Here is a 72089-nt window from a genome sequence, read left to right as displayed (position 1 = left end):
GGCTACTACATAAAAAATCAATATAACTATGAATCGCAACGATGTAATTAACATTAGCATAGTATATGACTACAACCTTAGTCAATTGACTTATATATTGTTGCTATGAATAACTAATGGCCGATACGTATGACCTTAATGAATAAAATTATATATTGGTTATTACATAAACGATCAATATAACTATGAATCGCAACGATGTAATTAACATAGATTATATAACTACAACCATAGCCAATGAATTTATATGGTTACTATTAATATCTACTTATTATTATGGTTTGAATTAAATAATTTAACAATTTAGGTCAAAATGAATATTACATAAGGGCCACTTAATTCATTAATATTTCATAATTAAATTGCTAATTAGGTCCCAAATCTAACAACTGATGTCAAAATTATCATTACAATGGGACTAAATATGAAAAATACACATTTTAATTAGGTTCTAAATCTGCATTTCACTAAGCTTTATGGTCAAATATGCCTTTTTGAACGGTTGGCCGTGTATATATATATACACATTCACCCACACAACCCTAAAGATATTGTAACAATCCGATCGGTCGTTTTGAGTATTACAGCCCTGTTTGCCCATTTACTGCTTATTATATGTTCAAGTATAATTATGAGACTTATCGGAGAGGTTTCAGAATGAACCGGAACACTTAGTTCTAAGGTTTAAAGCTTAGGTTATAATAGTGACCGAATGTAGACTTATGTGTAAACGACTCCGAAATAGAATTTTGATGATTCCAATAGCTCCGTATGATAATTTTGGACTTAGCAGCGTGTCCGAAAAATTATTTGGAAGCCCATAGCTAAATTAGGCTTGAAATGGCTAAAATAGAAATTTAAGTTTGGAAGTTTGACCGGGGATTTGAATTTTTGATATCGGGCCCGGAATCCGATTCTGAAAATTAGAATACCTCCATTATGTCATTTATGACTTGTGTGTAAAATTTGAGATCAATCGGACTTGATTTGATAGGTTTCGGCATTGAAGGTAGAAGTTAGAAATTGTTAGATTTTCATTAGGCTTGAATTGGAGTGAGATTTGTGTTTTTGATGTTGTTTGATGTGATTTGAGGGCTCGACTAAGTTCGTATCATGTTTTAGGATTTGTTAGTACATTCGGACGGGGGTCCCGAGTAGCTCGAATGAGTTCCGAGGTGAGTTTTAAGCGAGTCCGGCATTTCGACACTCTGATGTTGTTCTGGAACTTTTGGTAGTGCGGGGGCACATTTTTGAGTGCTGAGGCAGAGGAAAAGTGAGGATCGCACAATTCTTCTCGCGGCCGCACTTCAGGGGGGTCTGCAGGTTCGGTGGTACGACATCGAAAGCTTATATCTTTTAATCTACAAGAATTTGGAGATGATTTAAAAACGAACATTTTATCTCTTTGAATCTAGTTTCCAGCAAGGTATAGCATTAATTATTTGGATATTTGTACTGAAAGTTATGAGCAATTTACTAAAGCCTGGTAAGCAGTCATTGTGAAGTGCGGCCGCACAATTTGGACTACGACCGTAGAACTTGGAAATGTGCGGACAACACTTGAAAATGTGCGGACCACACATTGGGAGATTATACGTGGTACTATATAACCGAGGGTTAATGTATTATTTCACATTTGGACATTGGGAGCTCGGTTTGTGACAAATGTTCGTGGGTTTTTCAAGAAATTCATTGGGGTAAGTGATTCTAACCCAGATTTGGTTAATATACATGAATATATCATTGTTTTCATCATTCAATTAGTAGTTTGAGATGGAAATTTCGGGGAAATTGTATAAACTTTATAAAATAATTTTTTGGGATTTGAATGTCGATTTGAAGTCGGATTTGAGTGAAACTAGTATGGCTGGACTCGTAATTGAACGTGTTGTTAGATTTTGTGAGTTTTGTCGAATTTCGAGACATGGGCCCCACAGACGACTTTTGGGTGCAATTTCAGATTTTATTAGAAAATTAGTATTTTTCTTGTGGAATTAATTTAAATAATTTGTATTGACTGAATCGAATTAATTGTGGCTAGATACGAGGCTTTCGGAGACCAATTCACGAGGCAAGGGCATAACAGAGTAAGAAATTATACGGTTTGAGGTAAGTAACACTTCTAAACTTGGTTCTGAGAGTATGAATCCCCGAATTGATGTTATATGAATTGTTTGGAGGTGACGCACACGATAGTTGACGAGCGTGTGGACGTGCACCATAGAAATTGTGACTTGAATAAATCCTATGAAGTTGTAAAATTAAAGAATCGTATTATTATCTGAACATGTTCCATGTGTTAGAGAAATTGAACAGAGGCAATTATTAAAGATCATGTTTAGGCTACGTGCTGATATATTGGGACACATGGGATCGTGTTGCTGTTAAATTAATTGTTTTAAAATATACATTTCATACTCAGTCATGCTCATCCATTGTGAGGATATTTATGAGTTCGAGGATGCCCGCCTGCAGTAGGCCATATCGGCTTTATATATATTAATATTATTATGGGATCAGGTTTGTAACGACCCGGTCGGTCATTTTGAAAATAATAGCCATGATCCCCTATTTACTATTTTCCCGTATCTTTTTCTGCTTATGTGACTTGCCGGGAGGTCTTGTTTTTGGTTTCGGAGTATTTTGGGACACTTAGTCCCTAAATTGGGAGCTTAAGTCTTAGGATTTTGACCGTAGTCAGAACTCTATGAAGACGACTCCGAAATGGAGTTTCGTCGGTTCCGTTAGCTCCGCTAGGTGATTTTGGGCTTAGGGGCGTGTCCGGATTTTGTTTTAAAGGTCTGTAGCTTATTTAGACTTGAATTGGTGAAAGTCGAATTTTTGGAGTTTTGGATCGGTAGTGGAAATTTTGATATCGGGGTCGTATTTTGATTCTGGAAGTTAGAGTAGGTCCGTAATATTGAATATGACTTGTGTGTAAAAATTTGGGGTCAATCGGACGTGGTTTGATAGGTTTCGACATTGGTTGTGGAAATTTAAAGTTTCAAGTTCTTTAAGTTTGAATTGGAGGGCGATTCTTGATTTTTGCGTTGTTTGACGTGGTTTGAGGGCTCGACTAAATTCGTATGGTATTTTAGGATTGGTTGGTATGTTTGGTTGAGGTCCCGAGGGCCTCGGGTGAGTTTCGGAAGCACAACGGATCGATTTTTGGACTTAGGAGGTTGTTGAAGTTTTTTGGTGTCCGAGTTCTGGTTTCCTTATATGCGATCGCGTGGGGTGATCCTCGATCACGTAGGCTTAGCTGGGCAGAGTATGGAATTGTTCTTTGCGTTCGCGTACATGGGCATGAGAACGCGTAGTGATGTGAGGTGGTGCTAAACGAATGCAGAGACAAGGTCGCGTTCGCGTATGCGTGAGGACGTTCGCGATCGCGTAAGTATGGAGCTAGAGCATCGCATTCATGTGGTGTTTTACGGAATCGCGTAGAGTTAATTTCTGGGGAAGCAAAGTTGTTCTTCGCGGTCGCGATTAAGGAATCACTGGGTAGTATTAAAGTTTCCAAAAATAGGGGTTTTGCCATTTTATCAAAAACTTGAGTTGGGAGATCAGATTTTGGACAAGGTATTGAGAGATTTTCAGAGATATCGATTGGGTAACGATTCTTAACTCCTTTATGGTTATATTATACTAATCTATGGTTGATTTCATCATTTAATTTCGGATTTTGGGGTTGAAATTGGGAAAAGTTTGGAAGAACTTCTTCAACAAAGATTTTGAGTTTTGAAAGGGGATTTGTGGTCGGATTTGAGTAATTTTTATATGGTTAGACTCATGAGTGAATGGTTGTTCGTATTTTGTGACTTTTACCCGATTCTGAGACATGGTCCCGGGTCGACTTTTTAGGACGGATTTCAGAATTTTTATGAAAATCTTGATTTCATTAATTGAACTAGTCTATTATAGTTGTATTTATGATATGTAATTATTTTTGGCTAGATTTGGGCCATTTAGAATCAAATATTCATGGAAAGGGCGTTGTGACCGATTGATTGAGCTTGGTTCGAGGTAAGTGGCTTGCCTAACTTTTTGTGGGGGAACTCCCGTAGGATTTGTATTGTTTTTGATATATGAGCGCCGTGTACGTGAGGTGACGAGTACGTACACAGGCTAATTGTGTAAAAAAAAACCTGAATTTTCTACTAAGTAATAACCTGATTTGTTTCTTATTTGAGTTTCATCAGCATGTGTAGTATCCTGCTAGATTAGAATAGCATGTTTACTTGCCTTAACTGTTTACTTGAACTATGTGCAGCATGTTTAGTGAATTAACTTGTCTTTCCTTAACTGGTACTTAGGTTGAACTGTAGAATTTCGTGCCGTGACTATTGAATTTTATTGTTTAGCTGCATATTTACTTTGGGACTACAGAACGGTATTTCGGGATATCCCCATGTACTGCATATTTACTTTGGGACTACGGAACGGTATTCCGGGAGATCTCCTTGTACTGCATATTTACTTTGGGACTACGGAACGGTATTCGCGGAGATCCCCCATGTCTTGCGTATTTACTTTGGGACTGCGAAACAGTATTCCGGGAGATCCCCCTGTACTGTATATTTACTTTGGGACTATGAGATGGTATCTCAGGAGATTTCCCTATTGTTATTCTCTGTGTGCTGAGCTGTTGTCTTCTATGATTTCATTCTTGTTAAATTTCAGTCTTTATTTTATTGCAGTATTTCATTTTATCTTGTGTTATTATCTATATACCAGTAGGGCCCTGACATGACCTCATCACTACTCGACCGAGGTTAGAATTGGCACTTACTGGGTACCGATTGTGGTGTATTCATGCTACTCTTCTGCACATATTTTTCGTGTGCAGATCCAGATGCTCCTTATCAGCCGCACTATCAATGAGTCGGGACAGCTTTGGAGACTTCAAGGTATATCTGCCGTGTCCACAGAGCTCGAAGTCCCTTTCTACTCTTCCCCATGTCCATTATCTTCTGTATTTTCTTTTGATAGACTCTGATATATAGAGACACTAGATTTTCATTCTATAGTTTGTGATTCACGATGTTCCGGATTTGGGGAATGTTATGTAGTATACTAAGGAGTTAGTTATTGTACATGCCAAGCGGCATGATATTCAGTTATGGTGTTATTGCTACAGTTAGTTGTTGAATTTATGTTTTCATTTCATTATTTCACAAATGTTAGGCTTACCTAGTCATAGAGACTAGGTGCCGTCACGACGTCACACGGAGGGGAAATTGGGCCATGACAGGGTTGCACGCCGCATTAGGCCTTATAGGCTTTATTATTATGGGATCGGGTTGTACGCCGCAGCATGCCTTATAGGCTTTATTGTTCTGGATCGGGGCTGCACGCCGCAGCATGCCTTATTGGCTTTATTATTATATGGATTAGGGCTGCCCGCCTGCAACGGGCCTTATAGGCTTATTTATTATACGGATCGGGACTGCCCACCTGCAGTAGGCCATATCGGCTTTATATTTTGAAGGAGCCCCTCCGGAGTCTGTACACATCCCCAGTGAGCGTAGATGATTATATATTCGGGATGGACTTCCCAGGGCATGGACTTGCCTTACTTATTTATATTGTGATGAATTTCCCTGGACTTGGATCTTTTCCGTTTCATTTACATTTGGGGATAAATTACCCAGGGATGGATTTACCTTATTGGTACTGAGTTACTGACTTTCAATCGATGTGTATATATATACAGGATGGAATATCCCTGGGCCGGATTGGCCATAAACGAAACCGAGTGACCGACTGATTTATAACCAGTATTACGTGAGGTCTTTCCACTGAGATGTCATATTTCTTATATCATGCAGTATTGATCTATTTCACTTGTACCGAGTTTAACTGTTGAACTTGAAAGCATGCCTACATTTCTATACCATTATTTATATTGCATTGTACCTGTGGAGCTCGTCACTACTTTCAGCCTAGAGATTAGTCTTGTTACTTATTGAGTTGGTTGTACTCATACTACACTCTTTACCTCGTGTGCAGATCCAGGTGCTTTCGGACACGGCGACTGTTAGATCTTAGAGTGCTATCAGTTGGAGACAATCAAGGTAGCTGCTTGGAGTCCGATGACCTTGACTCTCTTTCTTTCAGTTATTGTACTATTATATACTTTCAGACAGTGTTTTTATCAGTCAGACTTTGTATTCATATTTGATGCTCATGTACTCAGTGACACCGGGTTTTGGGAGTGTTTATATATGTATTTGTGAGATTTCTTCCGCTGAATTTAAATATTATATTTTTAGACTTAAAAAATATGGTAGTTTATTGAGATTGTTGGCTTGCCTAGTATTGCGATAAGCGCCATCACGACAGGTGAGATTTTAGGTCGTGACTAGTTGGTATCAAAGCTCTAGGTTACATAGGTCTCATGAGTCATTAGCAGGTTTAGTAGAGTTTTGAGAATCGGTACAGAGATGCCTGTACTTATCTTCGAGAGATTGCCGAACCCTTAGGAAAATTACACTTTCTTGTATTCTATCGTGCGGAATTGATTAAGCTTGAAACATAACTCTTTGAATTCCTTCCATGCATTCGTGTGCGCATGTGAGCGCTCGGTATTAGTTGTGCATCACCGGATTGTGATTCCATGAACGAGATTGGTGATATGTATTTTGTGTTTTGGTGATGGGCCAATCTGGAGGACTTGAGGCCAAGGTTAGACAGCAGCTTAGGCTCGGTAGTTTCAGTTGTGTAAACTTGTATATTTGGACTCATATGTACAGAATTGTCCCTATGAGTGGAATTTGTGGCTCGATGAGCGGTTGAATAGCTATATGATGAGCATGATGTGACTACGGAATGTGTTCAGATGGTTTGATGGTGCCTAGAATAGTTTGCTTGAGATGTAAACAGGGGCATTGGGTACTTGATTTCTATTTTGATGTGACGTACAGTCTCGAGTTATGAGTGTGTTGAAGGATATGTCATGCAGTTTAATTGTGGAGCGAAGTAGATTTTTCATGGCATGTTGATGATTTCAAACTCAAAAAGATTAAGTGATTGTGTAGTAATTGTGGCTGTGAAAGGGTATAACAAGATGCCAATTTGAGCCTAAGCAGGTAAGTTATCTCCTGCGGAGTAATCTATGTAGGTGTATTCCTTATAATGTTGAGTGGAGAGTTTCGTTTCTACCAGCAGAGTGTATGTGTTGAGATTTGAATTTGAATCTGGTTGGGAAAGTTGACTTGACTATCACGAGAATGAAGGCGAGCTTAGCAGATGAATTGAGGTATTTTATGGTTTGTGTTTCCTAAGCTTGTGAAGAATTTTCGTTGAACTGACTGCATTATTATGGTAGTAATAGAATATGGATATTGTGAGTTATGGAATATTTTGTTCTATGGATTTGAGCCAAGTGGGGGAGCCTGGTATTGACGATTTGATTTCATGGTTATGTGTTGTACTGGTTTCGGTTTGAGGCATACATGTGAATCGGTTATGACTTGCAGAGATTGAGATCGAGGATGCGTAACGACCCGGCCGGTCGTTTTGAGAGTAATAGCCCCAATCCCCTATTTTTTCTTTCCCCATATCTATTTCTGCTTATGTGACTTGTCGAGAGGTCTTATTTTTTATTTCGGAGTGTTTTCGGACACGTAGTCCCTAAAACGGAAGCTTAAGTCTTAGGAATTATGACCGTAGTCGGAAATATGTGAAGACGACTCTGGAATGGAGTTTCGTCGGTTCCGTTAGCTCCGTTGGGTGATTTTGTACTTAAGAGCGTGTTCGGACTGTGAATTTGAGGTATGTAGTTGATTTAGGCTTGAATTGGCGAAAGTCAAATTTTTGGAGATTTTGACTGGTAGTGGACTTTTTGATATCAGGGTCGGATTCCGAATCGGCTGAGTTTCGGATACTTAACGGATTGAATTTGGACTTAGGAAAATGGATGAAGCTTCTGGTTTCTGGTATTTTCGCACCTGCGATGGGGAGACCGCAGGTGCGGGATCGCATGTGCGGAAGGAGGAGCGCATGTGCGGCGTCGCAGGCGCGGCTAGTGGTCCGGAGGTGCGTGATTGCTGGGCAGAAAAGAGGAAATTTCGAGGGTTTGGTCTCATTTTCATTTTGGGATTTTGAGAGCTCGGATTTGGGCGATAATTTGGGAGATTTTCAGAGGAAGATTTTGGGTAACGATTCTTAACCCATTTATGGTTATATTCCACTAATCTATCACTAATTTCATCTTTTAATTTTAGATTTGGGCGAAAAATTTGGGAAAAATGGGAAGAAGTTCTTCAACTAAGGTTTTGGTTTTTGATTGAGATTTTGATATCGGATTTGGATAATTTTGGTACGAGTGAACTCGTGAGTGAATGAGTGTTCATATTTTATGACTTTTACCCAATTCCGAGACGTAGGCCCGGGGAGACTTTTTGGGGTGATTTTCTAATTTCTTGCTTTAGCTTTGATTTCATTAACTAGATTAGTTTCTTATAGTTGTATTTATGGTATGTAATTAATTTTGGCTAGATTTGGGCCACTCGGAGTCGGATATTCATGGAAAAGGCATTGTTACCGATTGATTGAGCTTGGTTCGAGGTAAGTGGCTTGCCTAACCTTGTGTGGGGGAAATCCCCCTAGGATTTGGTACTGTTGTGATATGTAAGCGCCGTGTATGTGAGGTGAGGAGTACGTACACTGGCTACTTGTTGGAAGAAAAAATCGATTTATTTTACTGAGTAGTAATCTGTTTTTCCTTTAATTTGAGGTATACCGTTTAAATGAGTATTAGTCTGTTTTCATTCTTAATTGAGCTATTCCAATATGTGTAGCTATCCTGTTTAGTCTAGTATCTCATGTCTATGTGCTTTAATTGCTTATTTGAACTATGTGAAGCATGCCTAATTGATTTTCTGTTTTTCCTTGTTCTTTTTCACTATAACTATAGTAAACTTGCTGTTAACTGTTGTATTTATCGGTTTAAGCTGCGTGTTTACTTTTTAGACTGCGAGGCGGTTCCTCGGGAGTTCTCTCTGCATATTTACTTTTGAGACTACGAGGTGGTTCCTCGAGAGTTCTCCCTGCTTATTTACTTTTGAGACTACAAGGCAGTTCCTCGGGAGTTCTCCCTGCACATTTACTTTTGAGACTATGAGGCGGTACCTCGGGAGATCTACTCGCATAATTACTTTTGGGACTATGAGACGGTATCTCGGTAGATCCCCTATTGAGTATTTACTTTTGGGACTACGAGACGGTATCTCGGGAGCACCCTTGTTGTTATCACATTATTTGTGTGTTGTTATTTCTCTATGAATTCCTTCTGTTAAATTCTCCATTTTACTTCATTTTCTTATATCATCTGTCTTGTTATTATATCCCAGTAGGGTCCGGACCTCACCTCGTCAATACTCTACCGAGGTTAGGCTTGGCACTTACTAGGTACCGTTGTGGTGTACTCATGCTACTCTTCTGCACATATTTTGTGTGCAGATCCAGGTACTTTTTATCATCCCCGCTATTAGCTGAGAGTGCTTGTTGCTGTACAGAGACTTCAAGGTACATTTGCCGCGTCCGCAGACCTCGGAGTCCCCCTCTATTCTCTCATATGTCATTTACCTTCCATACTTCTTTTGTTAGACTTTGGTGTATAGAGATACTAGTTTCTTTCTGTAGCTTGTGACTCATGATGTTCCGGGTTTTGGGAAGACTGTATATTAGAGAGTATTGATTATTGTACATACGAGCGACATTGTTGCTAGTTATTCAGTTATCCACTGCTGTTAGTTGCCAAGTTTTACTTTTGCATTGTTATTTTCGATTTTTGTTAGGCTCACCTAGTCGTAGAGACTAGGTGCCATCACGACGTTATACGGAGGGAGTTTGGGTCGTGACAGGATGACTCGAGTAAAGAAATTCCTGAATACGGGTTATATTGTACTTGATAAGTATCTGAAAATCATGGGATGATCGAGTTATTATTGTTGGATATAGTACGCACGGAGTATGAATTGATTGGTGATGTTAAGGCGGGGTTACTTCTTTAAAGTGCGGTCAAGCTAAGGGAGCACGTGTCTTTCAGCCCGTTTGGGCGGTGCAATTTAGATTTAAGCATAGTGGAGGACTCTCTAGAAGGTTCTAATGGGTTCAAGATTTATATATAACAATTGAGAATTTTTCCGAATTCGTGTATGGATAGAATCTGGGATTTTCATTTGGCCGGGACTTGAGGTAATTTTATATGACTATGGATTCTATATTCCAGTATAAGAAAGGTAAAAGAATAATTTTAAATTCACATAAGGTATTTTAGAGTGGGCGTTTTAGTTGTGGTACTTATGGGGGTGCTTAAGAAGAATACAATGGCTTATGGGCCTTAGGGCGGTGTGGTTTATGTTAGGATGTCTTGTAGTGAACTTTGGGTAAGGATCGTGAAGTTCTGACAGGGAGAAGTGTCAACTTGAGGGTAATTCAGAAGAAACTCGGAGAAAAATAGGATGACTGGTAGTAGGCTGGACTAGTATGATATGATCGGTTCTTTGGGTACCTATGAAGTAGTGAGGCTCTACGGATGTTTTAGTGGAAATAATTCTTGGGTTGGTGACCTGCATGGCTTGGTCGAGTTAGAGGAATTCCGTTTGATATCTTGGTTGTGTGCAAATGGATTTCAAAGTGTCCTTGGTGGTTTCTACCATGGTTTGAGCCAGATTTGTCTTACCGGCATTAGGAACATGTTGTGTATTGTGATTTCCTCCTTTTTGGGAGCAAGATGAAGGTTTCTAACTAACCGGGTATGTAAATTACTGGTGACTCAAAGTTGATAATGAAATTCTTGCGCTTGTCACATGATGGCATAATAGATGTGTTGTGTTGTGCGGGATTAATATTTACATGTACAAAGTGACAATTCATTCTTAAAGGGAAGGTGTTATATATTTAGATGAATGTTATAATTGCTCGGTAATCTGAAGGGTGCGCAGTTCAAAAGGGCATTGTGTTTTGATTTACGGATGTTCATTGGTATTGCGGTACTCACCTGGTTGATAGACTGTTGATATTCAAATTATTGCTATGTGGCACGGAAGAATTTTGGAAGTATTCCTAGTGGGAGAATCGTGCATGAAAGACGTGTTAGTCATTCGAGTGCTGGAGTTAGGATCGGTTACAGTGATTCATGTGTCTTATGAATTTGGAGACTGGGAGTTCTCAGAAGAATATTGTTTCAGGGTTATGACCTGTTTGAGGTGAGTATTTTATTTAAACTCAGTGGAGTCACTAGTTGCGTTAATTATTTGTGATAGTTACGCACTATGAGTGCACATATATGTGAGGTTTGAGCCCATAAGCGGGTATCGAGGCAAGTATTCATACTCGGAAGAATGCTTAGGCAAAGATATGCCTAGATTTGACTGTTAAGCGTAAAGTTATAACGTTTCTCGTATCCGTACCTTTGTCGAGAACTATCTAGACTACACTTGAGGTTACAAAGAGGCTAATTCCCTGACTAAATTGGGCAGTTACTATTTCTCTGTTAACTTGCCGATTTGAGTGGTGATAGCACACTTTGCACCTGCCTACTCTATGGCGTGTTATTTATACCAGTTCAGGAGCATGAGAATCATAATTCATTTATCATATACAAGTGTACTTATTTGATTGCTTGGGTATGATATGCTTGGACTGGAGGCATGTGACCATGCCAAGCAGATTATATTATTGGCACGTGAGTAGTCCGTGTGGATTCATATATTGATATTATTGGCACGTGAGTTGTCCATGCGGATCCATATATTGATACTATAACACGTGAGTTGTCTGTGCGAGTGATGTTAATGTGAGTTCTAGAAGAGCTGATTACTGTTATTAAATTTGCGTGTCTTGTTTCTACTATATATAATGAGCTTATAACATTGCAATTGTGGTGGTGCTTGTTGAACTTGCAATACGGTTCTCTACTTTGAGACATCTTCCATTTTGGGTACAAGGTTGTGCAGTTGTGGCTTGAGTTATATTGGTGTGGCATATCAGTGGGATAGTTGTGTTTAATAAAATATAGTCATTGGACCTAGAATGGGTACTATAAGATTTTATTACGGTATATTGGGAGGATAATATTGAAATTCGTCTTAGAAAGTGATTATGGTTCTGGTTGGGGAGAGAGAGTCCCATGACTTTATAATCTGATAAGGGATCATGAGATTCCGCGTGTTTCTTTCATTATCAGCAGTGTACGAAGGTGTTAGAATGACGTTTTGTTTGATATGAGGTTTAATACCAATACCGGGTTGGTTTAGAGTAGCTACTATGATCGAGAATGGTGCTGCGAGTATGTGAGTTGTGTAGTATGTTATGCGATTATATCTGGAGTTATGGCTATGGCTTGATATAATTTGTTCGGACTTATACAGTGTATAGATGTGAGATTCGATCTTGAAAAGAAATTCTGAATGTTGGAAACTGAATTCCAAGGTTTATGGGCTAAGGCTAAAGTAATGATCTTCAATTACGTGGTATTGTCAGGCTTATATGGAATAGGGTGGCGTGGGATCACCCCCGGATATGTGCATGGTAAGGTGGGATAGTGAACTGATGGCTTGGAAACAACTCTTGGCACATTCGAGGACGAACGTATGTTTAAGTGGGGGAGAACGTAGCGACCCGATCGGTCGTTTTGAGTATTACAACCCTGTTTTCCCATTTACTGCTTATTATATATTCAAGTATAATTATGAGACTTATCGGGGAGGTTTCAGAATGAATTAGAATACTTAGTTCCAAGGTTTAAAGCTTAGGTTAAAATAATGACCAGATATCGACTTATGTGTAAATGACCCCGTAATAGAGTTTTGATGATTCCAATAGCTCCGTATGGTGATTTTAGACTTAGGAGCGTGTCTGTAAAATTATTTGGAAGCTTGTAGCTAAATTAGGCTTGAAATGGCTAAAATAGAAATTTAAGTTTGGAAGTTTGACCGGGGAGTTGACTTTTTGATATCAGGGACGGAATCTGATTCTGAATATTGGAATACCTCAATTATGTCATTTATGACTTGTGTGCAAAATTTAAGGTCAATCGGACTTGATTTGATAGGTTTGAACATTGGAGGTAGAAGTTGGAAATTGTTAGTTTTTCATTAGGCTTGAATTGGAGTGCGATTTGTATTTTTGATATTTTTTGATGTGGTTTGAGGGCTCGACTAAGTTTGCATCGTGTGTTTAGGACTTGCTGGTATATTCGGACGGGGTCCCGAGTGGCTCGAATGAGTTCCGAGGTGAGTTTTGAGCGAGTTCGGGTATTTCGGCACTCTGATGTTGTTCTGGAACTTTTGGAAGTGCGGGGGAACATTTTTGAGTGCTGAGGTAGAGGAAAAGTGCGGACCGCAGAGAAAAAGTGCGGACCGCATAATTCTTCTCGCGGCCACACTTCAGGGTGTTCTGCAGGTTCGATGGTCCGACTTCGGAGGCTTATATCTTTTAATATACAACGATTTTGGAGATGATTCAAAAACGAACATTTTAGTCCTTTGAATCTAGTTTTCAGAAAGGTATAGCATTAATCATTTGTACATTTGTATAAAAAGTTATGGCATTTTACTGAAGCCTGGTAAGCAGTCACTGTGAAGTATAGCCGCACAATTTGGATTGTGGCCGCAGAACTTGGAAATGTGCGGACAACACTTGAAAATGTGTGTACCGCACATTGGGAGATCAGACGTGGTACTATATAACCGAGGATTAATGTATTATTTCACATTTGGACGTTGGGAGCTCGGTTTGTGACGGTGTTTCGTGGGTTTTTCAAGAAACTCATCGAGTTAAGTGATTCTAACTTAGATTTGGTTAATATACATGAATATATCATTGTTTTCATCATTCAATTAGTAGTTTGAGATGGAAATTTGGAAAAATTTGTAGAAACTTTATAAAATATTTTTTTGGGATTTGAATGTCGATTTGAAGTCGGATTTGAGTGAAACTAGTATGGCTGGACTCGTAATTGAATGTGTTGTCGGATTTTGTGAGTTTCGTCGGATTCCGAGACATGGGCCCCACGAACGACTTTTGGGTGCAATTTCAGATTTTATTAAAAAATTAGTATTTTTCTTATGGAATTAATTTCAATAATTTGTATTGACTGAATCGAATTAATTGTGGCTAGATACGAGGCTTTCGGAGACCAATTCACGAGGCAAGGGCATAGCAGAGTAAGAAATTACACGGTTTGAGATAAGTAACACTTCTAAACTTGGTTCTGAGGGTATGAATCCCCGAATTGGTGTTATATAAATTATTTGGAGGTGACGCACACGATAGTTAACGAGCGTGTGGACGTGCACCATAGAAATTGTGACTTGAATAAATCCTGTGAAGTTGTAAAATTAAAGAATCGTATTATTATCTGAACATGTTCCATGTGTTAGAGAAATTGAACAGAGGCACTTATTAAAGATCATGTTTATGCTACGTGCCGATATTTTGGGACCCATCAGGTCGTGTTGCTGTTAAATTAATTATTTTAAAATATAAATTTTATACTCAGTCATGCTCATCCATTGTGAGGATATTTATGAGTTCGAGGATGCCCGCCTGCTGCAGACCATATCGGCTTTATATATATTATTATTATTATGGGATCGGGCTGCACGCCGCAGCAAGTCTTATAGCTTTATTATTCTGGATCGGGGATGCACGCTGCAGCAGGCCTTATTGGCTTTATTATTATATGGATCGGGGCTGCCCGCCTGCAACAGACCTTATAGGCTTATTTATTATACGGATCGGGACTGCCCGCCTGCAAAAGGTCATATCGACTTTATATTACGCTTGGGCTGAAGGAGCCCTCCGAAGTTTGTACACACCCCCAGTGAGCGTAGATGATTATATATTCGGGATGGACTTCCCAGGGCATGAGCTTGCCTTACTTATTTATATTGTGCTAAATTTCCCTCGACATGGATCTTGTTCGTATCATTTACATTTGAGGATAAATTATATGCGATATCGAGTGACTGACTGTTATTCGATGTGTATATATATGCGGGATGGAATATCCCTGGGCTGGATTGGCCATAAACAGTACCGAGTGACCGAATGATTTATGACCAGTATTACATGAGGTCTTTCCACTGAGATGTCATATTCCTCAAAGCATGCCTACATTTCTGTACCATTATTTATACTGGACTGTACCTGCGGAGCTCGTCACTACTTTCAACCCAGAGGCTAGTCTTGTTACTTATTGAGTTGGTTGTACTCATACTACATTCTGTACCTCGTGTGCAGATCTAGGTGCTTTCGAACTCGGCGATCGTTAGATCTCAAAGTGCTATCAGTTGGAGACAATCAAGGTAACTGTGTGGAGTCTGATGACCTTGACTCTCTTTCTTTCAGTTATTGTATTTTTCTATACTTTCAGACAGTGTTTTTATCAGTCAAACTTTGTATTCATATTTGATGCTCATGTATTCAGTGACACCGGGTTTTTGGAGTGTTTATATATATATATGTTTATATATGTAATTGTGAGATTTCTTCCGCTGAATTTAAATATTATTTTTTCAAACTTAAAAGATATGGTGGTTTATTGAGATTGTCGGCTTGCCTAGTATTGAGATAGGCGCCATCACAACAGGTGAGATTTTGGGTCGTGACAGACATAAACACACGCTCTTACACAAAACCTAGAAAACCAACTATGGACTCCTCTCCCAGCTGTGCCAAACGATCCATATCTTACTCTTCTTCTGATGATAACGAGGAAGAGCATAATCCAACATTTGAAGTACTTATGAGTTTGGGCTGAATGAGTTTCTTACTATTCTTTTTGATGCCTTAACTCCAGATAAATATATGCATCGGTATATTTTTGATGCCTCCGGCAGTGTGACTTTGTGTTTTATAGTTTAGGGTTAAAATATATTACTAATGGTTTTTTATTCTATTTGCAGCATATTCCAAAATGAATCTACGAGCATCTTCCTGAAATAAATAATACTGCGCTTCTTCAATATGGTGGCAAAGAGTGATTTTGTAGGATTGACCATTGGTGATCGAAGAAGGCTCAAAGAAGATTGGAAAATTTTTGTGGTTCAAGCGAGGTTGGGTCGTTAAATTTGAGTTGGTTGAAATTGCACCATTGTTTGTTGTCTTCAAAGTGCAAGTGAAAGGACAAGGAACTTCTGAAGATCCAGTTGAAATTAATTAGTTTTTAGGTTATGTTTGTGTTGCTTTTTCCCCTTTTTAGCTTTAATTTTTAAGTTAATCCAGTTATGGTATGTGTATTTTCTATTGAACTATAAATGATAGAAAAATTCTATCTTCATCCAGCTCTCGTGTTTTTTTTGTTATAACTGTATCTTTTTTTTTTCATTTTTTATATCATTTTAAAAGACTAAAACAATCTTGAATTCGAAAGAGTTAGGAAGAGTAAATAAGAGGCATAAATACTTCATTAAGAAGTAAAATGGTTGGCATGTGAATAGTTTTGTTAGTAAATAGGATTCAATATCTACACTGGGATTCAAAAATTATAGTTATCAATACAATTTTGTAACCGAAATAGTTAATACAATTCAACTAACACCATTAGTTTCTACAACAACTCTATTCAAACCAAACCAGATAGTCGCACCAGTAATAGGTTGTTCGTTCACTCACAGGATTCTTTAGGCTAACTAAAATGGAGGATTCTTTAGGCTAACTAGAATGTAAGTAATTTCAGTGGTTAAATTATTAGCCTAATTAAGAATATTTTTTTCAAATACTAGAAGAGCATATAATTTTTTTACAAAAAAATATGACATCGATCCTACTTGTAAGTTCACGCACTTAACCACTTCGTTATCATAATGACAATGTCATATGTACCATATGGAAATATACAAACTCAAATATGTCAAAAGACTCATATTATGATTTTTTTCCAAATTTGCTCCACTAATTAGAAAACTTATACAATAATATCTTTATCAAAATATTTTCTTAGGTTTTAAATACGTACCCGTATAAATAAATATCTTGTGTCCGGTCAAACACGAAATGATACGCACAGGGATAGATGTACTGATTTAGTATTCTAATGACAGGTTCCGTTGAATCTATAACTTCGAGTCAGACTATAAATTTATGTATAAAATATAGTGTGGTAGAAATACTTATTCACTCACACGTAGAAGAACATAGGTGAGTAAGAGATGAAAAACAATCAAGTATTAGGTTTGTTTAAGTAATAGAGCTTTGAAGAGGGATAAAATATACATTAGGATTTTGTTTTCGGCCATCTAGGGTCGTTTAAATATTATGACTTTGAAGACCTTATTATACGAAAGATATACGAAATACACAATCAAGTATATGTTTATTGATGAATAAATTCGAAATGTATATGCGTATACTACAAAAAAGATGAAAAAATATGGTTATGGGAAAGAGAGTTTGTATGCTTGATATTTCCCATGTATTGAGAAGACAGTCATTCAATGGATGAGAGAGAATCAAGGAGAGAAATTCAAAACCTAACAGGAAGGGCATTTTTGTGATGACCCAAAATATCATCTTTAATTTAAACATTCATTTCTGTGTTCTAAGACCTCAAAAAATACTATTTATCATTCCTCGACTTTCGTGCACAGTCCGTATAATTTTTCAAAAAGTTTTTTATGTAAATAATGGATTAAAATGTGAAATAGAGCTTTAAAACTCAACTAAATTGACTTTGGTCAACATTTTGAGAAAACGGACTCAGATCAGTATTTTGATAGTTCCGGTAGGTCCGTATCGTGATTTGAGACTTGGGCGTTTACCCGGAATTGAATTCGGAGGTCCCTAGCTCAAATTATCGCCATTTAACGAAAACTAGAAATCTAAAGGCTAAATATTTTTAAAGTTTGACCGCGGAGTTGACTATTGATATCGAAATCGGAATTCGATTTTGAAAATTTGAATAAGTCCGTTATCTTATTTATGACTTGTGTGCATAATTTGAGGTCAATCGGACTTGATTTGATAGGTTTCGGCATTGAATGTAGAAGTTGAAAGTTATTAGTTTCATTAGGTTTGAATTGGGGTATGATTCGTAGTTTTAGCTTTGTTTAATGTGATTTGAGGTTTCGACTAAGTTCGTATGATATTTTAGGACTGGTTGGTGTATTTGGTTGAGGTCACGGGGGCCTCAGATGAGTTTCAAATGGCTAACGGATCAAAATTTAGACTTAAATAGTTGCTGGAAATTTTAGCCTTCTTGTGCAATCACACCTGCAAAATTTAGCTCGCAGGTTTGGGCCGAGGTTGAGGTCGCGACCAGGCATAGGCCGAGGTTGAGGTCGCGACCAGGCATGTGCCGAGGTCGAGGTCGCGGCCAATCATGGGCCGAGGTCAAGGACGAGGTAGAGGTCGCATAAGCGAGCAAATGGTCCGAGGTCGCGACCAGGCATGAGTAGAGGTCGAGGTCGAGGTCGAGGTCGAAGAAGCGAGCAGATGGGCCGAGGTCGCGACCAGGCATGAGTTGAGGCTGAGGTCGCAGAAGCGACCAGAGATGGGTTGAGGCCAAGGTCGCAGAAGCGACCAGAGATGGGTTGAGGCCGAGGTCGCATAAGCGACTACTCGACCGCAGAAATGGCTAAGTTAGTCGCATGTGCGAAAAGCCCTGGACAGAGCATATAAATTCGTGGGTTGACCATTTTTACCCATTTTTGGATTTTAAGAGCTCGGGTGAGGTGATTTTCAGGAAATTTTTCAAGAAAAATATTAGGGTAAGTGTTCCTTATCCTATATTGATTATAATTCATGATTGCATACTCATTTACATCATGAATCCGTGAATTTATGGAAGAAAAATCAGATTTTTATAAAATCTTCCAAAAAATGAAATCCAAGATTTTAAGGTCCATTTGACATCGGAATTTGATAATTTTTGTATGGTTGAACTCGTATCGGAATGGGAGTTCAGATTTCATGAGTTTTTCCTAGATTCGAGACGTGGGTTCCACTGACGATTTTTAAAATAAATTTCGAATTTTAATCTGGAAAATTAATAAATTCATATGGAATTAATTCCTATGATTTGTGTTGAGTATATTGAATTATTTGTGACTAGATTTGAAGCTTTCGGACACGAATTCGCGAGGCAAAGGTTTATTGGAACTTGAATTGGTTGCAAATCAAGGTAAGTGTCATGGTTAACCTTGACTTGAGGGAGCAGAATTTATTTGTCTATTTGCTACGTGATTTAATGTGCGGATACAATGTATATGTGAGGTGACGAGTACTTATGCGTTGTGGTTGAGTCAAATCATGCTGGAGGAATTTATTTTATTTTGAATAATTACTTATTTAATTAAGATATTCCTGCTTAAGTTTATTATTGATTATTTGATCAATATTTATGAATTTTTTATTGATTTAATTATTGTTGAATATGGTGAGAAAGAGTGTAAAAGCACGAAGAGTGATGTCGTGTCATTTTTATTATTTATACTATCATTGTCATGGTGAGAAAAAGTGTAAAAGCACGAAGGGTGTTGTCGTGTCATTTTTGAGTGTAAAAGCACGAAGGGTAATGCCATGCCATTTTCAGAGAGTGTAAAAGCACGAAGGGTGATGCCGTGCCAAAAGAGAGTTAAAGCACGAAGGGTGATGCCGTGCCAATTATTATTATTTATTTATCAAATTATGAGAGGAATGAGAGTAAAAGCACGATGTGTGGTGTCGTGCCATTTTCATATTAGCAGTTGCTCATTTTATTGTTGAGGAATTAATTGGCTGCTAAGTGATACTTCTCCTGCTGAAATTATTATATCATCCCCCTTCGCATGTTCTCTCCCAAATTTATAATGTGCTATTTATTGTATTATTGTTGCTTTGTATTTGTATATACTTGTACAGGTTGTTTATGTACGTGTCCTGTCATAGCCTCGTCACTACTTCGTCAAGGTTAGGCTCGACACTTACGGAGTACATGGGGTCAGTTGTACTCATACTACACTCTGCACTTCTTGTCCAGATTTTGGAGTTGGTCTCAACGGCGTACCATAGACTTGCTCGGATTCAACTACCCAAAGGGACTTGAGGTATAAATGTACAGCGCTCGCAGTTCTAAAGTTCCCTTCTATCTTATCTTACCTGTGTATTATCTTTCAAACAACTTGAATTTTATTCTGACCCTTATTTGTATTATTCTAGTAGCTCGTGCACTTGTGACACCAAATTTGGGGGTGTATGTTGATGATTCGATTGTTGTGGCTTTCTGCACTTTATTTCAGTAAATGACTTTCACTTAAATTGATTTGTTTAAAAAAAAAATTGGTTAAATTTTTTTTTCTAACATTGGCTTTTCTAGCAAGTGAAATGTTAGGCGCCATCACGGTCCCGAAGGTGGGAATTTCGGGTCGTGATAATTTTTGGTATAAAATTAGCGCAAAACCCCTAATTTGGGTGTGATTTTACATTAATAACCCCATTTGGGCCATTGTGACAAAAAGAGTGTGACATAAAGGGAATTTTCTTTTAGAATAAAAAGATAATATACATAGTTATGGTGAGATTAGTTATATTGGGATTAACTATATTATGATTAGTTATCTTGATATTATTTCTTATTGACTATTTGGTACTCCCTCTGATCCGCAATAAGTGATCAATTTGCCTTGGGCACACCCATTAAGGAAATACTAAGTTTCACACAAAAATAGTTAGTGTGACTAAACTACCCTTAATTTAATATTGCAACATAGTTATAGCGTAGCACTTACATCTCTTATCAAATCACTACATTATTCAAAATAAAATTTGAAACTTTTGCTAAAATTTTAAAAATATTTTTGAAAAAACAAACTTGAGTAGTTGTTCTCGAGGCTTTGACTGACTTTTTAGTTGCTGCAATTTAATTTTAGTAATTTAATGTGAGGAATAAAAGACTTTTAGGGATACGTACATAAGGGTAATTTTAGAAAAACAAATTAATTTTTTTCTTGATTATATAAATGGACACTTATTTTGGACTAAAAAAAAAAGGTAAATTGGTCACTTATTGTGAATCGGAGGGAGTATGTTGTATTAATCATGAGATTATCAATTTTACTGCTTTATCCCGAGATAACTTATCCTAGGATTACTATTCCACCATCTGACAAGTATAAGTTATCTTGGTACTATTTTTAATCTTAGTATAAATTATCCCAGAATTAGTAACCAAACCAGGGATAAGACGATACAAAATTTTTATATTAAAATTATTTTTGCATACATCATACCAAACGACCCCTAAATGTGGCTCATTTTTGCCTTTCCTAAAAAAAATCCTTTTTAATATTATTCTATCTTTTCTCGACTAAATACTTCTCTGTGTAATAATAATAATAATAATAATAATAATAATAATAATAATAAATAAAATTTTAAAAAAAGTTCTATCATATCGTTTTGGACTGCATACGATATGAGACAACCAATTACTATATGCAGTGGATAGGAAACAAAAGTGTATAAGAAAGTCATGCCTTATGGTTACACTTTAAAAGAAAGTAAGAAACTTTACACTATCATGCACTAAAAGATAATTACAGGAAATCTTCTAATGAATAACCTAAAAAAATAAAGTATGATACCTACAATAATATGTTAGAATATAAATTAAATTGGAAAAAAAAAAAGGACAAGCATGCAGTCATCCAAACCGACCAATAATTATAGTACTAATAGATTATTTTGCTAGCTGTGACCCATTTGTTCTTTTTATGTAGTATGATTTAATATAAGTTTAACTTAATTCTTTGTCGGACTAATAAATAGCTATGAGTATGTTTTAAGTTTTATTACTAGTGAATCAGACCTTGAAAGAACATCCTTAACAATATTATCACTTTAATTAGAATCTTTAAGCACATGCTTACAACCTGGATGTTCTAATAACATTAGTTATAGATGCTTTAATCATCAATTAATGATTTACAATCTTATAGTTGGCTTTTTCCGGTTTTCTCAAAAATCAGATGCACAATTCATTTTATTCCTAAAATATGTCTAATTTAGAGAACTGGTTAAAATTTGATCATCCTTATGACCATTTTTTAACCTATTTTTTCATATCTTACATAGGGGCTGAACTAAAGTTAATACGCTTAAGTTAATCCAGAGCTAATACATTAGGTTCATCTCTGCAGCCAAGGAGGTGACTTAAACGATCAATAAAGTAGTGAAAATTTTGGTAACTACAGTTCAAATTCAAGCAAACACAAAAAATATTATTTATTTATTTTTTCCCCTAATCCTTGGTCGACAAAGTTCTTCAATACTTGTATTAGTGAGAGGTATAAGGTATCGGGATGAATATTGAGGCGTATGCAAGCAATGGCTCAAACATCACCGGCCTCGGCTCTTGAATTCCGAAGACAAGTTAAGCTCTTCCAACAACCAGGTGTTGGTGGAATTTATAGTTCATCATTTCTTTGCTTATCAAAAGTCAAGGATATACAATAACAACAATAAAATCCAGTGGAATCTTACAAGTTGGGTTTGAGAAGTGTAGTCTGTACATAAGTCTTATTCCTATCTTGTGAAGGTAGAAAAGTTATTTTCGATAGACTCTCAGTTCAAAAAATAATGCAAAAGAAAGTAGTAACAATAGAAGTCAAGAATATGACGTCTCATAATGATAAATACTTAATTAATAGTTAAGTGAATGTTTCAATGAACGAAAGCCACCTCTATATAAGATTGAAATGAATGTTAAAAACAATTCATGGTTGTGCACCTTTTTCTTTCTCAGGACAAAAAGTGGACTCAAGGAAAAAGAAATTCCGTTGCCGGGACTTGAACCCGGGTCTCTCGGGTGAGAGCCGAGTATCCTAACCACCTAGACTACAACGGATTGTTGTTTACAAGTCACGCACTTATAATTAAATAACCACGATCTCTAAAAATTAGAACTAGTCCAATTATCATATAAAGATTAGTTCACTGATCAATATTTAATATTTTTTAAATACATTTAACATACTGAATTAAAAAAAGAAGAAGAAGGTTTAAGTAATATATTGAATAGAAAAAGGATGTTAAAGCTAAATTTACGATCTTCAAACCATGTGTTTTATTTTCTGTTACAGTTGCGTCGAGGGTCTAGAATTCTTTTGCAAATGAAGCTGGATTTCTCTCAACTCTGGACAATTCAAGCGTGCTATTTTGGGGTATCACATTGTCTACGCGATTCTTATGGAGATATGATGTATTCCTGGGATATAAAAATTGGAAATAGAGGCGGAGCTAGTTTTTTTATTATGGATTTGGTCGAACTCAGTAATTTTAGTGTAAATCATATATTTGTCTTAGCAAATTCAATGATTATAAACAAATTATTAATGTAAACTCAGTAATTTAACAAGACTAGAATTAGAACTCGTATACTTCGAATTATGATTCCGCCTCTCTTTATTTGGAGAGGACACACTTATGTCATTGTAGAGGCCAGAACTGCGTTGGAAGCTTAAAATATTTTGTGTCCAATAATCATGTTAATTTGTTTTCCTTTTTTGTAAAATGATTCTTTATTTTTCAATTATTTAGTATTATCCTATATAATATATGTCATTTAGGGTATGTTATAAACTCTAAAATGATGAGAAGGTATTTGATTTTATCTAATTCTTATTTTTTGCACACTTGCAAAGAGTGTAAAGAGTGTAGGGCATTTCCTACTCTCATTAGTATTAGTAGGGCAAGGGATCGCCCCCCATCTACCCACCCACCCACCCACCCAACCCACTTTTTTTCAAGGCCTCACGAATACTTATAATATTCTTATTTGACTATTAATAATAAACAATGAAGGTAATCTTGGCCCAAGTGATAAAATTACTGTTACTTAACTAAAACATTACCGATTTGAGCCGTAAAAACTGGAACAGAAATGTAGGATAAACCAAAACCTCATTGTCCGACCCTTCACTTCACTGTTAGTAATAAACAAAGACATCAGAAAGATTTCCCCTTAAACAAGGCCCCCACAGGCCACAGCTCCAAAAGTACAAGATCTTTTCCTCTTTTTGCTTCCATTTTCTCATTGTACACTCTCCCCATGTTCACAACTAAACTTCACAAACTCTGCTACTCAACTGAAACATACCTTCACCATATAATCAATACATTCCTCTCCAATAGAACCTCTGAACTTAAAACCCTTCTTAAATCCCACGCTTTCATAATCACAACTGGGCACTCAAACAACGGTTACACAGCAGCAAAGCTTATATCTTTATACGCCTCTAACAAACCCCACCTCATTAATTCAAGAAAAGTGTTTGATTTAATCAGTTTTAAAGACCCTTTTCTTTGGAATTCAATTATCAAAGCTTATTTCTCCAATGGGTATTATTCAGAAGCTCTTGATTTTTACTCCAATATGCGAGGTTTTAATGCTCTGCCTAACCAGTTTACGATTCCCATTGTTGTTTCTGCTTGTGCGGAACTTGGGTTGATTTATTATGGCAAAAATATTCATGGGTTAGTCTCAAAATTGAATCTTTTTCACGGTAATAATGCTGCTGTTGGATCATCTTTGGTTTATATGTACTCGAAATGCGGGTTTATGGAGTATGCTGCTGATGTGTTTGATGAAATTAATGTGAGAGATGTGGTTTCTTGGACTGCAATTGTAAAGGGGTATGTGGAGAATGGGGAGAGTGAGAAGGGGTTGGAGTATCTTTGTTTGATGCATAAGAATGGGGAAGGTGAGGTAAGGCCGAATTTTCGGACGTTAGAGGGTGGATTTCAAGCTTGTGGAAATTTAGGTGCATTGGTAGAAGGGAAATGCTTGCATGGGCTGACAGTTAAGTCTGGTTTTGTTAGTCATCACGTTGTTCAGTGTTCTGTTCTGTCAATGTACTCAAAATGTGGGTCGGTTGAAGAAGCATATTGTTCGTTTTGTGAGGTTCATGAGAAGGACTTGCTTTCCTGGACGTCGATAATTGCTGTTTATGCAAAGTTTGAGTGTATGGTCGAATGCATTGATATGTTCTTGAAAATGCAGGCCAGTGGGATAACCCCAGATGGGATGGTAATTAGTTGTGTGCTTTCTGGTCTAGGTAATTCCATGAAGATTTTTGAAGCTAAGGCTTTCCATGGATTCATCTTGAGAAGAAACTATGTTGACGATCACATGGTCTGTAATGCATTATTGGCCATGTATTGTAAGCTTAGACTCGTGAACTTGGCGGAAAAGTTATTTGATGGAGGAAATGGACAAACTACAGAGGCTTGGAACATAATGGTGATTGGCTATCTCAAAGCTGGGTTAGAAGGCAAGTGCATTAATTTATTCAGAGAAATGCAACACTTGGGAATTGAATGTGATGTCAACAGCTTGATATCTGTAATTTCTTCTTGCTCCGGGTTGGAAGGATTCCATTTAGGTCTTTCCCTGCATTGCCGTGTTGTTAAGAGTCTGATGCTTGAAAATGTTTCTGTTGCCAATTCTCTAATAAATATGTATGGAAGAAGCAAGAACCTGAGTTTATCGTGGAGACTCTTTTGTATGATGATTAATAAGGATGTTGTCACGTGGAACACAATGATAACTTCCTATATTAGTTGTGGAAAAATTACAGAGGCCTTCGGCCTTTTTGATAAAATGATTGCAGAAAGCTACAAGCCTACTATTGCAACACTGCTGATTCTGCTCTCTGCTTGTTCTCAAGTTTCCTCCCTGGAGAAAGGAGAGAGAGTTTACGAATACATCAAGGAAGTTGGGTTTGAAAAGAATACTTTGCTTGCTACTGCTTTGACTGATATGTACGCGAAATGTGGACAGCTAACAAAGTCCAGAGAAATATTTGATTCAGTGGATAAGAAAGATGTCGTCTCTTGGAACGTACTGATCTCAGGCTATGCTATGTATGGAGAAGCAACATCTGCTATAGAAATTTTCAAACAGATGGAACAGTCGAAAAATAAGCCAAATGAACTGACTTTTCTTGCTGTTCTCTCAGCCTGCGCTCATGCTGGATTGGCTGAAGAAGGAAAGTCCATATTTAGCAGAATGAAAGATTATTCTTTGATGCCTACACTGAAGCACTACGCTTGTATGGCTGATCTTTTAGGTCGTTCTGGTAATTTGGATGATGCTGAAGCTTTGGTTTTGTCCATGCCAATTGCTCCTGATTCAGCTATCTGGGGTTCTTTACTAAGTTCTTGTAAAATTCACAGTCAGGTTGAGAAGGGTATAAGAATTGCAAAACATGCTATTGACTCTGACCCGGAAAATGATGGATACTATGTAGCAATTTCTGACCTATATAGTTCTGTAGGAATGTGGGAAGAGGTTGAAATGGTGAGGAAAATAATGAAGGAACGAAAAGTGAGGAAAGAAGTTGGCTGGAGTACAGTATAAATTTCACAGCTATTTGTTGGGAGTCTTTAGCAACTCAAGTCATGGTAGCATCAATGTATTGAAGATATACTTGCAAGAGTTGTTCGATAAACACCATGTTTTCTGCACTGTATAGTTTGCTTTCACGTGGTGGAAAACAATGGCTAATTGGTGGTAGCGTTGAGATGGTTTTCAGTTGATGTCTGTTGAAGAAAGGATAGAAAACAATCTAAGACTTGATTTCAACAAATGAAGTTAATCGGAGAATTGATCGACTCTTCATCACTGCCGATTGACAAAGGGAAACATAAAAGAGAAAGATATTGGTTTAGGACTCAAAGTACAAAAGCATTCCTTGAGATATCCGAAGTAGTATTTTGTTTCCAAATATAATGGGAGTATGAAATGACAACTCTATCCTTGAAGGAGATTATGTCAGATTACTTAGCTGTATTTTTTATTTCCTTGTATATATTTTTTTTATTCACATTAGGACAAATTGTACATGGACAGGTATGAGAGTAGTGCATAGAATAAATGGAACAAATTAGCTACACTGCACACAATATTTCGATTGAAGACAATACACACCAATTCATATAGGGTTCAAAATTGTGTCTTTTACAATGTCCAGGTAGCGAGCCCCCTATATTTCAGTGGGCTGAGCGAGAAGGATGCATCCATTGATCATGCCTCTTGTTCTTTGGCTGATGATAGTAATCTGATTTTGGGCTTGTAGGATGAACAAGTTGCAGTTTCTTTTATCCTTTGAAGTTCACCCCTTTGACAATGTGTCTATGTACGAGAAAGGAGAAACTTTTATGTTCTCTGTGCTCATTTTGGTACATCGGAGCAGCAACAAATGAAATATGGCTGTAGACTTGATGAATATCTACAGCTACTGCATTCCTGGACCGGCGGCCCTAGATTTGGAACTTGAGTGCATCGCTGAAGTTTCGGAGCTTGGATATAGATTGCAACAACAACCCAGTAAAATCCCACTAATGGGGTATGGGGAGGGTAGTGTGTACGCACACCTTACCCCTACCCCAAAGGAGTAGAGAGGCTATTTCCGAAAGACCCTCGGACAAAAGGAGACAATATTAGTATCACCACAACAAAGCTTGGATATAAATTAGGAGGATCCAAAACATTTGGCCATTGAGGCTACCAAGTCAATTCTTTCCATGGATTATGAAAATGTGAATCTCTTTGAGGGCACAACCTTGAGGTAGCCAAGAAAAGTCTCTAAAGGGCAGCCCGGTGCACTAAACTCTCGTTATGCGCGAGATTTGAGAAAGGGACGGACCACAAGGGTCTATTGTACGCAGTCTAACCTGCATTTCTGCAAGAGCCAAGAAAGGTCTCTAACATGAGAAATTATCTACTAAATTTTATGTGATGGCGTCGCTGGTGTAAGACCCACCATGAATTCCATATGAGGGCGGAGCTTGCATACGATAAGGTGGTGTGAGGAGACAAAGAACACCAAGTTATTTCTCTCCATCAGCCAAGCATTGGCAGACAAAGCTAGCTAATAGTTCTGCTGTTGAGAGGTAGCAAATTACTTGATAAAATAGTAGGCGTGCGAAAGTTAGTCTAAACTGCACCATAATTTCTCAGGTGTTAGGATTAGAATGTACTATTAAACAGTAGCCTCACTCAATCATCCTCCAAACAAGTGACTTGCAGTTATGAAAATTGTGTACTTCCCATATTTGTTTTGTCTTGATGGAACAATGATGATGACATATATCTGTTTAACACTTCAAACTTTTAAATTACCAAACATTGCACATACGAGTTTTAAGGCTTTATTTTTACTCTTATAGGCAAGTTCAGTAGTAAGGGGTAAAAACTAAGTCTAAAGTACCAAAAATATAACATTTGTTTAGACCTTAAAAGTATAAATTTGAATAGAAGAAAATGATCCTAAAAGATCTCATTTATTCTTTTTACTTATTGGACAACAAAACAAAATCTCCCGACCTTCTTCAGAACTTAAGTATTGACAAATGACACAAGGTAGCTACTTTTAAGCATACTATTTAAAATATATTAATAGTTTATAATATATTTAAAAATTAGTCAATTCCCTCCTACTTCAAGAGACTTAAACATTGGTAGCTCAAAAATTCAAGGTACTTAGTATTGCAGTTTGGATAAGATACTAATCTTTAAATACATTTGTAAATTGTGATATGGGGCTTAAAAGTGGCTACTAGTGCACTTCTCTCCAACCATTTCATTAACTTGGGTAAACATAAATACAAACACAAAAAATTAACACACTGCCAAAAATTCATTACCAAATATTAAGTATCAAAAGAAATCAAATAAGGAACACATAACAAAATGTTCATTCACAAAGAAAAAGGCTTACATTTGCCTATTAGCAGCTTCAGTAACAAAAGGCAAGTAAGGAGTTTTCCCAAGGATACAACTAACAAGCCCATAAACAAAACATCCCACAACAAACACAAAAAGCCCATTATGCATCATCATTGTAAGTTTCAGCCCAATTCCAGATTGACCCGGAGAGAATATCCGCTGAATCAACATCGGTACCACCAATAAAACGTCAAGTACAACCGCTTGAAGCGCATTGAAACGGGCGTAACGGTTTAGACTCTCGTTCCGTACAATTCCTAAGTAGAGGGCGAAGAAGGTGACAAAGCTAGCGTATGGGATTGAACGGTAGAGTGAGAGAAGTGGAAGAATGGGTTGAAATGGGAGAGTTAGGGAAGGGTATTGAGAGAATAAGAAACGGCCGTATTGAAGGCCGTTGAAAAAGGGAAGAAAGTAAGCTACGGCGGAGATTAAGCGGTCTGTGGCGGGGATTGGGTTGTAGGTGGCGGAGATGGAATTGGGCTTGGTTTGTGTTTGGGCTTTTTGGGCTTGGAGGAGTTTTGGGATGGTGGGTTTGAGGGGGTGGGGTAAGAGGAGGTGGTGGGGTGTGAGAGGGGTTTTGGGTTTTAGGGTTTTGGGGAGAGTGAAACGGAGGAGAGGGATGGAGGCCATTTTTGGAAAATGAGAGTTTTTGGGAGCTCCCGTTGGGTATTTAGACGGATTTTTCTTCTGGAAAGTACAACATGGACAGCACAAGGTACTATAGAATGCAGTATGCCAATATTTGGATTCTAATCGTAGAAGATTCCAAATTTAGCCTAAACAAAGACACATAGATAGGTACTCAAAACTGGCACTAAATTCAGTTCATGAGATACAGTTTTCTTAATAATTTGTCCATTTGTTCATTAGTATTGTTAAGATATTTAACTGAAATTTGATGAACCCTTTAAGCCCCGTTTGGCCATAGATTTTGGCAAGTTTTTTTCAAATTTTTTTTGGTACATTTTTTAAAAATATTGCTAATTGTAAGTAGAGCATTTTCTTAGTACTGGTTAGGGATGTACAAACCGAACCAAATCGAAAAGTCAAATCAAAACGATTAAAAAACCCGACTTGGTATGGTTTGATTTGGTTTGGTATTGAGTAAAAAAATCCGAACCAACCCGACATATAAATATATAATTTTTATATATACTTTTAAGATTTTATATAGAATTTTCTTTACAAAATGTCTAGAAATATTTGGGATTCTCTTGCGAGATATAAATTTTAATAGAATATGAAGTGCTCCATATTTATTGACCTTAAATAATGGGTTGTATGATCACTTTCTTAAGTGTTACTAAAATGCGTCTATCTCTTTGTTCTTCCATATTCATATCAGATCTATTACATTCTTATATCTTTTTCGAATGTGAAGTGATTATTAATATTTATGTATCATATTAATAGTTATATTTTTAGATGTAATTTTCATATATACTTTAAAGATTTTATATAGATTTTTCTTTAAAAAATGTCTAGAAATATTTGGGATTCTCTTGCGGAATATAAATTTGAATAGAATATGAAGTGCTCCATATTTATTGACCTTAAATAATGGGTTGTATGATCACTTTCTTATCAAGTGTTACTGAAATGCGTCTTTCTCTTTGTTCTTCCATATTCATATCATATGTTAAGTTATATTAAATTCATATATCTTTTTCGAATATGAAGTGATTATTAATATTTAGGTATCATATCGATTTTTATGTTTAATTACTAAATTCAGTTAACCTGGAAGTGTATATCAACAAAAAATTATTGTCAGACGACTAAAAAATAACTATTATGTGTTACTAATAGAATTCTCCCATAAGAATATTTTAATCGATAATATGTTTGTCAATTTTTTATATTTTTACTAAATATATATTTACTTATCAAATATTTAACAAAGTAAGATTGAAATAATATTTAAGCAATAAAAAAATCGAAAACCCGACAAAACCGAACCAACTCGGTCCATGTACACCCCTAGTACTGGTAATCAATTAATGATTAAAAAAAAACTTTCTATTTTCAATTAATTCAACTATGATTATATATGGCTTGACAAAACATATCCGAATTCGCCAACCTGTCAATATCTAGATTGCATACATGAGGGAAGGTGTATAAAAAACAAAAACATAAAAATAATTCAAAAAGTAAAAACTGTTAATTCCGTTGCCGGGACTTGAACCCGGGTCTCTTGGGTGAGAGCCGAGTATCCTAACCACCTAGACTACAACGGATTTCTGATGTGCTCTGTCCAGGAAACTTTATTATCTGTCCACTTTTGTTCTTTCTCAACCACTCCTAAAAATGACAAAGACTAAATGAGAGAAGATTTATCATCTTATTTGTTGACGTGTATTTTCAAAGAAAAGATAGAAATTCCTCTATAAGTTCAATTATTATTTGAATAATAGTTTACAAGTTGACAATCTCTAATATTATCATAATACAGTCGGACCCTCTATGACAGAATCACTGTATAGCAGTCATTCATCATAAAATTTAAGTTTTTCTTGGAACCGATTTTTATGTTATGTTATAATATATGTTTTCTATAATAGCATTTCACTGTAGCAGTTAAAAAATATTGGAACAAATGAGGTTATTATAAAAAAATTGACTATAGTGGTAAACGACTATCAAAGTTGTTATACTTCGTACAGTAAGAAGAATAACTGGTCGCCATTCAATATTCAACTCTAGTTTGTTCAAGAAAAAAATGGAATTATATATGAAAACTCTCTCAATTTAATGCTGTATAACAGAGCAGCACCATTTTAGTTTTTTCAAAGATCTATTTGAACTCAGTTCGTTGTGTTTGATAGTCTTTGCAACAACAAAAAAAAACGGGGGGGGGGGGGGGGTGGGGGAATCAAAACTTCGAAAAAGTTTACAGCATTCTGGCAAAGAATCTCAGATAGCATCCTATGCAAAACCAGAATTATATAATTTCCAAACAATGTAACTTAGACAACTATACTCCTGAAACATTTGGGTGACAATATACAAAATTGAAGTCTAGCTTACACTATATTGCCATAATGTAGGTCAATAATATGAAAGAAGACGTATCGACATATCTCAATATACTTTCCATTTTTCACTTCCTATATTCGTTGCCTTTATCGACAAGGCAACTTTTCTGGAAACCAAAACCACATTCTTCGAGTGAAAAAAGGGTTAGAAAGACGATATGTGAACATGGAGGAAGATCGAATATGATCTCTAGAAATCATTTGCCCGCCTTCTTAATTCATTCAATTCTTTCTCAATCTCTGAATCTTGAAATTGCAATGTTGAGCTTGAACTGGCAACTGTCGTTCTACCTGGTGGAAGCTCCCCTTTCTGCTAAGACAATAAAAGGAAAACTTAATACTGGAGATTTTGAAGGAAATAGCACATCAACAAGCAAGCAGATCGTGTTTTATACACAATTTTTGTATACCTTGCCCATCAAATAACAAGAAAGCAGATTATACATTGTGATGCAAGGTACAACCCCACAAATGTTCTCAAAATCTTTTTTGCTGGAGCAAATTATCTAATGTACATCATTTTACTGAGTTTTGGATTTTGTTGGTTCCTTGGATTTTATATAGGAACCATTTTGTTTATCTACTCTGTCCACTGAAATGCCTATTAAAAAGCAGCTATACTACCTGATGGAAAACAAGGCTCAAACAATCCTTCTTTTAACTCTGGTCCACATTCATGAGAATCTTCTTTTATTCTTGAACCCAACCTCCTATGCTTGGTATGGTTTAGCACAGGGGCGGAGCCAGAGTGCCGACTGCGGGTTCGGCTGAACCCAGTAATTTTGGTTCAAATTTTGTATTAGTCTTAAAACATTCATTGGAGATGTACAATTTATTAATATAGAACCTATTAACTTAAAAGGACTAAAATCCCGAACCTACAAGCTTGAAATCCTAGCTCCGCCTCTGGTTTAGCATACTTAACCAAGCATACCGCAATCTATATGGAAGATGTTAGCCTGTCCTCCAGGTGCCCATACTTCACAAATTCGTGCTTTTGACTAAGAAAGAAGACACGTCCAAAATATTCATTTCCATAGAAAGTACCTTTGAGCTGCCAGTCAATTCTCTTTTTAAGCTGGCAAGATCATCATCAACGGAAGAGGTCTCCAGCATTGCAAACTGTCAGTAGCAGAAAGATCGTTAGGATAATAAATTATATAATCCTCCAAAGGAGCGCTAACTTCTCCAACAAAGGCTTTGCATAATGAAAACTACAGCTTTGTGTTTGCAGCACAAGCATGTTACTCTTTTTTGGCATTTCGTGGTCACAAGAAATTAGTACCAAAAAAGAAGCATATTTTTCACCAAACAGCTGTGTTACACAAGAGGTGAAAACGCAAACTAAGGCTATTAACATTAGGATCACTTTTAAATATTACAATACCTTTCCTTCAAGCTCATCGCTGGTTAATTGGTTAAGAGCATCAGCTTGAGACTCCATCGTCAAAACTATAGAATATAAAGAAAAAGTTAGCCAATCATTTAATCACTCCATATATATCTTATAACATGACGAACAGAGGTGATTCCAGTTTCATCTAAATTATATCCAGGATAAACGATTCTTATTCCCCAATACGCAGTAGCAGATGATTTCAACATGGCACAATCACAGTTAAGTGCAAATATCACCCTGTTACCCAGCCAAACTTATACAACCACAATAAGTTGAGATCGTCCCATTCTAATTTGTATGCTTTCAGTACATGAAACTGAAAATGGTCAAATGAATATGACGAGCTATATAAATTGGCTAAGACAACCTCGTATGAATCTCTTTTAAAGACATCATAACATATAATATACATCTTGTCTGTCAAACATTAGATGCCAAGGAGAGAATGTATAAAGACACAAATCATTTGAATCAGTGACTCGACAGTTTTACTGAAGGTTATATTTTTCTGATCAAAAGTAAAATTTAGACGAAAGTGCTCCAGAACAGTTCAAACAACCATAACAAAGTTATTCCTTTAAAAAAAAAGGCTGCAGATTGCTGATTCTCCGCGGTTAACCTACCAATGTTAGCAACACATAGTTTAGAGGCTTTAAGGTACCCAAGATTCCAGTTGGTAGTATATACTAAAAAAGATCATGATTTGCAAAAGCCTGTATTCAGTGAATAACTTCTCAGACAAAACATATACTTAGAGACCCTTCATTTTGATTGACATACTAATAAAGTACTCGAGACGCTAAGGAGAAGAGTAAAGGTCATCTTTAAGAGGCTTATATGATCAACGCTCAGTCTCGTTGTTTTGTATTAGGGCAGGCAGAAAGTCAACCTCTAGAGCTATTATTATAGGACAAGAAATATATAAAGTAAAACCAAAGGAAGCTTCTGAAATTGGAAACAAAAGAAGAAAGGAGGGAAAGATAGGGCGGGAAAAGTGTGGTCAGAACCTTTTTCTTCCATTCTTTCAAAGGCTGAAAGGGCACTGCTTGTATTTACATTTCCCAGCATCTCGCTTACTTTGGTTGCGGTCCTAAATGACAAACCTCATAGTCATTTTCTTCAAAAGAAATAAATTATGGCAGTGTGACATTTTTATGAGCCATCCATATTTCTTATAAAATAATAATTTTATTGATAAGTTGGGAAAATACCCCATATACAAGAGGTATACCCAAAATGTGAGCATGGATGCTATAATTCAAGATAAACATGAAATAATGAAAAGGCAAGAACTGACTTTGCTGACTGAGCACGTGCTTTCAGAGTATCCTTTTTCGATTTTGCTTCCTGTATCTTGCTCTCCAAAAGCTGTCAGATGAGAGAGTACAACAGTCAAAGACAAAGCTCCAGTTCATTTTAACATATAGAGTTAGATCACCGATCAAAGAAAAACATAGAGTTAGACCAGATTAGTAAAATTTGTTGCTATATGAAACCTATAAACTATTTCCCAAACAATAAGGAGATTAACAACCAAACTTTTTTATTAACTGAAAAACATTTAAATATACACACAAAAGATGAGCAATTGACGCATCAATATCTAGCTTAGCATTTTGATGAAAAAGCAAAACTTTAGAATAACAAGCTCTCCAGATAAAAGAAAAGTTTAGGAACATACCCGTGTATTGCTGACCAGATTTTCAACCACACCCTTCTGCTGATCAAGTTGAGCCTTCAAGGCACTTGCATTATCCTGCACAATTTAAACTTGAGTTGATACAAACTCGTGACTTGATAGCTATGATGTTCATGTCACTTCATTATCCTCTCAAACAGACACCCCGTAAGCCAATCAAGAAAATGATGGCACGTGACATTCTTGGCACAAAGCTCTGCAAGTTCACTAGCCACCCCCCCCCCCCCCTGCCTCTATTTCCATTATTCAAATCTTCCTTTCTTTTTTCTTTTATTCTTGGAAACAGGAAACTTAATGCTAAAATATACTAGTTGTTTATTCGGTCATCCGCTTTGACATCTCAAGCTCAAAAGAGTATCTAATAAGATATAGAAAAGGAAATGACCACATAAGACTCCTGAATGTTTGGAGTTTAAACCAGCTTCCATGTTACATAACTAGATAAGAAAGTCATGGATGCCAATCATAATTAAATTATATAGTTGCTTACTTATAAAAAAGATCAAAATTGAGTTGTATCAATCTCCGCCCAAATTCCACTAGAAGTTAACCTATACATTAGACATAAAATCTATGATATCTCGTGTTTGTGTTGGTATTGCAATTATACAATGGAAAACCATGAAACGAACCAACATTACATCAATCAATAATCCTTGATTTCTGCTAACAGTGAAATCATAATCTCATTGTTGTTGAAACCATAACTCCGAGGATCAGGGGCGAAGCTATGTTGGCCCAAGGGTGGTCAACTGACAACCCTTCGCCGAAAAATTATACTACGTCTAAGGTAAAATATTACTTGTTATTGATTAAAAATATACTTTGAACACCCTTGCATAGCCCACTGGCAAAGGGTGTTCAAAATTTGAACACCCTTATTGAATTTCCTGGCTTCGTCACTGTCGAGGGTGAAAATATTCAAATAATAATGTCAAAGAGTAAACACACAAATGTGGTTATAGTTTTGAGGTTACTATTAAAGATATAATTTCATTGTTGCTGCACTTTTTTTTTTCCTGTCATAAATATGCTGACGGATCTTCCGTTATATGTGATGTTTAAAAGGGAAAAAACGGACACGCAGGATATTTCAGCACTAGAGTGGTCCGCCAAATCTAGCAAATAGATGTGCTATTACATCACAGAGACCAACCCTTTTGAGCAATTGTAGTCCCACGTGAGGCTAGTTAGCTTGAGTTGTCTATCCTAATTCTTGCCGCTTGATCCTATGGTAGAAAAACTTGCAACTTCTTGATGCACTTCTATTATATTTTCTAATTCCTTCAGTTTCAGTAAGAATTGTCTTTTGAAAATTTTAGGTAGGAATAAAATCATGATACACAGGCAGATTCAAGTAGTATTAACGTTATTTCTGCTTCTTTTTTTTTGATAATGGTAACAAATTTTATAAAAGAGTAAAATATTTACAAGAGATTGTGTGAGCCACATTCAGACCCCAAAAGATCAGAGACTGCGTAGCCTATTCTGTTCGATTACATTTCTTCTAGCAAATCTAGTAAAGAGTGTACATCCTCCCTATAGCTCTCTTTGCACCAAAAATGAAATAACAAAAAACAATTAAGCTTAATTTTCTGGTAAGAGCTAGGCCTATCTTCAAAAATCCGGGCATTCCTTTCCTTCCATATGACCCACCAGATGCAAACAAGAACTACTTTCCACCATTTCTTCTGTTTAAAATTTGCACCACCATTGTTCCAGCTACTTAGAAGAGATGTAGTGTTATTGGGCATTGTCCATGAGATTCCAGGCAAATTACAATAGAAATGCCAAAGTTGAATAGTGACTGGACAGTGTATAAAGAGATGGGATGCTGACTCCCCATCTTTGCCACAAAGACTACACTTAGCTTGTAGTTGGATTCCTCTCCTAATAAGATTACCCTGGGTTAGAACAGTTTCCCTTGCTACTAACCATGTGAAACATAAGACTTTTGTGGGCGCCCTGACCCTCCAAATTTGTTTCCATGGCCATCCTTGAGTAGGATTAGTAGTGTTGAAGAAATGATAAGCAGATTTCACTGAAAATGCTCCTGATTTGTGACCCTTCCACATTAAAACATCTTCCTCTTCTGTGAGACCTTGGAAGGCTTCTAAGGTTTCTCAGAATTCTGCTACACTTTGCAACTCCCAGTCATTTAAGTTTCTTCTGAAAACAATATTCCACCCATGTGTGAATTTTGCTTCTGCTACTGAAATTCTTGGGTTCGCAGCAATGTTATATAAGTCTGGAAACTGATCATTCAGAGGAGTGTGCCCAAACCATGTGTCACACCAGAAGAGAACTCTTCTTCCATTTCCAACCTTGATACTAGAATGATCAGCAATGAACCTCCATTGTCCCCTAATTGTTTTCCATACACAGACTCCATATGGGGATGATACTGGTTTGGTGCACCAAGGTTCTCCATGGCCATACTTCTCTTGTATCACCCTTCTCCGTTTCCTCCAAATTATACCTCCATAACCATTTTGCAAGGAGACTGTTGTTCTGAGCCTTTAAGTTTATAATACCTAAACCACCTGCCTGCTTAGAACACAAAAGAGTATCCCATTTGATTAAGTGGATAGCCTTTTTCTCACTATTTCCTTGCCAGATAAAATTTCTTCTTAGGGAATCAATCTTTTTCCTCACCTTACTTGGTATTGGGAATAAGGACATCACATAAGAAGGCAGTGCATCTAAGACACTATTCACAAGAGTCACCCTGCCTCCAAGTGACAAGTATTGACTATTCCATCTTGAAAGTCTTTTTTCACTCCTTTCAATCACCCCTTGCCAGATTTCTTGCGACTTGTTTTTGGAGCCCAAAGGAAGGCCTAGATATTTAGTAGGTAGGTTCTCTATTCCACATTTCAAAATATTAGCCAAAATTTGTATGTTTGGAACTTCATTTACCTGATATAGCTTACTCTTTCCCCAGTTAACATGTAAGCCTGCAACAACTTCAAAGGTTGTTAATATCAGTCTGAGATGAAGCATCTCTTCTGGTTGAGTTCCCATGAAAATGATAGAGTCGTCTGCATACAGGAGATGTGAAATCTCTAGGCTGCAATTTCGTCTGTTTGACACCTTGAAACCCTTGATCCAGCCATTTGACTTTGCAGTGTTGATCATCTGATTCAACCCTTCCATTGCCATCAGAAACAAAAAGGGGATAAAGGATCCCCTTGCCTTAGCCCTCTTTCTGAAGAGAAGAAACCTTGTGGTGAGCCATTAATCAAGATAGAGAATTTTACAGTGCTAAGACAGAAACGGATCCAGTTAATCCACTTAGTTCCAAAGCCCATATCAGACATTAATCTCAGGAGGAACTTCCAGTTGACATGGTCGTAGGCTTTCTCTATATCCAGCTTGCATAGAACACCTGGAATTTTGCTTTTGAGTCTAGAGTCAACCACCTCATTAGCAATAAGAGAAGCATCCATGATTTGTCTACCTTTTATGAAAGCCATTTGATGACCTTCAATGAGTTTGTTAATTACAGTCTTTAGCCTCTCAGTTAAGACTTTGGCTATAATCTTGTAAACACTTCCAATCAAGCTAATTGGCCTAAAATCTTTAAGTTCTCTAGCCTTATTCTTCTTTGGGATAATAGCCACATAGGATGCATTTAAGCTCTTTTCAAAGTATTCATTAGAGTGAAAATTCTTCAGGGTCAACATGACATCTTCCTTGACTGTTGGCCAGCATTTCTGGAAAAAACCCATGGTGAAGCCATCAGGTCCGGGTGCTTTGTTTGAAACACAGGACTTGAGGCATTCCACGACTTCCTGTTCTTCAAACTCTCTTTGCAACCATAAACGTTCCTCTTCTGTTAGTAAGGTCCCTCTATCAAGATTATAGTTTGGCCTCCATATTTCAGGTTCAGCGTACAACTTCTGATAGAAGTCTATGATTTCCTTCTTGATTTCTACAGAGTTTGTGGTCGTTTGCCCTTGTACCTCCAGCTTATCAATGTGATTATATCTCCTATGTGCATTAGCCATTTTGTGGAAGAACTTCGTATTCTTGTCCCCTTGTTTCAGCCATAAGGATCTGGACCTTTGCCTCCATGTTGTCTCTTCATGCTTAGCTAACTCCTGAATTTCTAGCATGAGGCCAGCCTTTTCCAGTAATTCTCCTTCAGTGAGCTTTCTGTTTTCTTGAATCTGATCAACTACTGAGATGTTACTGAGAATTGTCTTCTTCCTTTTCTCTAGACTGCCATGCTCCTCCTTATTCCACTCTTTTAGCTTCGTTTTGAGGAGTTTTAATTTGGTGGCTAGCACAAAATTTGGCCTACCTACAATCACAAAGGAATTCCACCAAGTTTGCACTTTTGACGGAAACTCTTCAACATCTAACCACCAATTTTCAAATTTAAAATACGATTTGTTGAGTTCCCATTCCCCACATTTCAAAGAGATTGGTGTATCATCAGATATTACCTTTGGGAGAAGGCTCTGTCTGATAAAACTAAATTCCCCATCCCACTCCATAGAGAAAAGAAATTTGTCTATCCTAGAAGCACATTCAGAGTTGTCGCCTTGGTTCCAGGTGAACTGGCCCCCAGAAGTGGAGGATCAATCAATTCCAGTTCTTTCACGGTTTCTGAAAAATCTGCCATTGCTCTACTGTATGAGTTTCTATTTTTCCTTTCATTTGCAAATCTAGTGGTGTTGAAGTCACCACATACCACCCGATTTCTATTACATAATCCTTTCATAGCACCCACCTCTAACCAAAGATCTTTTCAGTCAAAGCCCATAAGAAATTATCTAACACTGAGCTAAAGTTACAAGTGATAGAATATCTTCCCTTTTCAACTAGTTCCCCCTTCCATTCTCTCTTATCCCACATAATTAAGATGCCTCCCCTTGTCCCTTCAGCTTCTAGCTTTATATGATCAATCCACCTACTGCTACCCAGTTGTTTTGCAATACCATCATAGTCCCCCTCAATCTTCGTTTCTTGCAGACAGTAAATGTTTGCCCTCCACTCTTTGAAAGCTGACTTTATCAGCTTCCTTTTCTCCCCCACCCCTTACATTCCAGGAAATTATGTGTATCTTCATCAACTTTTAATGAGTAGTTGCCTCCCTCTGTTCCTTGGGATTCCATCTTTGTACTTTACTCCAACCTTCAGATTCTTCCTCTCATAAACTCCTTTTAATTTTGGTGAAATAACTGTGTTTTTATTTTTTGATCGCATCATTGCTTTCATTTCCTTTTTCCTACTGTCTATCTTCAAAAATAGAGCCATAACTTCCCATTCGCATCCTTCAAAGCTAACACCGTATGTTTTGCTCATCTTTCCAATGTTTCTTTTGATCCATGCAAGAACATCTAGATCACAGGCCTGTGGGTGCACCTCAATTGGTTCTGCTATATCGATCTGTTGGTTTTGGACCAATTGCATGTCTGATTCATCAGTAACGCCTTCGCCTTCAGAGAGACAGTCTACAAAGACTGTATGGGCGTCTTCATCCCCTGGGTCACCTTGTATGTAATTTACAAGAGGAAGATGAGAGTCTAGGTTCTTCCCAACTGATCCGTCATGTTCCTCTCCCACTGTGGATGGTGTTGTGTTGAGGGTCTGGTTTGCCGATTGTTTGAGAGAGAGAAGAGTTTGTTCCTGAGTCGAGATGCGATCCTCCATTTTCTGTTGATCTTCACGGATTGCTTCTGCCACCAGAGCTTTTATTTGTGCAAGAAAACTTTCGAGATTTCCTCCCGCAGCATTTAAGTTTAAAGGATCAGGGTTGTCTTGATTTGTGATAATTGGATTGGGGTTAAAATAGCCCTTTTCTCCTTCCTTGATTTGATTCTCCTTAGGCCCATCTTCAGCTAGCCCAACAAAATCCTTTACTCCCCCATGCCTCTCACGTGATTCACATACAGGATTGGGCCCATTTTCCACAATCTGACAAAGCTCCATCCCTTTTCCTTTTGTTCGTCCCGACCCAACATGTTTAAAAGCACCCTTAACACCATTGATTACCCCTAGAGAAACACTATCCGAACCACTACCCCTTATAACCGCTGGATTATAAGATTCGGCAGCCTCGATTGTTCCCCCACCGACTTTTGTCCCATCACTGTCCTTCTCCTCTACCCTCCTAATCTCCCCTACACCGTATAGACTAACCACCACCTCCGAATGCCGGAAGAACACCGGAGTTTCACTCCATACCGGGATTGTAAAATCAAGCCTTCGTATTCAATCTCAACCTTAGCAGGAATTAATTCCGGTGGTCCTTTAACCTTTAGCCGTGCCCATCTCAAGTGGTTTCTGAGATCAGTCTCCTCTTCTGTTTCCAGCCACCCCCCACATTTATCGCTGATTATTGTCATCACCTTCTTATTCCATAATTGTAGAGGAAGGCCCAAGACTCTAATCCAAGTCCAGTCAAATTTTTTTGCCGTTGGAAAGCACCCCTGCCGTTGGGCTCCACCACTCCAGCCTGAGTTTACTGTTCTGTCTTTGCCAATGACCCACCAGAACGTGTTCCGCCAATTTCCTTGAGGGGAATTCAAAGAGGAATTGAACTCCATTCATGTCATATACGTTGAAACCATGAGCAACCTTCCAGGTTTGAGCGGCCCATCTACGAACATCATTTCTTGTCGGAGGCTCAGCCTGACCAGCAAAACTACCCACCAAGCATCTTTGCAACATTTCAGATTCATCCGAAGATTTGCCACCAGTTATTTCTTAGATGAGATCTAAGGGATAAAAAGAAAGTCCTTCACACTCAGACTTTCATCAGTAATTATATAAGTCGCACAAGAATCTAACTCATCAAACCAAATCCCTCGGTCTACTCTTGCTCGATTCTTATATGAGATTGAGGGCAACTAGATATAAAAGTAGCAACAAAACTAAAAATTAAAGGAAAGGCCACAACACAAATTCCAATAACCTGAGATAAGATAACTTCCAACTCCATTAGAAATCCATATCAAACATTACATAATAAATGAACTTTTCCAATTTTCCAACAGAAAATGGCCTTACAGCATAAGCTTTTCTTCTTTTAAGAGCTTCACGAGCAAGGTCTTCATCCCCTTTTCCAAGAGCAAGTTGGGCTCTACGATACCTATGATTGAAGCAAAATTAAACCTTAGCTATTACAAACAGAACCTGTTAAGGTTCTCTAGCTCTTACCAATCTTCAGAAGCTTGTTGTGCAGCTTTATACTTGTTTTCCAACTGCTTTTGTGAAGCCAGTACCTTCAGAAAAAAGAAAAACATCAAGTATTTTCACTTCCTTAACTATGGAATCTCAATCGCAATACGCAACAGAGTTAAAAAAAAAAGACATAAAAAGGCACTCACTAAGAGCATACCTGTGCTGTAGCTTGTCGCATCTTTATCAAATCGTTATTCATTTCGAGCACAGTTTGTTCCAAGATCTTCTCCGGATCTTCAAAGGTGCTTATAAGTGCATTTGCATATGACTATACAACACAAAAGAAAAATAGTCTGAGTTGAGAACAAGTATAAGAGAGGAGATGTGACTAATGAATGACAAACATCATGGACCAAATAACCTTGACAACTCTAGCAAACCGATCAAATAGATTCATACGAGCTCCAAGGGCACCACCACCATGACTGTTACATCTGGATCTATTAGAATGAGTAAGTTGTAGCCCTGCAAGTTTTACAGCTCCAACTGCAAGTGAATAGAGTGTGTCAGCAAAACTAATGCTTGGGAAGGATAGGAGGGGGGGGGGGGGGGAGGAGAGAAAAATGCGACACGAAGGGGCATGTCAAGCAGAGTAACGAAAGAAGATAAAACTGAGGAGATACCAACTAGTATATTAAAAACACCTTCAGACCTAGTCTGACATAAGCAACAGCATATTATGCTTTTCTAACCAAAAAAGGGATACCTTGATCTATGACTTGAACATGTTGAAAATGAAAACTTGGACTTTGTTATATACCTAAGTAGTGTACGATAAAAAACTTATACATCTAATCCTTCCAATTTATGTATATTGGTAATATATATAATTTTAAATGTCCACCCTCTATATTCACAAAGCTTTGATAGTACTTGCTATGCCAACTTGCTGTTTTATTTATAAAGGGCACATAGCTTTGACATGGTTCAAATTGAGCCAACCCTTACATAGAATAAGTATAATATTTTTCATCAATCAGCTAAAAAGCTGGACAAAGCTTAAACGGCACAAGCAAGTAGGCGTCTGAAGTAAGACAAAATTTGAAGAAGGGAATTGACCAACACATTAATTACTCTTCAGCAATGATGAGATCATGTTAAAACAATCGCACATCAACTACAAATCAATTTTCTACTATTTTACACAAGAAACAGGGAGCTACATGTACATACGAATAATAGCCCAAGTTTCTTACACAGAAGCTCAGCCTCAGATTATGATAGCATAAGCAAAAACACGCATAGAAGGGACTATAGCACTAGCCGTTCTGGCATCCTCAAAGAATGCCAAAAGCGCAAAAACAATTAGGCAACTTATGAGATAGCACGTTGAAGGTGACAATGCTGACATCCGCAAGGAGTGACACAAGTATAAAGTCATCTATACTATATTAAGTGGTTGGGGAGTTCTCTCCAAACTACTAAGTCAAGGGTTCAAGGTTGGTAAACAATCTCAAAAAAAGTCATCTATAGGACTTGATGAGAATGCTTGACAATGATCTATACTATATTAAATTTACGAAGCCCTTTAGCAAAATGACGTTCGTCTTTTTTACTCTTTAAAGATAGCTTTCACCTCAAACCTGTATACTTGATAATTTAACCATGCCCTACGTAGACCTCCAAATGCACCCGCCTTTAAGTCTGACGCGATTACGACTGAAAGTGCTAAAAAGGACAAGGTAGACCTAAAATCTCGAGAGAGAAATTTTGTCTCAAAAGACTTTTACTCCCAACTGAATAAATGCAAATGTATCTAAGAACAACACTACGGAAGCAAAAACAATCCATATATGCAATATCAACTAGCTAGGTTTAAATGTTAGTTGTTGTTGTTACACTTACACTCTAGGTCTATTTGGTCAGGATAGAGACTTTTATGTTCGTATAGGAATTGGTTACCTCTAGTTATAAAGAATCATTGACTTAGAAAGGCAAAATATTTGGTGTTGCAATGAACTGGACCAGAGCAAAGTGGAATGGAATATAAAGGAATATCTTGTTAAACATCGCTTGAGGCACGCTTAAGCCTGAAGCTCAAGTTGTGCACTTCACCTCACTTATATGGGTATATCAAAGGAACATAAGAGTTGGCAAGCTTAGCAGCAACCCAGAAGACATTTGGCTATGAGAAATTCATGGAATCGGTGTACACGGGGTTTTGAAGTGGAACATCATTTTCTTCCTTTTTTTATTACCTTTCAGCAAGTTCAACATATTTACATCACAAATCCGTTCTATACTATCTATTTGCGATGAATTAATTAACCTGAGTTTCCTTTCTACATACAAATCCAAACACCAGTACAATAACTTTAAAAAGCACCTAAAGGGCCTATGTCTATATCTACAGTTCTACATCTTCCTACTCCAAGATGAAAAATGCATCCACTCACATTCAAATACAAACTGTAACATTGATAAATTCCAGTGCACTATCCATTTTGGTGATGCATGAATACTCAACCGCAAAGCATTGTAAAGCAGGAAGAAGTATTTCATCAACCAGTTTCTAACAGTCTACAACTTATAAGAGAATTGGTTCACAAATTCTAATCAAATCAGACATAGTCACATAGAAGAAGTAAAGATACAAAATAAAACAAAAGGCTGCATCTTTACGTTACGTGAATTTATAAATGCCACAGTTTAACATTACTTACAAACTAAAAATTGGTAAAACTACAGTAACCAAAAGTATAAAAACTGAAAAGGGTCTGTACAATATTGAGAGAAGAACCAAGAATGCAACACCCACTAAACAATTGAACAGAAAGTTCTGATTTTTTTCAAGATATAATCCCACACTTTTATAATTTAAGCATCAATATAGCAAATTAAAGAAACCCCACTGAGCAATTGAACATAAAGTTTTGATTTTTATCAAGATTTAATCCCACACTTATGTAGTTTGAGAATCAATAGAGAAAAATAAGGAAACCCCACTGAGCAATTGAGCATAAAATTATGATTTTTGTCAAAATATGTTCCCACACTTAGATAATTTAAGCAACAATAGAGCAAATTAAAGAAAACCCAGTATAGCAAATTTCACAGATAGCAAGAAAGTTTACCTCCTTGACCAAAGAAAGAAGCTCTGAAAGGCAGTGATTTTACAACAATAATCCTATTATAAGAGGAAATAGAGGGTGCTGAAGCCATGCTTATCCCTGTTATAGGTGTTCTTACTGCCATTTCTTTTTAGAGCCAAAAGGGTACTACCTGCAACTCTTTTGTATGTACAAAAGCAAAAGAAAATCAATTACTTAGAGAGTGTATTTTCTCTATATATTTTCCTGAGAATTTGCACAGTTCTCTTAATTCTCTCTATTTTCCTGTTTGTGGCTGCTGATGAAAGGTGCGCAAACGCCCAGACTTCTCCTAAGTGTTTCTCCTGCGTTTGGATATTTTTCCTTTTCTATTTTTATTTTTTTTCCTTCTTTTTTAGTCTTTTTTATTTATTTTAACATAAACACAAAAACGACGTCGGAGTCGTATGTGAGACAGGTCGAGTTCTTCGCATGCACTAATCACTCATAGATCATAGTAAGTCACAACTCAAAATAATATGAGCTTTTCAATTTGCATCAAATATTAGTAACTTCAATCCGAGCTACGACTATTTATGGATTTTATGACGCATTGACGGTTCGAGTTTTAAAAATAGAGTTTTTTTTTTTATAAAAAGTACTCCCTCAGTTTCAATTTATGTGAACATATTTCCTTATTAGTACGTGTCAAAAAGAATTATTCCTTTCCATATTTAGAAATAATTTAACTCTATGTAATGATTTATAATCACATAAAATATATGTGCCACATTTTTGTGATGACCCAAAATGTCATCTTTAAATTTAATAAGTAATCTTGTGTTCTAAGACCTCGAAAAGTACCATTTTTCATTTCTCGACTTGCGTGCGCAGTCCGAAAAGTTTCCATGCGAAAAATGGATTAAAATATGAAATAGAGCTTTAAAACTCAAGTGAGTTGACTTTGGTCAACATTTTTAGTAAACGGACCCGGATCAGTGTTATGACAATTTCGGTAGCTCCGTATCGTGATTTGGGACTTGGGCGTATGCCCGTAATTTAATTTGGAGGTCCCTAACTCAAGTTATGACCATTTAACGGAACTAGCAATTTAAAGGCTAAAGATTCCAAGTTTGACCACGGGGTTGAACGGGTGTATGGTTATGACCAAGTTATGACCATTTAACGTAATTTTGTATGGTTTAACTCGTAGTGGAACGGGTGTTCGAATTTCGTGAGTTTTACGGAATTTGAGACGTGGGTCCCACTGTCGAATATTTTAATGAATTTCAGATTTTTATCCGAAAAATTTATAAATTCATATGGAATTAATTCCTATGATTAGTATTGAATATATCGAATTGTTTGTGAATAGATTTAAAACTTTCAGAGTCAAATTTAAAAGGAAAAGTTGTGGTTGAATAATTGATTGGAATTTGCAAAGCGAGGTAAGTGTCGTGGTTAACCTTGACTTGAGGGAATAAAACCCTTAAATTATTTGTTATGTGAATTGCATGTGAACGACGTATAGGCGAGGTGACGAGTGTCTATACGTCGTCAAATTAATTGTTTGCCTGCTTACTTGAAAAATCATAAATTATTTTATATCATAAATTAATTATTATAATAATTGTTTCTTTCTTATTCTTTGTTAAATATTAATTCTTGAATTCCTGCATTAATTGTTACATGCTATTTGAATTATGTGTTTTAATTGTTATTTGACATTTAGCATATTAAATATTAAACTGCTTATTTTCTCCCTGATTTCCATAATAATTTGCTATTTGTCATTGTTTGTTTCATGATTAAATCATAATTATTGTATGTTTGTTGTCTTATAATTTTATATCAATTGTTGCATTTATTGGGGAAATTTCTTCTATAAGAATTGATAAATGGATATATTGGAGGATCGGGTTGCACGCCGCAACAGACTTATTAAAAGTCCATATTGGAGGATCGGGTTGCACGCTACGACAAATTTATTAAAAAGTCTATATTGGAGGATCGGGTTGCATGCCGCAACAGACATATTAAAAGTCCATATTGGAGGATCGGGTTGCACGCCGCAACAGACTTATTAAAAAGTCCATATTGGAGGATCGGGTTGCACGCCGCAACAGACTTATTAAAAGTCAATATTGGGGGATCGGATTACACGCCGCAACAGACTTATTAAAAAGTCTATATATACTTGATTGAAATAAATATATGATAGACTCGATTAAAAATAAATATATTGGAGGAGCGGGTTGCACGCCGCAACAGAACTGAACGTGAATATATTGTGAGAGCGGGTTGCACGCTGCAACAGAATTGAATGTGAATATATTGTGAGAGCGAGTTGCACGCTGCAACAGAATTGATGGAAATGATAATTGGTTATGACTGCTGAGTTGACTTCAATTATTATGAATGAGTTACCTGAATTATTTCTATTATTGTTGTTGTTACTAATATTGCGTACATGTTAATGTAAGTGACCCGCCTTAGCCTCGTCACTACTTTGTCGAGGTTAGGCTCAGCACTTACCAGTACATGGGGTCGATTGTACTGATACTATACTCTGCACTTCTTGTGCATATTTCGGGGTTGGTCCTAGCAGCGTACCATAGACTTGCTCGGATTTCAGCTACTAGAGGAGACTTGAGGTATAACTGCATGGCGTCCGTAGTTCTGAAGTCCCCGTTTATTTTACTTTAGCTGTGTGTTTATTTCCAGACAGCTTTATTTTATTCAGACATTTATTTGTATATATTCTAGAAGTTCGTGCACTTGTGACACTAATTCTGGGATGGTATTTAGACACCGTTATATTTATGGATTATTCACTATGTTTCAAACTTTGCTTCTGCATTTATTTCTTTGATTATTAATAATTTAAAAATTGTTTAAAAATTGGTTAATATTATTCTAACGTTGGCTTGCCTAGCAAGTGAAATGTTAGGCGCTATCATGGTCCGAAGGTGGGAATTTCGGCTCGTGACAGTTGGTATCAGAGCACTATGTTACATAGCTCTCACGATTCACGAGCAAGCTTAATAGAGTCTGAAGGATCAGTACAGAGACGTCTGTACTTATCTCTCAAAGGCTATGAAGTTTAGGAACAATATCACTTTTTTCTTATTCTGTCGTACGATTTTATTCTATTATCGATGATTGAACCATTCTACTCTTATTCTCTCGCATATGGTGAGAACACGTAATACCTCTACAGAGTACAGATGGACAGGGACCAGAACCCTCGGTGGAAACTATGGCCAAGGGTAGAGGTCGAGGTCGAGGTCGTGCTAGAGGCCGAGGAAGAGGCCGAGGTAGAGCTCAGTCCAGAGCTCGAGCAGCTGCACCTGTTGAAGAACCCCAGGTAGACCTTCAGGAGGAGGTTCCAGTTCAGAATGTACCAGCTGGACCAATTCAGGCCCCGAAAGGATTCATAGCTACTCCAGTACTTCAGGACGCTCTAGTCCGTTTGGTAAGTCTTATGGAGGGCGTGACCCAGAATGGTACATTTTCGGTGGCACCAGTCGTCTCACAAGCTGGGGGAGGAGAACAAACTCCTACTACTCCCGCTCCGGAGCAGACGGCTCCCTAGAATCAGGCTCCAGCAACCCCGTCAGTTGGGGTAGTTCAGCAAATTATTGCGGCACAGATCAGTGATAGGCCCGCCATGTCTTTTGAGGCCTTATTGAGACTGAATAAGTTTACCAAGCTCTTTCCAGTTCACTTCAGTGGTACACCTTTTGAGAACCCACATGATTATCTTGAACCCTGCCACGAGGTGCTGCGGAACATGGGTATAGTTGAGACCAATGAGGTTGATTTTGATGTATTTTAGATGACGGGTTCCACCAAGAGGTGGTGGAGAGATTATACATTGACCAGACCAGTCGGATCGCCTGCACTTACCTGGGAGCAGTTCTCTTAGCTATTTCTGGATAAGTTCCTTCCTATCACACTGAGGGAGGAATTCCGCAAGCAATTTGAGCGTCTACAGCATGGCAGTATGACTGTTACTCAGTATGAGTTGCGTTTTTGTGGATTTGGCCCATCATGCTCTCCTTTTACTACCTACGGAGGGAGAGAGAGTGAGGAGGTTTATTGAGGGACTCACTCACCCTATCAGACTTCAGATGGCCAAGGAGACCGGAAGTGAGATTTCTTTTCAGGCGGCTGCTAATGTCGCAAAGAGGATCGAGATGGTTCTTGCACAGGAAAGAGGGCAAAGGTCTGATAAGAGGCCTCGTTAGTTTGGTGGTTTCAGTGGTGCCTCGTCTGGAGGCAGGGGTAATTTTGGTAGGGGTCATCCTCCCAGACAGTTTCATTCAGCACTTCATGCATCTCCCGGTGCTTCAGGGAGTCACAGTCCTATTATGCATTACTCTGGACATCCCGCATTCAATGCACATTCAGCTCCTATCAATGCACCACCACTCCAGAGTTACTACAACGGTTATCCGGCCCATTTGGGTTAGCTTTAGCTTCAACAGCCACGTCATCAGGATGTGTGCTATGAGTGTGGGAACATTGGTCACATCAGGAGGTATTGCCCTAGATTGGAGAGTAACAAATCTCGACAAGATTCTCGTGCCATCATACCGGCATCGGTTGTTTCACCGCCTGCTCAGCCAGCTAGAGGTAGGGGTTAGGCAGCTAGAGGTGGAGGTCAGGGCTATTAGAGGTGAAGGTCAGACCATTAGAGGTAGAGGCCAACCAGTCAGAGGCCGTCCCAGGGACGCAGTTCAGACTGGTGGGACCCAGCCCCGATTTTATGCTTTTCCAGCTAGGACTGAGGCCGAGTCATCTGATGCTGTAATCACAAGTATTATTCCAGTTTGCCATAGAGATGCTTCAGTTCTATTTGATCCAGGATCTACTTATTCCTATGTGTCCTCCTATTTTGCTTCATATTTGGGTGTGCCTTATGATTCTCTGAGTGCTTCTATATGTGTATCTACACCGGTGGGAGACTCTGTTGTAGTAGATCATGTCTATTGTTCATGTGTGGTTACTATTGGTAATCTTGAGACAAGTGTGGATCTTCTTCTTCTTGATATGGTAGATTTTGATGTCATCTTGGGTATGGATTGGTTGTCCCCTTATCATGCTATATTGGATTTTCATGCCAAGACAGTGACCCTAGCTATGCCGGGGTTACCTCGGTTAGAGTGGAAAGGAACTTCTGGTCATTTTGCTAGCAGGGTTATTTATTATATGAAAGCTCGACGTATAGTAGAGAAAGGGTGTCTATCCTATTTGGCTTATATTCGCGATCCCAGTGCGGATGTTCCTTCTATGGACTCAGTACCAGTTGTTCGTGACTTTCCAAAAGTATTTCCTGCAGATTTGCCGGGGATGCCACCCGACAGAGATATTGACTTCTGTATTGATTTGGCTCCGGGCACCCAGCCCATTTCTATTCCACCATACCGTATGGCCCCGCCAGAGTTGAAAGAATTGAAAGAGCAGTTACAAGACTTGCTTGATCAGGGATTCATTAGACCCAATGTCTCGCCCTGGGGTGCACCGGTAATATTTGTAAAGAAGAAATATGGCTCTATGCGGATGCGTATAAACTATCGGCAGTTGAACAAGACCATTATCAAAAACAAATATCTGTTACCAAGAATTGATGACTTATTTGATCAGTTTCAGGGTGCCAAGGTATTTTTGAAGATCGATTTGAGGTTTGGTTACCATCAGTTGAAGATTAGGGCATCTGATGTCCCTAAAACAGCTTTTTGGACTCGGTATGGGCATTATGAATTCCTAGTGATGTCACTTGGGTTAACAAATGCCCCAACAACATTTATGGATTTGATGAATCGGGTGTTCAAGCCTTATTTGGATTCTTTTGTAGTTATATTCATTGATGATATCTTGATTTACTCCAGCAGTCGAGAGGAACATGAGCAATATCTTCGAAGTGTGCTTCACACCTTGAAGAATAATCAGTTATATGCCAAGTTTTCAAAATGTGAGTTTTGGTTAGACTCAGTTGCCTTTTGGGGCATGTTGTATCGACAGAAGGCATAAAAGTGGATCCTAAGAAGATTGAGGCTGTTCAGAATTGGCCTAGACCTACTTCAATTACATAGATCCGGAGTTTCCTGAGTTTAGCAGGTTATTATCGTCGGTTCGTGGAAGGATTTTCATCTATAGCAAGCCCATTGACTAGATTGACCCAGAAAGGTGTCCCATTAAGATGGTCAGATAAGTGTGAGTTGAGCTTTCAGAAGCTCAAGACCGCTTTGACTACGACCCCAATGTTGGTATTACCCACAGGTTCAGGATCGTATAATGTATTTTGTGACGCATCTCACATTGGGCTTGGTGCAGTATTAATGCAAGATGGCAAGGTAATTGCATATGCGTTGCGAAAGTTGAAAGTTCACGAGAAGAATTATCATGTTCATGACTTAGAATTGGCAGCCATTGTTCATGCACTGAATATTTGGAGGCATTACCTCTACGGTGTCTCGTATGAGGTATTTACTGATCATCGTAGCCTTCAGTATCTGTTTCTGCGTTAACTTGCCGTTTTGAGTTGTGATAGCACACTTTGCACATGCCTACTCTATGGCGTGTTATTTATACCAGTCTAGGAGTATAAGAGTCTTATTTAAATTATCATATACATGTGTACTTATTTGATTGCTCCTGTATGATATGCTTGAACTGGAGGCATGTGACCATGCTAGGCAATTTATATTACTAGCACTGCGGATCCAGACATTTATATTATTGGCACGTGAGTTGTCCGTGAGGGTCCAGATATTGATACTATAACACGTGAGTTGTCCGTACGGTTGATGTTAAGTTGAGCTCTAGAAGAGCTAGTTACCATTATTAGATTCGTGTGTCTTGGTTCTATTATGTATGATGAGCTCATAGCATTGCGGTTGTAGTGGTGCTTGTTGAACTTGCGAAACGGTTCTCTTCTTTGAGACATTTCCTATTTTTGGGTGCACGGGTTGCGTAGTTTGTGGCTTTAGTTATATTGGTGTGGCATGTCTGTGGAATAGTTATGTTTGATAATATAAGGTCATTGGACCTAGAATGGGTACTATCAGGTTTGATTACGGTGTGTTTGGATGAATAATTTAGAATCCGGCTTAAATAATTGGCTATGGTACTTGTTGAACGAATTAAGCTCCATGACTTGTTGATCTGGTGAGTGGTTGTGAGTTCTTGTATATTTCTTTCATTATCGGTAGTGTACGAAGGATTTGGAACGAGATTCTGTTGAATGTGGGATTTTATACTAGTACTTGGTTGGTTTTGAGTAGTTACTGTGATCGGGAATGGTGCTGCGAGTATGCGAGTTGTATGGTATGTTATGCGATTACGTCTTGGGTTATGGCTATGGATTGATATAGCTTGTTCAGACTTATACAGTGTGTAGATGTGAGATTCGGGTCTTGTAAGAAATTCAGGATGTTGGAAATTGGGTTCTAAGTTTTACGGATTACGGTTAAAGTAATAATCTTCAATTATGTTGTGTTTTCAGGCCTATATGGAATATGGTGCCATGGGATCACCCCCGAGTATGTGCATGGTAAGGTGGAATAGTGATTTGAAGGTTTAGGAACAACTCTTGGCACGTTCGAGGATGAACATATGTTTCAGTGGGGGAGAATGTAACGACCTGACTTGTCGTTTTGAGCATTTACGCCCATTTCAAATATTTGAAGTCTTGAAAAGTTTCATATGATGTATTATGACGTGTATGAATCGTTGGCTTTGTTTTCAGGTGTTTCAGAATATGTTCGGAAGAATGAATTCCATGTTGGATGCCTTAAGTTGAAAGAGTTTATCAAATTTGACATTTTAGTATTCGACCTCGGATCGGAGTTTTTATGATTCAGTTAGGTCCGGATGGTGATTTTGGACTTTGGCGTATGCTCGGAATTTAATTTGGATATTTCTAGAATGTTTCGACGTCATTATTTCAAGCATAAATAGTACCACATTAAGCAAATGAGATCCAAATTCTGTTTTGATTGAAGCATTAGATCCGTATTGAAATTACGAAGCCATAACAAAAATAAATCGTCAAATTCAGTCATCGTATGGGAGATTTATTCTCATTTCCATACCGGGAAAGATTGTTGTTTTTCTGGGGCAGCGGCAAGTCGCATGTGTCAAATGCGACTTGCCCGGACAGATTCTAAAACGGGGGTTTCGGCCATTTTTAACACATTTGGAGCTATGGAGCTCGGATTGAGGCGATGTTTGAGAAGGTTTCCACCATATGGATTGGGGTAAGTGATTCTAATTCAGTTTTGGTTAAATTAAATGAATCTATTGTTGTTTCTATCAACAAATTAGTGTTTTGGGTTGAAAATGGTAGAAAATTTCATAGACTTTAATTGAGCATTTGAAGGCGGGGTTTTGATCGAATTTGAGTAAATTTTTGTATCGTTAGACTTGTGGTTGGATGGGGGTTCAGATTTTGTAATTTTTGTCAGATTCCGAGACGTGGGCCCCACTGTTGACTTTTGGTTGACTTTTCGAGTAGAGTAGAATTCTTTTATAAATTATTAAATTGTAAGTATTGGAGTATATTTTAATTGATTTGCACTTTGTTTGACTAGTTTCGAATAGTTTGTCTTGGAATTGAGGAGATAGGAAGGCGTTCAGAGGTTGATACGCACAGAATGGAATTTAGGGAGTATTGTTTAGCTTGCTTGGCATCAAATTTGGCTTGTTCGAGGTAAGCAACATTTCTAAACTTGGAGATGAGGGTATGAACCACAAATATACGTGTTATGTGATGTTTTTTGGAGGTGACGCACATTCTAGGTGACGGGCGTGTGGGCATGCACCGTAGTAATTCTGACGTAATTGATTCTGTGGAATTTTGTAGTCAAATAATCTTGGCATTATCCATGTACTTTCATGTGTTAAAGAATTAGAGCTGAGAATCATGTTAAAATTTATGCTGAGGCTATATGTTGGTAATATTGAGGCCCACAGAGGTCGTATTGCTGTTGAATTATTTGTTTAAATTGTAATTTCATACTCAGTCATGTTCATTCATTTCATATCATGTCTCAGTCTCTGTTGCTATTTATTGATACATCATATCATCATTTTTGGGCTGATTTTATGACATTATGAGCCGAGAGATTGGAGAGATTGACGATTGAGTTTGGGCCTAAGGGCCAAATTGTGAGTGATATTGAGGGGATCGTTACCCACAACCTTAGGAACTCAAGTATACAATTTGCATCCCATTCCATAACTATTTTCGTGGTTCAAATCTCATTTTTATCAAAACCTATGCTTTTCATCTAAACCCACAATTTTCACTAATTTACATGTTAAAACCTACCCAAAATCTATGTGTTTAACTCACAATAGGTAGAATTAACTTATCTCCAAGTTGCTAGGTGAATACCCCTCTCAAGTAGCTCCAAAAATCGCCCAAGAATGAAGAAAATGGGCTAAAAAATGGCTGAGTCTCGTTCTTTTAAAACATTCTGCCCAGCAGGTTTTTCGCACCTGCGAAGGAAGAGCCGCACCCGCGGTTCCGCTTCTACGAACAAATCCACGCAGGTGCGAACCAAGGCCAAGCTGACATTTTCGCACCTCCGCCTAGTTGGTCGCGCCTTCAAGCCCGCTCATGTGGCAGTAAACTTGCACTTACGCCATCGCTGGTGCGGTCCCTGGCTCACTCCTGTGGTCATTGGACTGCCCTTTGCATGGCCACTTCTGCGGCTGGCCAAGCGCAGGCGCGATTGCATCAGAAGCTGGAAGCTTCAGCTACTGCTCCTAAGTCAAAACTTTGTCCGAGCCTCGTCCGATTAACACCCGAGGCCTCGCCTGAACATACCAACAAGTTTGAAATCATAAAACGGACTCGCTCGAACCCTCAGAACGCATAAAACAACATCAAAACTAAGAATCATACTCCAAACCAAATTTATTCAACTTAGAAACATCAAGTTCTTCAAACTTACTCTGAACGCGCCGGAACATACTTAAACTACTCGTAATGTCACTAATTTTTGCGTGCAAGTATTAAATCACCATACTGGACTATTCTTAGGCTCAAAATTCCAAACGAACCTCGATAACACCAATACCTACTCCAAACCAAATTTAAAGAACTTTAAAAGCTTCAAATAGTCAACTTTCACCGTTTAGTGCCAAAATGCTCCCGGGTCATCCAAAACCCGATTTGAACATATGCCCAAGTCCAAAATCATCATACGAACCTATTTGAACCTTCAAATCTCGAACTTGGTGATCATCATACGAACATTAGGAACACATAGATGACCTTGGAGTCGAAGAACACCATCGCCGGTAGTAACCTCCTTGGCACAACCCCGCAGTACGGTATCTTGGAGAACCAAGAAGTGCAGATCATCAAACTGGCGAGCCTTGATCTACTCAAATAGTGGTTAAAATCTCATTTTTATCAAAACCTATGTCTTTCATCTAAACCCACAATTTTCACTAATTTACATGTTAAAATTTACCCAAAATATTTTTGTTTAAAATTTACATGCGAAGGAAGAGCCACATCTGCGGTTCCGCTTCTGCGGACAAATCCACGCAGGTGCAGACCAAGGCCAGGTTGACATTTTCGCACATCCACCTAGTTGGTCGCACGTGAGAGCCCACTCCTGCGGCAGTAAACTCGCACCTGCGCCATCGTAGGTGCGGTCCCTGGCTCGCTCCTGTGGTCATTGGACTACCCTTTGCTTGGCCGCTTTTACAGCTTGTGGCTCGCACATTCAACCGGCCAAGCGCAGGTGCGATTGTACCAGAAGCTGGAAGCTTCAACTGTTGCTCCTCAGTCCAAACTTTGTCCGAGCCTCGTCCGATTAACACCCGAGGCCCCCGGGGGCCCTGCCGAACATACCAACAAGTTTAAAATCATAAAACGGACTCGCTCGAACCCTCGGAATGCACATAAAAACTAAGAATCATACCCCCAAAATTACTCAGAACGCGCTGAAACATACTTAAACTACTCGTAATGACATCAAATTTTGCGTGCAAGTATTAAATCACCATACGAGACTATTCTTAGGCTCGGAATTCCAAACATACCTCGATAACACCAAGACCTACTCCATACCAAATTTAAAGAACTTTAAAACCTTCAAATAGTCAACTTTCACTATTAAGTGCAAAAATGCTCTCGGGTCATCCAAAACCCGATTGTGAGGATATTTATGAGACCGGGTTTCACGTCGCAACATGTTTCAATGATTTATGCCATGATTGGCTTGTTATAATGCTTGGGCTGAAAGAGACCCTCCGGAGTCTTTACACACCCCTAATGAGCGCAGGTACCTACTGAGTGCGATCGTCGATTGCCGATTGCTGAGTGATTGAGAGGAATGAGTGACTATGAGGAAAGAGTGATTGTGAGGTTAGAGTGAATGGGAGGATTGAGTGACTGTTGCTCTAAGAGGATGCATTGATTTCATTATTGCTGCACTTCAGCTGTCATATATCACTGTTTTGGAAATTTATGAAAGACATTGTCTTTTGTTTCAGTCGAATTTGATATGAAAGTACTATTTGAGTATTAAATGTTGAACTTGAAAGCATGTCTACCTTCTTATGTTGGAAATTTCTGTAATTGGACTTAGCTGTGAAGCTCGTCACTATCTTCAGCTCTTTATTTCATATTGTTACTTGCTGAGTTGGTTGTACTCATACTACACCCTGCACCTCGTGTGCAGATCCAGGTACTTCTGGACACGGCGGTTGCAAGATTTTCGGAGCTTTGTCTGTTGGAGACTATCGAGGTAGTTGTTTGACGTTAGCAGACCTTGACTCTCTTTCCTTTCAGTTGATGTATTGTTCTATATTTCCAGACAGTGTTTTTATGAGTCAGACTTTTTTATCATTTAGATGCTCATGTACTCAGTGACACCGGATTTTGGGAGTGTTTTATGTCGGTATAAATGAGATTTTTGTATTAACTTTAAATATTATATTGTCAAACTTAAGAGAAATTGTGATTTATTGAGGTACTCGGCTTGCCTTGAATCGAGATAGGCGCCATCACGACATGAAGATTTTGGGTCATGACATCATCAAATCTAATTGGAGATAAAAATAAGTAAAAATATGGCATAAATAGGTAATGTAGATGAAATAATGAACTTTTAAAGGTCCAAATCCTAATATGTAAAAACTAATAAGAAATGTATTTTTAGCCGTTTCCAAAAATAATAGTCGATAAAATAAACTCCTATATTTTCACGACTAAGTATACCCATTCAGACTCGCTTTTGTTCGATTATACAAAAATAAGCACTTTTATGAAGAATTATAGCATCATTCATAACTATCTCTGTAAAGCAAGGGGTAAAGCTTCTACGAAAGCTTCCCCCTCATGTAGTCATCGGCCTTACCCAGGCTCGAGAGACTAGAGAGGTTGATGACTGAGTAAGGTCGAGGGCCTGATTGTGAGGATATTTATGGGATTGGGTTGCACGTCGCAACATGTTTCAATGATTTATGCCATGATTGGCTTGTTATAGTGCTTGGGCTGAAGGAGCCCCTCCGGAGACTGTACACACCCCTAGTGAGCGCAGGTACCTACTGAGTGCGATTGTCGATTGTCGATTTCTGAGTGATTGAGAGGAATGAGTGACTATGAGGAAAGAGTGATTGTGAGGTTAGAGTGAATGGGAGGATTGAGTGACTGTTGCTCTAAGAGGATGCATTGATTTCATTATTGCTGCACTTCAGCTGTCATATATCACTGTTTTGGAAATTTATGAAAGACATTGTCTTTTGTTTCAGTCGAATTTGATATGAAAGTACTGTTTGAGTATTAAATATTGAACTTGAAAGCATGTCTACCTTCTTATGTTGGAAATTTCTGTAATTGGACTTAGCTGTGAAGCTCGTCACTATCTTCAGCTCTTTATTTCGTATTGTTACTTGCTGAGTTGGTTGTACTCATACTACACCCTGCACCTCGTGTGCAGATCCAGGTACTTCTGGACACGGCGGTTGCAAGATTTTCGGAGCTTTGTCTGTTGGAGACTATCGAGGTAGTTGTTTGACGTCAGCAGACCTTGACTCTCTTTCCTTTCAGTTGATGTATTGTTCTATATTTTCAGACAGTGTTTTTATGAGTCAGACTTTTTTATCATTTAGATGCTCATGTACTCAGTGACACCGGATTTTGGGAGTGTTTTATGTCGGTATAAATGAGATTTTTGTATTAACTTTAAAAATTATATTGTCAAACTTAAGAGAAATTGTGATTTATTGAGGTACTCGGCTTGCCTTGAATCGAGATAGGCGCCATCACGACATGAAGAGTTTGGGTCGTGACATCATCAAATCTAATTGGAGATAAAAATAAGTAAAAATATGGCATAAATAGGTAATGTAGATGAAATAATGAACTTTGAAAGGTCCAAATCCTAATATGTAAAAACTAATAAGAAATTTATTTTTAGCCGTTTCCAAAAATAATAGTCGATAAAATAAACTCCTATATTTTCACGACTAAGTATACCCATTCAGACTCGCTTTTGTTCGATTATACAAAAATAAGCACTTTTATGAAGAATTATAGCATCATTCATAACTATCTCTGTAAAGCAAGGGGTAAAGCTTCTACGAAAGCTTCCCCCTCATGTAGTCATCGGCCTTCCCCAGGCTCGAGAGACTAGAGAGGTTGATGACTGAGTAAGGTCGAGGGCCTGATTGTGAGGATATTTATGGGATTGGGTTGCACGTCGCAACATGTTTCAATGATTTATGCCATGATTGGCTTGTTATAGTGCTTGGGCTGAAGGAGCCCCTCCGGAGACTGTACACACCCCTAGTGAGCGCAGGTACCTACTGAGTGCGATTGTCGATTGCCGATTTCTGAGTGATTGAGAGGAATGAGTGACTATGAGGAAAGAGTGATTGTGAGGTTAGAGTGAATGGGAGGATTGAGTGACTGTTGCTCTAAGAGGATGCATTGATTTCATTATTGCTGCACTTCAGCTGTCATATATCACTGTTTTGGAAATTTATGAAAGACATTGTCTTTTGTTTCAGTCGAATTTGATATGAAAGTACTGTTTGAGTATTAAATATTGAACTTGAAAGCATGTCTACCTTCTTATGTTGGAAATTTCTGTAATTGGACTTAGCTGTGAAGCTCGTCACTATCTTCAGCTCTTTATTTCGTATTGTTACTTGCTGAGTTGGTTGTACTCATACTACACCCTGCACCTCGTGTGCAGATCCAGGTACTTCTGGACACGGCGGTTGCAAGATTTTCGGAGCTTTGTCTGTTGGAGACTATCGAGGTAGTTGTTTGACGTCAGCAGACCTTGACTCTCTTTCCTTTCAGTTGATGTATTGTTCTATATTTCCAGACAGTGTTTTTATGAGTCAGACTTTTTTATCATTTAGATGCTCATGTACTCAGTGACACCGGATTTTGGGAGTGTTTTATGTCGGTATAAATGAGATTTTTGTATTAACTTTAAATATTATATTGTCAAACTTAAGAGAAATTGTGATTTATTGAGGTACTCGGCTTGCCTTGAATCGAGATAGGCGCCATCACGACATGAAGATTTTGGGTCGTGACATCATCAAATCTAATTGGAGATAAAAATAAGTAAAAATATGGCATAAATAGGTAATGTAGATGAAATAATGAACTATGAAAGGTCCAAATCCTAATATGTAAAAACTAATAAGAAATGTATTTTTAGCCGTTTCCAAAAATAATAGTCGATAAAATAAACTCCTATATTTTCACGACTAAGTATACCCATTCAGACTCGCTTTTGTTCGATTATACAAAAATAAGCACTTTTATGAAGAATTATAGCATCATTCATAACTATCTCTGTAAAGCAAGGGGTAAAGCTTCTACGAAAGCTTCCCCCTCATGTAGTCATCGGCCTTCCCCAGGCTCGAGAGACTAGAGAGGTTGATAACTGAGTAAGATCGAGGGCCTGATTGTGAGGATATTTATGGGATTGGGTTGCACGTCGCAACATGTTTCAATGATTTATGCCATGATTGGCTTGTTATAGTGCTTGGGCTGAAGGAGCCCCTCCGGAGTCTGTACACACCCCTAGTGAGCGCAGGTACCTACTGAGTGCGATTGTCGATTGCCGATTGCTGAGTGATTGAGAGGAATGAGTGACTGTGAGGAAAGAGTGATTGTGAGGTTGGAGTGAATGGGAGGATTGAGTGACTATTGCTCTGAGAGGATGCATTGATTTCATTATTGCTGCACTCCAGCTGTCATATATCACTGTTTTGGAAATTTATGAAAGACATTGTCTTATGTTTCAGTCGAATTTGATATCAAATTACGGTTTGAGTATTAAATTCTGAACTTGAAAGCATGTCTACCTTCTTATGTTGGAAATTTATGTAATTGGACTTAGCTGTGAAGCTCGTCACTATCTTCAGCTCTTTATTTCGTATTGTTACTTGCTGAGTTGGTTGTACTCATACTACACCATGCACCTCGTGTGCAGATCCAGGTACTTCTGGACACGGCGGTTGCAAGATTTTTGGAGCTTTGTCTGTTGGAGAATATCGAGGTAGTTTTTTGACGTCAGCAGACCTTGACTCTCTTTCCTTTCAGTTGATGTATTGTTCTATATTTTCAGACAGTGTTTTTATGAGTCAAACTTTTTTATCATTTAGATGCTCATGTACTCAGTGACACCGGATTTTGGGAGTGTTTTATGTCGGTATAAATGAGATTTTTGTATTAACTTTAAATATTATATTGTCAAACTTAAAAGAAATTATGATTTATTGAGGTACTCAGCTTGCCTTGAATCGAGATAGGCACCATCACGACATGAAGATTTTGGGTCGTGACATCATCAAATCTAATTGGAGATAAAAATAAATAAAAATATGGCATAAATAGGTAATGTAGATGAAATAATGAACTTTGAAAAGTCCAAATCCTAATATAGAAAAACTAATGAGAAATGTATTTTTAGCCGTTTCCAAAAATAATAGTCGATAAAATAAACTCCTATATTTTCATGACTAAATATACCCATTCAGACTCGCTTTTGTTTGATTATAAAAAAATAAGCACTTTTATGAAGAATTATAGCATCATTCATAACTATCTCTGTAAAGCAAGGGGTAAAGCTTCTACGAAAGCTTCTCCCTCATGTAGTCATCGGTCTTCCCCAGGCTCGAGAGACTAGAGAGGTAGATGACTGAGTGAGGTCGAGAACCTGATTGTGAGGATATTTATGGGACCGGGTTGCACGTTGCAACATGTTTCAATGATTTATGCCATGATTGGCTTGTTATAGTTCTTGGGCTGAAGGAGCCCCTCCGGAGTCTGTACACACCCCTAGTGAGCGCAGGTACCTACTAAGTGCGATTGTCGATTGCCGATTGCTGAGTGATTGAGAGGAATGGGTGACTGTGAGGAAAGAGTGATTGTGAGGTTGGAGTGAATGGGAGGATTGAGTGACTGTTACTCTGAGAGGATGCATTGATTTCATTATTGCTGCACTTCAGCTGTCATATATCACTGTTTTGGAAATTTATGAAAGACATTGTCTTTTGTTTCAGTCGAATTTGATATGAAATTACTGTTTGAGTATTACATGTTGAACTTGAAAGCATGTCTACCTTCTTATGTTGGAAATTTCTATAATTGGACTTAGCTGTGAAGCTCGTCACTATCTTCAGCTCTTTATTTAGTATTGTTACTTGCTGAGTTGGTTGTACTCATACTACACCCTACACCTCGTGTGCAGATCCAGGTACTTCTGGACACGGCAGTTGCAAGATTTTCTGAGCTTTATCTGTTGGAGACTATCGAGGTAGTTGCTTGACATCCGCAGACCTTGACTCTCTCTCCTTTCAGTTTTTTTATTGTTCTATATTTTTAGATAGTGCTTTTAGCATTCATACTTTGTTATCATTTAGATTCTCATGTACTTAGTGACACCGGGTTTTGGGAGTGTTTTATCTCGGTGTTAATGAGATTTTTGTATTCACTTTAATATTATATTTTCAAACTTAAAAGAAATTATGGTTTATTGAGGTTGTCGTCTTGCCTAGTATCATGATAGGCACCATCACGACATACAGATTTTGGATTGTGACAAGTTGGTATCAGAGCCTATGTTACATAGGTCTCACGAGTTATGAGAAGGTTTAGTAGAGTCTTACGGATCGGTAAAGAAACTTTTGTACTTATCTTAGAGAGGTTGCCGAAACCTTAGGAAAACATTTACTTTCTTGTATTTTATCATGCGAATTAGTTGATTCCGAAAACTAAATTTCTGTTATTCTATTCTCTCACAGATAGTGAGGACATGTACTATCGGATCGGACGGTCAGCCAACAGTGCGACCCGTTAGGACCACGAGAAGCCGGGGTCATGGTAGAGATCGAGACCGAGGTAGAGGTCGAGGTATTGCTCGTACAACAGTTGGAGCAGCACCTGTAGAACTACCGGTTGCTCCAGCTCAGGAGAAGATTCCAAACATAGTTGAGCCGGCGGGACCAGCCCAGGCACCAGCTGTGCCCATTGTGATTCCTGGACTTCAGGAGGCTTTGGCCCAGATATTGATAGTTTGCACTGGCCTTGCTCAGGTAGTTTCGACTCAGGCCACACCAGCCACTTCTTAGGCCGGGGAAGGTACTCATACCCTGGTTACTCGTACTCAGCGTACGTAGTACTGGGACTTCAAATACCGGGGGCACTACCAGCCCAGTCGGCTGTATCTGCTCAGTCACCGGTAGTCCCCATTATGGAAGATGATGAGCAGAGGAGACTTGAGATATTCGGGAGGCTTTGACCTCCATTATTTAGCGGTGTTGAGTCACAATATGCTCTGGGTTTTCTGGATAAGTGCCAACGAATGTTTCGGACAATGGGTTTATTGGAGACCAGTGAGGTCTCGTTCACTACTTTTCAGTTTTCTGGGCTGCCTTCAGATGGTGGGAGGCTTATGAGAGGCGCATGTCGGTCGGTGCAGCACCACTTATATGGCAGGAGTTCTCTGTTCTATTTTTGGAGAAGGCCGTGCTGTAGTCTCATAGGGAGGATCTGCACAGACAGTTTGAGCAACTTCGGCAGGATGGCATGTCTGTGACCTAGTACGAGATGAGGTTTTATGAGTTGGATCGTCATATAGTTTGTTTGATTCCCACTAATAGGGAGAGGATTAGGAGGTTCATTGATGGCCTCACGTATCAGCTGCGGTTGCTTATGACTTGGGATTCGAATATTCTAAAGACGACATTCAGGACTCGTTATGGTCACTATGAATTTCTCATGATGTCTTTTGGGCTGACCAACGCCCCAGCAACATTTATGCACTTGATGAATAGCGTATTACAACCGTATCTTGATTCATTTGTCGCAGTATCCCGGTGTACTCACATAGCCAGGAGGAGCATGCACAACATTTGAGTATTGTATTACAGAGGCTGAGAGAGGAGAGACTTTATGCCAAATTCTCTAAGTGTGAGTTCTGGCTTAGTTCAGTGGCATTCTTGGGACACATAGTGTCTAGTGAAGGAATTAATGTGGATCCAAAGAAAATAGAGGCAGTTCAGAGTTGGCCCAGGCCATCTTCAGCTACTGAGATGCGGAGTTTTCTCGGCTTAACCGGTTATTATCGTCGCTTTGTGGAGGAATTCTCGTCTATTGCATCGCCTTTGACTAAATTAAACCAGAAAGGTGCTTCATTTAGGTGGTCAGATGAGTGTGAAGAGAGCTTTCAGAAGCTCAATACTTCCTTGAGCACAACTCTAGTTCTAGTTTTGGCTTCAGCTTCATGCTCTTATATAATGTATTATGATGCTTCTCAGATTGCTATTAGGTGTGTCTTAATGCATGAGGGTAGATTGATTGCTTATGCTTCGCGTCAGTTGAGGCCACATGAAAAGAACTACCATGTTCATGATTTGGAGTTGGCAGCTATTGTTCATGCATTAAAGATTTGGAGGTATTATCTCTACGGTGTGTCTTGTGAGGTGTTTATAGATCATCGGAGTCTCCAGCACTTGTTCAAACAGAAAGATCTAAATTTGAGGCAACGGAGATGGTTGGAGCTTCTTAAGGACTATGATATCACTATTCTGTATCATCTCGGGAAGGCCAATATAGTGGTCGATGCCTTGAGTAGAAAGGCAATTAGTATGGGTAGCCTTGCCTTCATTCTTGTTAGTGAAAGGTCTTTTGCAGTCAATGTTCAGACCCTGGCCAATCTGTTCATGAAATTAGATGTTTCGGAGCCCAGTCGAGTTTTAGCTTGTGTGGTTTCTCGGTCTTCCCTATATGACCGCATCAGAGAGTTCCAGTATGATGATCCCCATTTGCTTGTCTTGAAGGACACAGTTCAACACAGTGATTCCAGAGATGTCACTAGTGGGGATTGGTAGCTGGGAGACCGACGCTGCCTCAGGTGGGTTGGTTTGAGCCGGGTGAGGCTAGGCTATTCGGTATTTTGGTACAGGATGCTTTGGAAAAGGTTAAATTGATTCAGGACCGACTTTGCATGACGCAGTCTAGACATAAGAGTTATGCCGACTGGAAGGTCCGTGATGTTGCTTATATGGTTGGGGAGAAGGTTCTGCTCAAGGTTTCACCCATGAAAGGTGTGTTGAGATTCGGGAAGAAGGGCAAGTTGAGTCCTAGGTATATTCGACCTTTTGAAATACTTAAGAAGATTGGAGATGTGGCTTATGAACTTGCTTTGTCACCTAGTCTATCGGGTGTTCATCCAGTGTTTCATGTTTCTATGCTCCAAAAGTATGTCGGAGATCCGTCTCATGTTTTTTATTTCAGCATAATGCATGTCACAATCTGAAATTCCCACATTCGGGACGTGATGGCGCCCACATTTCACTTGCTAGGCAAGCCAACGTTAGAATAATTTAAACTATTTTTAACAATTCATTTTAATTAAGTAGTAAAGAAACCAACAACCGGAATAATATTTGAATTTAAATGTGCAAACCAAAAATAATACGATGTCTAAATACCATCCCAGAACTGGAGTCACAAGTGCACGAGCTTCTAGAATAATACAAATAAGAGTCTAAATAAAATAAAGTTGTCTGAAAGAAAGCATACAGCCAAGATAAAGTAGAAGGGGACTTCAGAGCTGCGAACGTTGTGCATCTATACCTCAAGTCTCCTCTGATAGCTGAATCCGGGCAAATCTACAGTATGCCGCTGGGACCAACTCCGGTATCTCTACAAGAAGTGCAGAGCATAGTATGAGTATAACCAACCCCATGTACTCTGTAAGTGCAGAGCCTAACCTCGACGAAGTAGTGACAAGGCTAAGGCAGGTCGTGTACATTAACCTGTACGCAATTATAATAATAATAACAGGATAAGAAGTAAGACTGGTAAATCATATCAATAATTGAAGTCAATTCAGCAGTCATAAACCTTCAATTAAATTCCGTTATGGCGTACAACCCGCTCCAACAATATAAACTTAGAATAACTCCGTTGCGTCGTGCAACTCGATCCAACAATATAATATTTTAATTAAATTCCGTTGCGGCGTATAACCCGCTCCAATAATATAAACTTTTAATAAATTCGTTGCGGAGTGCAACCCGCTCCACCAATATAAACTTAAAACAAATCAATTGCGGAGTGCAACCCGCTCCAACAATATAATTAAACAACTCTTAAATGTAAAAAATCCTCCAATAAATACCAAATTTATTAAGAAATTATTAGGCAACAAAGCATATAATTATTATAATTTATTTAGGAAACAAGTAATGACAAGTAGCAATTAAGACACATAAGTCAAATAAGCATGTGTCAATTATAGCATGAATTCAAGACATAATATTGGGCAAAGAATATGAGAGAAATAATTAATACAATAATTAATTCATGATTTAAAATAATTTATTATTTTCAGATAAATATGCAAACAATCAATTTGATGACGTATAGGCACTCGTCATCTCGCCTATACGTCATTACACATGAAATTCACTTAACAAATAATTCAAGGGTTCTATTTCCTCAAGTCAAGGTTAACCACAATACTTACCTCGCTTCGCAACCAAATTCAAGATTCCAATAAATCTTTTCCTCGCGAATTGGTGTCTGAAAGCTTCAAATCTATTCACAAACAATCCAATATACTCAACACGAATCGTAGGAATTAATTCCATATGCAATTACTAATTTTCCGAACTCAAATCTAGTCACAAACAATCCAATATACTCAAAGTTGCAGAAGCGACACTTCCTCCGCAGAAGCGATCACGCACTTACAGCCAAAATTGCGCAGGTACGACACACCAGAACCAGACCTGCAAGTTTGAAACACGTCCGAAACTCACCCGAGCCACTCGACACCTCGTTCAAATATTCCAAAAAGTCCCGTAACATAATACAGACTTACTCGGGATCTCAAATCACGTCAAATAACGTCGAAATTTCAATTCACACCTCGATTCAGACTTATGAGTTTTAAACTTTTCACTTTACAAAACTCGTGTCGAAACGTATTAAATGAATCCGGAATGATTTCAAAACTGGCGCACAAGTTATAAATGACATAACGGAGCAATTCCAACTCTCAGAATCTCATTCCGAGTCTGATATCGATAAAAGTCAATTTGTGGTCAAACGTTAAAATCTTTATGCTTTCAAACTTCTAATTTTCAATAATTGGCTATAACTCGAGCTAGGGACCTCCAAATTAAATTCTGGGCATACGCCCAAGTCCCAAATACCGATACGGATCTGCCGGAACTATCAAAATACTGATCCAGGTCTATTTGCTCAAAATATTAACCGAAGTCAACTCTAATGAGTTTTGAAGATCTATTTCATATTTTTATCAATTTTTCACATAACAACTTTCCAAAATAATTTACGGACTGCGCACGCAAGTCGAAGAATGCTGAAAGGTGCTATTCAAGGTCTCATAACACATAAATAAACATTAAATTTAAAGATGACCTTTCAGGTCATCACATTCTCCACATCTAAAACAAGCATTCGTCCTCGAACGGAATGTCCTCGAATGGAATTAGAAAATTACTTGAGCTGGTGAAAATATGTAGATATCTACTCCGCATGTCCGAATTGGACTCCCAGGTAGCTGCCTCAATCTATTGACCACTCGATTTCTCCCGAATTGAAGGATAACTCTTATACCTCAACTGTCGGACTTGTTGGGCTAGAATAACTACCGACTCCTCTGCATAAGTCAAATATTTATCCAATTAAACTGAGCTGAAATCTAATACATGGGACAGATCACCATGGTATTTTCGGAGCATGGATTCATGGAACACCGGATGAACTGCTGATAAACTAGGTGATAATGCAAGCCTGTAGGCTACTTCACCCACCCTTTCAAGAATTTCAAAGGGTCTGATATACCTAGGGCTCAACTTGTCCTTCTTTCCGAATCTCATTACACCTTTCATAGGTGAAATCCGGAGCAATACTCTTTCTCCTGCCATGAATGCAACGTCATGAACTCTACAGTCGACATAACTCTTTTGCCTAGATTGAGTTGTGCGAAGTCGATCCTGAATAACCTTGACTTTATCCAAGGCATCCTGTACCAAATCAGTACCCAACAATCGAGCCTCTCCCAGTTCAAATCATCCAACTGGCGAACGACATCGCCTCCCGTATAATGCTTCATGCGGAGCCATCTGATTGCTCGACTAGTAGCTGTTATTATAGGCAAACTTCTCAAGTGGTAAGAACTAATCCCAAGAACCTCCAAAGTCTATAACACAAGCACGAAACATATCTTCCAATATCTGAATAGTGTGCTCTGACTGTCTATTTGTCTGTGGATGAAATGTTGTACTAAACTCATCCCGCGTGCCAAACTCACATTATGCAGCCCTCCAGAAGTGCGAGGTGAACTGCGTGCCTTAATCAGAAATGAGAGACACGGGTACACCGTGAAGGCGGATAATCTCGAAGATGTAAATCTCAGCTTACCGCTCTGAAGAATAGGTAACTGTCACTGGAATGAAATGTACTAACTTGGTCAACCTGTCCACAATGACCCATACTGCATCGAACTTTCTCTGAGTTCGTGGGAGCCCAACAACAAAATCCATAATGATACTCTCCCACTTCTAATCAGGAATTTCTAACTTCTGAAGCAGACCACCAGGTCTCTGATGCTTGTACTTGACATGCTGACAGTTTAAACACTGAGCTACATATGCAACTATATCCTTCTTCATTATCCTCCACCAATAATGTTGCCGCAAATCTTGATACACTTTGGCGACACCCAGAAGAATAGAATATCGGGAACTGTGGGCCTCTTCAAGAATTAATTCACGAAGCCTATCCACATTAGGCACACTGATACGAACCTGCATTAGCAAAATTTCATCTCCCACAGCAACCTGCTTGGCACCACCGTGCCACACCGTGTCCTTAAGGACAAGCAAATGGGGATCATCATACTGTCGCTCTCTGATGCACGCATACAAGGAAGACCGAGCGACTTTGCAAACTAGAATCCGACTGGACTCTAAAATGTCTAACCTTATATACTGATTGGTCAAAGTCTAAACATTTGTAGCTAATGACCTATCACCAATCGGAATATACGCAAGGTTATCCATACTCACAACCTTTCTACTCAAAGCATCAACCACCACATTGGCCTTTCCGGGGTTATTCAAAATGGTAATATCATAGTGTTTCAACAACTCCAACCATCTTATCTGCCTCAAATTGAGATCTTTTTGTTTGAACAAATACTGTAGGCTACGATGATTAGTGAATACCTCACATGATACACCGTAAAGGTAGTGCCTACAAATCTTCGGCGCATGAACAATGGCTTCAAATTCTAAGTCATGAATAGGATAATTGTTTTCATGAACCTTCAATTGCCGCGACGCATATGCAATCACCTTGCCATCTTGCATTAATACTGTACCAAGCCCAATGCGAGATGCATCACAATATTCCTAATAAGATCCTAAATTTGTTGGCAATACCAACACTAGAATCATAGTCAAAGAAGTCTTGAGCTTCTGAAAGCTCAACTCACACTCGTTTGACCATCTGAATGGGGCACCCATCTGGGTCAATTTTGTCAATGGAGATGCTATAGATGAAAACCCCTCCACAAACCAGCGATAATAACCTGCCAAACCCAGGAAACTCTGGATCTCTGTAGCTGAAGTAGGTCTAGGCCAATTTTGAACTGTCTCAATCTTCTTAGGATCCACATTTAATCCTTATGCCGATACAATATTCCCCAAAAAGGCAACTACGTCTAACCAAAATTCACATTTTGAAAATTTAGCATATAACTGATTATTCTTCAAAGCCTGAAGCACAATCCGAAGATGTTGCTCATGCTCCTCTCGACTGTTGGAGTAAATCAAGATATCATCAATGAATACAACCACAAAAGAATCCAAATACGACTTGAATACCCGGTTCATCAAATCCATAAATTTTGTTGGGGCATTTCTTAGCCCAAATGACATCATTAGAAATTTGTAATGCCCATACCGAGTCTGAAAAGCTGTCTTAGGAACATCGGATGCCCTAATCATCAACTGATGGTAACCAAACCTCAAATCGATCTTTGAAAACACCATGGAACCCTGAAGTTGATCGAATAAGTCATTAATTCTTGGCAATGGATACGTGTTCTTGATAGTAGCCTTGTTCAATTGCCGATAATCTATACACATCTGCATTGAACCATCTTTCTTCTTTACAAATAACACTGGTGCACCCTAGGGCGAGACACTAGGTCTAATGAATCCCTGGTCAAGCAAGTCTTGTAACTGCTCCTTCAATTCCGTTAGTTTTTATAGGGCCATATTGTATGATGGAATTGAAAAAGGATAGGTTTCCGTAGCCAAATCAATACAGAAATCAATATCTTTGTCGGGTGGCATCCCCGATAAATCTGCAGGAAAGACATTTGGAAAGTCACGGACAACTGGGAATGAATCCATAGAAGAAGCATCCGCATTAGAATCGCGAATATGAGCCAAATAAGCTTGACAGCCCTTCTCGACTATACATCGAGCCTTCACATAAGACATAACCCTACTAGTAGAATGGCCAGGAATCCCTTTCCACTCTAATTGAGGCAACCCCGGCATGGCTAGGGTCACTGTTTTGGTGTGATAATCCAATATAGCATGATAAGGGGACATCTAATCCATACCAAAGATGATATCAAAATATACCATATCAAGAAGTAGAAGATCCACACTAGTCTCAAGACTCCCGATAGTAACCACACACAAACGATATACATGATTTACGATAATAAAATCTCCCACCGGTGTGGAGACACATACCGAAGCGCTCAGAGAATCACGAGGCACAACCAAATAAGAAGCAAAGTTGGAAGACACATATGAATAAGTAGATACTGGATCAAATAGAACTGAAGCATCTCTATGGAAAATGGAACAATACATGTGATCATGACATCGGATGACTCGGCATCAGGCCTAGCTGGAAAAGCATAAAATCGGGGATGGGCCCTACCACTCGGAGCTGTATCTCTGAGACAGCCCCTAACTGACTGGCATCAACCTTTAACTATCTAAACCCTGCCCCTAGCTGGCCGACCGGGCGGTGAAGCAACCTGTGCCGGTATGATGACACAAGAATCCTACTAAGATCTATTGCTCGACAACCTAGGGAAATGCCTCCTGATGTGACTAATGTTCCTGCACTCATAACACCCATCCTGCTGTTGTGGCTGTTGAAGCTAACCCGAACGGGCCAGATAACCGCTATAGTGACTCTGGAGCGGTGGTGCACTGATAGGAGCTGAATGTGCACTAAATGTTCGGTTGCCCAGAGTAAGGCATAATAGGACCATGACTCCCTGAAGCACCGTGAGATGCCTGAAGTGCTGGATAAAATGGCATGAGAGGATGAACCCTACCATACGTACCCCTGCCTCCAGATGAGGCGCCTCAGAAATTACTGGAATGACGGGGCCTCTTATCTGAAATTGGCCCTCTCTCCAAAGCACAAACTAACTCGATCCGCCTAGCAATATTCACAGTTGTCTAGAAGGAAATATCACTCCCTGTCTCCTTGGCCATCTGAAGCCTGATAGTATAAGTGAGTCCATCAATGAATCTCCTCACTCTCTCCTTTTTAGTAGGAAGTAAGATGATGGAATGACGTGTTAAGTCCACAAATCGGGTCTCATACTGGCTAACAGTCATACTACCCTGCTGGAGACACTCAAAATGCCTGTGGTATTCCTCTCTCACTGTAATAGGAACAAACTTCTCCAGAAATAATTGTGAGAACTGCTCCCAGGTAAGTGCAGGTGAATCAGCTGGTCTAGTAAATACATAATCTCTCCACCACCTCTTGGCGGAACCAGTCATCTGAAATATAGCAAAATTGACTATGTTGCTTTCAACTATTCCCGTGTTCTGCAGCACCTCATAGAAGCAGTCAAGATAATCATGTGGGTCCTCAGTAGGTGTACCACTGAAGTGAACTAGAAAGAGCTTAGTAAACTTATCCAATCTCAATAGGGATTCAGAAGACATGGCGGGCCTATCACTGGCCTGTGCCGCAACAACACGCTGAACTACTCCAAATGGCGAAATTGCTGGAGCCTGATACTGGGGAGCTATCTGCTCCGGAGCGGGAGTAGTGGGAGTTTGTGCTCCTCCCCCAACTTGTGAGATGGTTGGTGCCACTGGAAATGTACCATTTTGGGCCACCCCCTCCATTAGGCTCACCAAATGGACTAGAGCGTCCTACAGTACTGGAGTAGCTATGAATCCTTCCGGGACCTGAACTGGTCCAATAGGTACTATCTGAGCTAGAACCTACGCTTCGAAATCCACCTGAGGCTCCACAACAGGTGTTGCTGCTCAAGATCGAGGCTGGGCTTTGCCTCTAGCATGACCTCGGCCTCGGCCTCTACCCCTAGTCATAGTTACCATTTGGGGCTCTGGTCCATGTCTGTCGGTAGATGTATTACGTGTTCTCTCCATCTGCGAGAGAACAAGAATAGAAAGG

General features: G+C 38.5%; 3 protein-coding genes and 2 non-coding genes across 5 annotated transcripts; 1 reads left to right on the top strand and 4 right to left on the bottom strand.

The window, feature by feature from the left end:
• Positions 1-22764: 22764 nt before the first annotated feature.
• Positions 22765-22837, bottom strand: TRNAE-CUC (transfer RNA glutamic acid (anticodon CUC)). The gene has a single exon. It is a non-coding gene; the product is annotated as a tRNA-Glu (tRNA).
• Positions 22838-23851: 1014 nt separating this feature from the next.
• Positions 23852-29185, top strand: LOC107793676 (pentatricopeptide repeat-containing protein At4g39952, mitochondrial-like). Its single transcript, XM_016616069.2, has one exon. It carries the CDS (start codon positions 24041-24043, stop codon positions 26348-26350), a length of 2310 nt encoding a protein of 769 aa, XP_016471555.1. The 5' UTR covers positions 23852-24040; the 3' UTR covers positions 26351-29185.
• On the bottom strand, positions 28452-29375 carry LOC107793677 (protein TIC 20-II, chloroplastic-like). Its single transcript, XM_016616070.2, has one exon. The coding sequence runs from the start codon at positions 29348-29350 to the stop codon at positions 28709-28711; it is 642 nt and encodes a 213-aa protein (XP_016471556.1). The 5' UTR covers positions 29351-29375; the 3' UTR covers positions 28452-28708.
• Positions 29376-30887: 1512 nt separating this feature from the next.
• On the bottom strand, positions 30888-30960 carry TRNAE-CUC (transfer RNA glutamic acid (anticodon CUC)). Its single transcript has one exon. It is a non-coding gene; the product is annotated as a tRNA-Glu (tRNA).
• A 666-nt stretch (positions 30961-31626) lies between these two features.
• LOC107793675 (membrane-associated protein VIPP1, chloroplastic) lies at positions 31627-45477 on the bottom strand. Its single transcript, XM_075228477.1, has 11 exons — positions 45125-45477; positions 42412-42536; positions 42208-42318; positions 42027-42091; positions 41877-41958; positions 34839-34913; positions 34455-34525; positions 34165-34247; positions 33146-33210; positions 32806-32880; positions 31627-32068 (listed from the first exon to the last, which is right to left on the bottom strand). The coding sequence occupies exons 1-11, from the start codon at positions 45243-45245 to the stop codon at positions 31949-31951; spliced, it is 993 nt and encodes a 330-aa protein (XP_075084578.1). The 5' UTR covers positions 45246-45477; the 3' UTR covers positions 31627-31948.
• Positions 45478-72089: the final 26612 nt, after the last annotated feature.

Source organism: Nicotiana tabacum, chromosome 13, assembly GCF_000715075.1.
Source record: "Nicotiana tabacum cultivar K326 chromosome 13, ASM71507v2, whole genome shotgun sequence".
NCBI classification, from domain to species: domain Eukaryota; kingdom Viridiplantae; phylum Streptophyta; class Magnoliopsida; order Solanales; family Solanaceae; genus Nicotiana; species Nicotiana tabacum.
This window is presented reverse-complemented; position numbering and strand designations above follow the sequence as displayed.

Excerpts from the sequence above, each read along its gene's own strand:
- LOC107793676 (XM_016616069.2), top strand. The coding sequence starts at position 24,041 with ATGTTCACAACTAAACTTCACAAACTCTGCTACTCAACTGAAACATAC.
- LOC107793677 (XM_016616070.2), bottom strand. The coding sequence starts at position 29,350 with ATGGCCTCCATCCCTCTCCTCCGTTTCACTCTCCCCAAAACCCTAAAA.
- LOC107793675 (XM_075228477.1), bottom strand. The coding sequence starts at position 45,245 with ATGGCAGTAAGAACACCTATAACAGGGATAAGCATGGCTTCAGCACCC. Across the intron at positions 32,881-33,145 it reads GCGATGAGCTTGAAGGAAAG|TTTGCAATGCTGGAGACCTC; the intron begins GTATTGTAATAT and ends TGCTACTGACAG. Across the intron at positions 32,069-32,805 it reads AATTGACTGGCAGCTCAAAG|AAAGGGGAGCTTCCACCAGG; the intron begins GTACTTTCTATG and ends TTGTCTTAGCAG.